The following is a 52,221-nucleotide window of genomic DNA, read 5'->3' on the forward strand; positions in this document are numbered from 1 at the left end:
GCCAAACTTAACAAAAGAAAAGGTTTTAAATAGAAAGTGGTGAGAGACACTGTCAAAAGCCTTTACGGAATCTATTACCAAAATCATCTTAGGGAATTTCTCCTTCTCGGTTTAGGCGAGTATATCATATAAAATTATAGTATATTCACGAATAAATTGTCACATTAGTTAACATGGATAAAGTTTGAGTCTCATGGCAATATAACTTGGAGTCAAAAGGGGCCTGAGCTTTCGATCCTAGCAGAATCTTCGTGAGAGGCAAACAGACAAGCAGGGAAAGCAACCACATATAAGGACTTCACACAACAAGAACAGACAGGGACAGGCTGGGTACACAGAACAAAGAAAACAAAGGAGAGGGTGTGAGGTAACGGGCAAAGAGCCCAACAGGTAAAGGGAGGGGGATTAGAGCAGGAGGGTGGAATGACAAAAGGCAGAGGAGAGCGGACAGAGAAAAGTATAACTTTACACTATCTTACACAAAACAACGTTTAACAACGAAATCGGTTTCCAGTTTTTGATGAAGTGTCTCCCTTTGTCACCTTTAGGAAGCAGAGCTATCCAACCGGTCTTTTGCGATATGGACAAATTGCCTTAAGTGTGTGAAAAGTTCATACTACGTACCATATTATATAACTAACTCTTCAGAAAAAAAGAATATTCCGTAAATCCGTCTTGCCCTGGAACTGTTTTATTTTTCATACGTTTTAATTCATGTTCAATTTCACTTTACGAGATTTCTCCATCTAACGACGCAAGCTCTTCGTCTGTGAGATATTGAAAATGGTCTTCACTTGCATCAGAAAAAAAAAAATAGTCTGCATAAAAGTTTGCATGAAATCTATGCAAATGTTCATAGTATGAAATAATTCTTTTCATAATGTCTTCTCGATTCTGCATCACTGCATCATTATTATTGATCAATCTCACAATTTTTTTTTTTGGTAATATCATTTGTTTTTCTTAATTGAAAAAGAAATGTTGTTTTTTCTCCAAATTACATTTCTTGCAGTCTACTTGCTGCCCTTTCAAATTTCTGTAAAATGGATGTTAATTTCTTTCGTTCGTTATGCCAGTGGACGGCTATAATTTCTGTATGTATTTTAATAGACAATAAAGTACCTTATATCCTTACATGTATATGCATATTATTATTGTTAGTACGTTAAATGCGAACCCTCTCGATTAAGCGGGGCACCATCCATTACGTTGAATCACTAATTCACGTTCGCATAATGTGCCAACGTATTCTGGCTTTTTCTTGGGTGTATATTTTGAAGATTTTTCTATTTTTTTTTTTCACTCTCCTAAACAGACAGACAGTGTTTGGAGCAACTCACAAAGAGATCACAGTGGAAAGGGAAGACACGTAGGGACCAACTAATAGTTGATGGGAAGAAACTCTATCGGCTCCCACCAAACCTACAACGAGCTGAGGACACGTAGGAATGGTACGAGAACACGGTTCCGTGGATGACCAGAAAGGGCAAGATGAAATGCATCAAGAAGAAAGACAAACAAGAGAACGAAGTCAGGGCTTCAAAAGAGAACTACCTCAGAGTAAACACTATAACGCAGTGTCACAAGGTTCTTATGGGACATTTTCATTTAACAGGTCATCAACATACTATGGCAAATGAGAGCAAAAAAAACAATAGAGATGAAGGGAGCTGAAGGCGAGGACATTTTATGTCAAGGTCAAAAGGACACTGGCAGGCTTGGGGGTGATTGATTTTAGTTTCAGTTTCAGTTTCAGTTTCAATTTATTGTATTTCTCCATTTGTGTCCCTGCATCACAAAACCAGCAAAAGGTCACCAGACATGGATTTTTATTTAAGGGCAGATTCTGAAAGAACACACTATAAGCTTGAAAATTATGTATAGCTCCATTGAAATGCAATACATGGAGAAAGTGTGAACTTAGAAAAGAGCCTTTGAAATACAATGTCTATTCAAGCGCTTAATCTGCACGAAACCGTGCTATATAAACTGTGTGACGAAGGGGGGTGCGGGGTGGAAACAAGATGCAAACCACAGGAGCAACAACAATAAAGAGATTTTTAGGTTTGGCTGAAATGACATATTCTCTATTAACACGTTCTGTTCTTAATTAATGTCAATTTTCAAAGCAGCAACGTTATCCCATCAAAAGTTACTAGACTTAAAAGTGAAGAGTGTGCAAAGGCTTAGCAAGAAATTAAAAGGAACCTGTAAGACATAACTGATCTGACTACTCTAACAAAAAAAAAAAAAAAAAGAGAAGGTTGTAGAAAAACTGCTGTAAATGCACTTTCCCATTCATTTTATGATCCCAAACCTAAGAATAATGTAGAAGAAGGGTAGCTCTTTCGGAACATATTAAAAACCCAATATTGACTTGGTTGACCCGTTTCGCATTTTTGAGTCCTCACGTAAAATCAAGGGGAGCAACTTTTTTTTTTTTTTTTGACGGACGGTCACATTAGTACAAAATAATGATATTGTTTTAAATAAAGAACTATCTAATAAACAACAGTCTGCAAGCAAAATCGAAAAAGCAATTTGCTCTGGTAGAAAAACTGCATTTGAACAATACAATATCTTATAAATATCTAACTCACGTTTTGATTTGAAGAACATCACTCATTATACTCAAATAAACAACGTTAACTAGTTACTAAAACAGCATTAAATTGCGGTACATCACCTCCCTTTAAGGGGATAGATAGTAGCTGATCAGTGGGAATCAGTGGGAATACTGGGGGATGATCGTTCCAATAATTGTGGGATTAATTTAAAAGCACATCACAGCCTTGTTGTGTGGAAATTGTCTGCTTCAGAAAGGTCTCGTATTCAAGTAATGTGCAGTTTGATGATGAAAATAGCTTGTCTTAGCCGAAACACATTCCAACAGAGGCAGGTCAACATCCTAATTAGCCGGCTGAAATATCAGTTGGCAGTAACAGGGTGTGTAAGGACATAGTTTCATACTTGTCTGTTGGAGGACAGAATATACACACTAAGCTATCAATTATGATTATTGCGTGTGTATTTATGGATATGATATGTCACTACAGTTTCCTTTTTTTGTGAGGGGGGAGGGTTGGGGTGAACAGTACATAATAAGTTGATCCCACCATTGTTGTAAACTCAACATTTGACGGACTACATTGTATATATGACGATGTAGGTATGTGTAAGTATTTCTTTTAGAAATGGTGTTTCCTTTGTTCCTTTTCACTTTGCAGAGGTGATCATAACTGTACCGCTTGTGGGTCATTTACTCAACCGTGACTTAAATATGTTCACGATAGGCTTCACAGCTGCATTACTGATGGATATTGCTTAAAATGTTGAAGGAATAATTATTTCGCAACAACGCAAACCCATACACATCATTTTATTTTTTTTTTTCATTGAGATGATTATTATAGAGTGCATTTACGGTCTTATCCTCCTGCAAAAAGCTCACATTCGTGAGGATGAGATGTATGATGCTAATCCAACTACGCGGCTAAAGGCAGCAAGTTAAGAATGTTAAGATGCTAATGTCTTTTCACGGCACAACCGTGACAGAAGAGAAAAGTTTTTGTTTCGTGCAGTGAAGCATTTTAGACAATAACATTCAACTGTTATTCATATTTCAGCCAATGTTCGCTAAAATCGTTGTAGAATAACTTTAATTTCATAAATGATTAAGATGCAATTATAGTCACAAAGAACTATGTTGACTTTAGACTCTCTTATAATTTGTACAAAGTGTAGCTAAAAATGTCTTTCGTCTTCACTTCTTTAAATTACACTTGCCTATTCGTGATAGTAATGTGAGAGTTCATCATGAATTGACTATGACAAATGCCGAAAATATATTTAAATTTTCTCATGATAGTCACCACGTTGCATACGTACGATGTTCGAATGAGCGGGTGTTTCCTTACCATGGAATATTTGCATGCGATGCACCGTCATAGTAATATCAATGTACAGTTAAAACAAACAAACAAACAAACACAAATAAAAAAACGAAAACAAAACGATAAGAAAGTGTTTAGTTATGTTGTGTAAAGTAAACTGTGAATATGCACTGATATGATGAGCATTTTCTTTCTTTTCTATTATTACAATGAGTAGTCAAGACTTTACTTTATTTATTATCATAGACACTATAACACTGTGAAGCAACTGTGGGAATAACTTCTTTGCTAGTAAGTGCAGTTAGTATGAATATAGAGCCTTGAACAAAGAATTGTTTCATAGGCGTTTTTTTTTTTTCTTGGTTTCACTTCTGGTTTTGAGGGCAACAATTAGTTCGCTTTGTTTGATTAGTTCTTCCTCATATATGCAACGACGTACATGTATTACAATTCTTCACATCTATGACCTATTCACTCAACCTGATATCAGTGGTAGCTACGCATGTCATCAACGGTATATTCACAGTTTATAGGCGAACGCTCCAAATGAAAACGGTGTATGTTACTGTTTTTTTTTTTTCATCGCGACACGATTACACCAACAACGGTAAAGTCACAGAACATCAACGCCCAACATACTAACTAGTACATCCCGTTGCATTTCGCGACACGAGTATTGCGTGCTCACTGTTAAGCAGGATATGAGTTGAAGTTGCACTTTATTTACGTATTATTGCAGAATGTCGATTGCAGTTATCAAAGTTACCAAGCATAGAATCTTAATGAAGACGAGACCCATCTACGACTATTTCTCTTTTCCGTTGGAGGTGCCTTCTTTGTTTCTCCTGTTTGTCTGTTTGTTGTTGTTGTTTTTTTTTTGTTCGTGTTTGTGTGTGTGTTCATGTACAGGAACTACATAAGATTCTGCAAGTTAAACACATTGTACGACTATCACGTCCATAACCTCTGTGACCTCTGTCAACACTGCTGGTGTGGGATTAACACACATTTGAAGCTAGCGGTATTGCAGACTATCACCACAATGTGGAAAACAGTAAGAAAAACTATAATGGATACTGCCATTGACAGCATGGCTCCACTTAGATTTTGTGACATGATACGTAAAGAGGAAAAATAATGAAAGAGAACAATTAAAGCACATATAGCTTCACGAGTTTGAATACGCGTAATTGATTAAAAAAGATAACCATGCGATGATGTGGTTCAATGTTTATGGCCACGTTTGTGCTGGTTTGTGCGGATTACACGATTATATATATGAAGAGTTTGTTTGCAAAAACCGATAAGTCCATATTTGTCAAATGGAGATATTTGCGATTAAAGGTCCAGAAAAACAAAGAGAATAATAAGAAAAATTTTGCTTCTTTTGACCATAACTTCAAAAATATACCTTTATTTGTAGTGACTAATATATTATTTCAAAGGTATTATTTTGTACTTTATGAGAGAGACCGTACTTCAAAATCTTCAAAAATGGACTTATCGGTTTTTGCAAACAAACTCTTCATATATAATATTATCATATATACACATTTATGTATATATTTGCTTATTTATATATTTGCCTATATATGTATATATGTGACCGTGAACCTCAAACCGAACAAAAAGTCGCACCCCTTGATTTTACTTGAGGACTCAAAAATGGTGAAATGGGTCAACCGAGTCAATATCAAGTTTTTCGTATCTTCTGAAACCACTATCCTTCTTCTACATTATTCTTTAGTTTGGGATCGTAACATTAATGAGAAAGTATGTTTTCAGCAGTTTTTTACAACCCTTTTATGGGGGAGAATAGAAAGATCGGGTATGTCTTAGAGTCCCCTTTCAACTTCTTGAAATGCTTTACACACTCTTCACTTTCAAGTCTTATAACTTTTGAAAAGACAACTCTACTGCTTTGGAAGTAGGCATTTTTCATGGACAGAATATGTTAATAGTACATGTACATGCTTAATTTCAGCGTAATCTGATAATCCCTTCATTGTTGTTGCTCCAGTGGTATACATCCTGGGTTTTGTCCCTTTCATTGCACAGCTAGCACGGCTTGATAAAGATCAAGTGCTTGAATAGACCCTGCACTTCAGAGCCTCTTTTCTCAGTTTACAGTATTCCAGAGTGTGTGCTTTCTTTTTTTTTTTTTTTTTTTGTATTTAGATAGGTTAGGGGAGTCCATATGAATTGAGTTATACATCATTTCAAAGCTTAGAGTCTGCCCTTTAAGAATCTGCCCTTAACTGAAAATCCATTTCTTTTTTGTTTTTTTTTTTGTGATGAAGGGTCATATATATATATATATATATATATATATATATATATATACATATACATATATATCAAGTGTAAAAATAATCGTGTAAACACCGCAGGAGCTTTTTTTTTTCTTTTGCCTCTTGCGGTGTTTATTCGTCTGTTTTTACACTTCATATCTATTAACTACACACCGACGCAGAGCTTTCATATGTTGATATATGTATAGACATATATATATATATATATATGTTATATATATATATATATATATATATATATATATATATATGTTATATATATATATATATATATATATATATATATATATATATATATATGTATATGTATATATGGGTATAAATATGAAGGAAAAAAGCAGTGTTGAGCTGATTGAGTGCTTCGAGCGTCGTGTCAGTTATGTCCACCATGCAATTACGTAGAAAATGGCCAAGTATATCGACGTTTTAGCTTCGCATTATCATTCACCATACTGTAATACGTTGTATGATGCATACGATATCCAAAGTGAGGAGTGTTTCCTTTATAACAATATAATACATTGATAATATGTACCACAATCGTTATATCAATGAACAGTCAAACAGATATGGTCGAATAGGCAATATTTGGTTTTGTATATAAACTGGCAATAAAACAATATAAATTGGCACGATTATGTTGTTTCTCCTTTTTTTTCAAGTTGTTCAGTGAGTATTTAACACTTCCGCTTTGTATCATATCATAAACGTCACAACACTTCGACTGCGGGAATAACTTTAATATGTGCAGTTGCTATGTATATTATATATATATATTATGTATATATGGTCGTGTGTGTGTGTGTGTGTGTAGCCTCAAAAATTGTGAATTTTTCATGCAATTTTTGTACTGTTCGAAAACGTGATATTGAAGGCAATGGTTAATTATTATTGGTTGTTTCCTCCTCAATTACACATCAACGTGGTTGCATTATACATCATGACATGAATGCATGGTGCACCATCTCATTCGCTTTACCGGATATCATGAGAGCTACACATGTGAACAACGGTAAAAGTACATTAAACAAAATGAAGAACTCCTAATACCACATCTATTTCCCACAGTATTGCGTATTCTTGTGTATCGATATTTTGGAAAAGACAGTGTTACGATGTAGACTCTCCCATGAAATCAGTTTAGCCCCCGCAATAAGTACTCCTACCATTTTGTCTATGGCGAGGAAAGCAGTTATCAACCAATGTGTTCTTGATAGTATTTTCCATCTCGTTCACTTTAATCATTATCATAATTATTCTTAGAACCATTGTGGGCGGTAAATGTGAAAAACGACACGGAAAACGCAACAAAAAGGACATGAAAACAATACACTTAACTTCACACTGAATACACATTAGGCTACACAAAATATTTACGAACACCGACATACAGACATGCGTGAGAAAAAAAAACACAACTAACTTACTAACAAAGCTTACAGCATTTCAAAGGGCCCGTTGCATAAAAGTTACTATTATGGTATAAAGTTTGTCAACAAATGCTAACTTTCATGGCATTCTTGATTTTGATTGGCAGTTATTAAAGTATTGTTGCCATGGTAGCCACCATTGGATATGGGTCCATGGTCTTTTCCTCCTCAAAATTTGCATGTTAAAGCACACAATCACGCAGTAAATATATAGAATAGTTGTTTACTTCAGCGATAGCTCTAAGGGCAAAAGCACCAAAGACGCAACAATAAAAAAGGTAAATTGAGATAGAGGCGGTAGAAGCTACAAGAGCAGTCTAAATATTTAACATGTTTACTGTCCTTTCCAAAAAAGAAACACACATGCTTTAACACATAATGAAAGTTTTTAACAGCCTCAAATTGTCAGTAAGCTAATATTGCAAACTGCAAATCACGGTTTGATAGCGAAATATCAAAGATTGCAGATCTAGAGAAAACTTTTGGTAACTTGCACGAAATTCCCAAACTAATAGATCACCGACGCAGATACACGTTCGTCGAAGTTTACGCGTAGGAATAAAGACGTTAAAGTGTGTGGATTTCCTTATTTTATGTTTCTACTTTATATAAGAGGCATATGTAATTTCAATTTCTATCTTCGATTGACCTTGAGCGATTTTACGTACAGAGCTGCACGATCTCCCTTTTTTAGAAATGCAGGCAAAAACAAAAACAGAATATTCTTGCAGAATTGATTTTAGCGCATTATAAATTCATATTATTATCCATTATTATTACTCCAACCTCCTTAAATCTGAACATTGTTTAGAAACGTGTAATTACTATACAAGCGTAAGACCCCGAAAAAAATGTTTTCTCCCGATTCCTCACTTCCCTTAAGTTATCTCTCCTCCCGCTCGCTCCCTATCCATTGATTTAGACTCGGCACACTTTGGGGATTGGCAATTTTCTGAATATTGCACATAAGTGTGCATCGTAAAAAAAATGAAAAATCTCTGTCGTGTGGGATGGAGCTAAACCCTAACACCACCCAACTCCCCTTGTCAAGGTCCATGTATCACTGTAGGCCTATATACACTGATGTCGCACACGTGGAACAATAGCTGAGATATCGCGATTTAGACGTTTCGTTTCAGTGAAAACCTATGTTTTCTTATTTTTGTAAAGGAACAAAAAATCAAAACAAAAAAAAAAACCTCTCAAAAACCTTGCACCAGATCGCTAAATTTCATGTCCGAAAATACAAAATCTCCCTCATACGAGAGGGGTGAATGGATACCCTCTCAAACACCCTCTTCCACTAGGTTGTTCCGCTCCGTCGTATAGATTGTCAAACTTCAATCCCCCCCCCCCCAGTCGTGAAAACGGATAGACAACGCTAAGTGAACCAAACTACCACAAATACAGACTCATATATTCGCATGGCTTATCATTACAAGTACATTGTACATAGGAATAAAACTGCATGTGGACTTTGCACACAAGGACAGAAGGTGTCGTGAATAACATGGTCTTTCCCCGATAAAAGGAAGGGGAAAAAAGTCTTTCAGTGATCAACGTATCGGTGCAGTCTCCTGTGACACATCAAAGCCAAAGGTTATACGCCACAGAATATTCGAGATAAATATCGGGTCTGGCCACCATGGGGATAGGCCCTATCTACAGTACTCTTTCACACACATACTAACGCACACACACACACACACACACACACACACACACACACACCCACACACAAAACCAGAAAACAAACACTAAAGCGTAAACACCAGTTACCCATGCAGAATATGTTTTCAAAAGATCATGTGTATTTTTTAGAAGTTCTGTTTCTTTTTATTTTTTTCCAGACAATGCCACAGAAATCACTGACGTCCCCGAAATCTCTAGAGGACTTGCAGATTTTGATTTCATGCACAGTACCTCTCCATGCTTTTAAAGGAGGTTACTCTAGTAAATCCAGACAAAAGGAGAATTCATTCCATTATGAAGAGAGAGAGAGAGAGAGAAGCATAAAGCATTATAAAATACCAAGAATCACAAAGATTTTAAAGCTGCAAATTGGGGTAAATGATATTTATGGCTTACCATTAAGCATTGAGTCTTGCTTGCAATTCTTACCAACTCCGGGCCGTTCAATGCTAATAAGCATAAGTTTAAGTCATTGGGGTTCTTAGGCCTTTTTTTTTTTTCCTTTTAACCTTCTGACTCACCTTACGTGACCTCAGTCCAGCCGTGCTGTTCCGTTACTGTGTAATGAACAGACAGCATTTGATGGTGTTCCCAGTCCTCCTGTAGATTGTGATGTCACTAGGTGATTTTTGAGACAAGACTCGATAAGATGGTGGTCATAATCACTCTCCTAGAGGGAAGACGTTTCCCACCCAGACCTCATGCTTCTTTTTGTTACGCCCTAGCCATTTTTTTTTGCTTGTTTTGTTTTTTAGTTGCAATGCTGTTAAAAGGAAGAGAGACAGAAAAATGGAAAGAGAAAACATCTTGCTGCCGGTCTATATACATTTATGTAATTTTCCTTAAGCAGGATCATGAAAGAAGCATTGTCGTCGTCATCAAAATCCTTTGGTTTGGGCATTAGTTAAAGGAGATGGCTAGTAAATGATCAGTTGGAATGTTAGGGGGGTGATTGTTCCCATTCTTGTGGGATTCATTAAAGAGTACATTATACATCTATTGTTGTGTGAAAACTAGTTGCTTCGAAGCCGTCTCATATTCGAGTAATGTGCAGTTTAATGCCCCGTCTCCGTACAGGCTTGCTAGCCTGGAAACATTAAATTGGACATTACTTGGATATAACCCAACCATGGGTAACGCCTTTCCTCAAAGCGTTGATCTGTCAGAGACAACGAGCATTTCGAACAGATGAGAGGGAGTGGAAACGATTGCGTAACAAAGTTCAAAGGGTGAAAGCGGAACTGAAACGCAACTTCTACAAAGAGCGTGTTCTCAAATTGAAGCAAGAGAACCCATCAAGCTGGTATAGACATATCAAACTCTTGTCATCTGCAGCGAAACCCGCAAGTACCATCACCATACCGGAAATTCCTGATTTGGACGATTATGCTGTCGCTGAAGCGGCCAATAACCACTTCGCAAGCATCAATCTCGACATACCTGTACTTGATCGTGAGAGCTTACCAGCATTCTTGCCCGCCCAACCTCCAACAATACTTCAACCGTATGAGGTCTTCAAGGAGCTGAAACGAATCAAACCAGGGAAATCAAGTGGTCCTGATGGAATACCTGCACGTCTTGTCAAGGAATTTGCTATTGAGTTGGCGACACCCCTCTGTGAGGTGCTGAACTCTTCCTACCAGTCAGGTCTTGTCCCAAAGCAGTGGAAAAAGGCAATCATTGTTCCCGTGCCTAAAGAGAAATCTTCCTCCTCGATTGAGAGACATAGGCCGATCTCCCTGACTGATCACTTTGCGAAGATAGCTGAGATTTTTGTTTATCGCCATCTGTTGCGTCACCTGAATCATCAGTTAGACCCGAACCAATATGGTGCCAGAGCAGGTCGCTCCACAGCGCAATGTCTTGTTGACATCTACAACTTCCTGTGTGAAAACGCTGATCGCCCTAAAACCATCACTTCCATCGTCTCTACTGACTTCACTCGCGCTTTCGACCGGGTAGACCACTCAGTCGTGATGCAGAAACTGTTCACTTCCGGCGTGGCTCCATGGTTGATTGAATGGACGGGCAGTTTCCTGACGGACAGACAAAATCAAGTTCGTTACCGAGGCGTCCTCTCACCTCCAAGAGCGATGTCGGCTGGTGTCCCTCAAGGCACCCGTCTTGGTCCCCTCCTGTTTCTAGTTCTCATTGGTGATGCACTGCGTGATTCCTCAATTCGTCGGTGGAAATATGTAGACGATATGTCCCTTGGCGCTGTTGAAATCAGTGGTGCTACGCCCAGTGTGTCCCTGCAACCTGTTTTGTGTGACCTGGAAGTTTGGTGTGGTCACAATAATGTCATGCTAAATCCACACAAGTGCCACATTATGCGTGTCAGTTTCCGCAAAACGCCACCACCTGATCTTGATCTCATTCTGTGCAACGATGTTCTGAAGGAAGTGTCAGTCATGAAATTGCTCGGTGTGGCTATCCAAAGCGACCTTAAATGGAATCACCATGTGTCCTCCATTACGTCACGCGCAGCCTCTCGCCTGTACATGCTCCGCAGACTGAAACAATTCCGACTTCCTCCTGCTGACCTTGTGACAGTATACACTGGATACATCAGACCCCTCCTGGAATATGCCTCCCCTGTCTGGCACTCCGGGCTTACTGTCGCTCAGTCATCCGCCATCGAACGTATCCAGAAACGAGCACTGAGAATTATCTTCCCTGGAAATTCCTATGGCACTTCACTCGAGCTAGCGGGGATTCAGGACTTGGCCTCAAGGCGTGTCAAGCTCTGCCTCTCCTTTGCCAAGTCTTCCACTAAACTAGAGATTGGAAAAAAACTGGTTCATGCTTAACGATTGCGCAAGATCTTCAAGACATACAAAGTTGTACAAAGAACCTAGGTGCCGCACCAACCGTTACAAAAATAGCCCGGTACCATTCATGACTAAACTACTGAATTCCAAATGATGTTATACAGGTCTTACGTTTGTTTTCCATCATGTTCATCGGAAAATATTACTTCCTTGTAATGTTTCCTTGTATTGTGAGCAAAAGTCGTCTCTTAGGTTCGGAAATTGTTATCATAATTGTACCTTTACTCATGATGGTATTTTATGCAGCCCCTTGTGCTTTACCGTATCATTGCTTTCTTTGTACGATACTATATACAGCATTTTCATGTCACGAGAAGTATAACAATCTCACGCAAAGCAATCGTTGGTGCACGTGTATTTGGATGACGAACCAACGATATTTTGATCAAGTTTTATGACCATTGACCGGTTGTCCCCCTTTTATCTACACGTCTATACTGCATCGATGATTTGTTTATACAATGATGCGGGGTTTATATGACATTTCATTTTGTAGCTTTTGATTTGCAATGGGTAGGTTTTTATTTCCCGTTGTGTGTATTTTACGATGTATACTCCTAATTTCCGTTTTCTCTTGGCCTTTCCGGCTTCTCTCATATTCGGCTTTAAGCAATGCTATTTGTACTGTATGATTGTAATATGTTTTTTTTGTTTTTTTTTTAAATGCAATGATAATCACATTTAACTGTATACACTTATTTTACGAGAAGAAGAACTAGTTTACCCAACATTATGTCGCATGTCGTATTCGGATAATGAGTTTCGTGTCACTTTGATCAACTTTATGCTCATTGATGTGATCCCTCTTATTTCTTCCTATTTACATCACAAAGATGATATCTTTTGTGTAAAGAGGTATAATGTACGTGTGTAGAGTCTGTGGCTTACACTTACGAAAGCGTTAATTTTGCGTGTTATTTCAATTATTGGATAATCTGTTTGTTATGATACACAATGTACAGGTGTCACGTGCCTCGCAGAACTGTGTAATACTTGCTGCAGCCGACACTCAGATTCCTATTTCTCTCTTAACCTCCCTTGGTTCTCGCAGGCATGTATATCCCACCCAATATTGTATAGGCGCTCTGCTGGTGTACACCTTATTTCCTTCTTTTTTATCCTCTCTGTTTCTTCCGCCCTATCTCTCCTTCCCACCCATGCCCCTCTTTCCTCATTCTTCTATTTATCTCTGCTCAACTACACCAATCCATTGTCTGGAACATGTTTTGCTGTTTTTCACCCTATTTGTTTGGGAGTGGAATTATATATACTTTGCACATTTTAGAATCCCCCGTAATTAATTCAGTGCAATATATTTCAATAGGCATTCATTGTGCATATCTCCCGAGAAGAATCTCATTGATCAGTATAGGCTTTGATGATCAGGTGCACGAGAGTGATCACTGGGGTGTAACGAGAATAGGAAATCAGCAGGTCTGATAATGTACTAATTCATCGTGTGAGCGTAGTGTTGCGTATGCAAAACATGAGAGAAAGAGCCAGTGAAAGTGACAAAGAGCGAAAGGGCGTGTGATAGTGTGTGAGGCAGGTGTCGAAAGAGAGTGTGTGAATACCGAACCCTGATCATCTGTGTTTTGTTGTGAGGTTATGTTTACGGCTTGCCCAGTCTGTAGGTTTACATGTCCTGTCGTATGACCTCGTTTCTTGATGTCAGTATTTTACGTGTTTCATTTGTATTAATACTTTTTTGTAATATCTATTGTCTCTTTTACGATGTAATTCTATGTGCAATTCAGTCGTATGACTGCGAGACATGAATACTTCAATAAAATACCATTTATCTATCTATCTATCTAACACTATAGAGATATAATGTACTTTTAAATGAAGCCCACAAGAATTAGAACAATCACCCCCAGCATTCCCACTTATCAGTTACTTGCCACCCCTTTAAGTGAATAGCCTATGTACCTATTCACCAAAACTCGGCTACTATCAGGAGCGAGAAATACACAGAGCTGATTTCTGATCAACACCATGAATCAAAGTGAATCAGTTTGATATCAGCACTTGGCACTTGTCTCATTTGGCAGACTGCGATATATGGGATTATATCGGCGTGACGATTCCAAGTGAACAGACATGAGTTACCATTTCAAAATAAGTCACTGCATGATATCTTGTAACGCACCATTCTTAATTCGATATGACAGGGCAGCTTGCCGCAGTTCCAGTCATATCCTGAAGGCCAGTCAAAACTAAGATAAGAGGCGAATACAATGTAAATAAAATGTACATGACGCAGCTAGAATCAAGACCATTCATAACAGAGCATAAACGGCTTGATTTAACTGCACTGTGTATGCATTAACACGCCGTGAATCACCGCATGACAGCTAATGTTGACATTGACACCTTGTAACTTTTCACCAAACATTGGAGACACAAGGCTGCCACCAAAATAATGTGGCTCTGTGGCTACATAAAGCATGGAGGACAACCGTGTAACACACACAGAATACATGACTGGCTGATTTCGAATTACAGTATGGTGTGTGAGTGTGATTGTGAGTGTGCCTGTGCGTGTGTGTGTAATGTGTGTGTGTGTACTCTTGTACACACAAGCTGCATGAATTCCTAATGATGAGCACTCTTCATTTACACAAAAATTACCCAAGAGATATATGCTTAGCATTTGTACTTTTGTTATGCTCCAATGAGTCATTGTAAATATTGTACATACATGTTGATATTTTGATGAATAAACGTATTGAAAAAAAAAGTGTACATGTCTGTGTCTGTGTACTTTTGGACGTGTACAGCCTCTGTGTGTGCTCGTATCTGTTTGGTGGGTGTATCTTTGTCACAAGATCAGTGGTATACAGTACAATGGTCAAACAAAATAGATATATAGTATTCCCCCCACCAAAAAAAAAAAAAATCATTCGGATTTTCGCATTTATAACTCCCGATATGATACAACTGTCTAAATGCTATTTCAGGGTCTTAAATGTAACATTTTAGCTCTATTTTGCAGAAAACCCCATTCAATTTGGTTAAGTGGTCACAGAGATATGCGGATTGTTGTAAAGCATGTTTTGAGTCTGATTATTCCAAGTTTAGCACTTGGATGCTCTTGGAACTGCATCATTATCGTGTAAACACAATGAGTATGTTTCAACAAAGAAATGCCTCTTTTCTCAGTTAATACTTTTTTTTACAAAACTTGTAGTTAATAATGCTCAAAACTTTATGGGATTGCTGGCGTAAAGTCTCGAATAAGAAATTTAGGAAAGTTCATAGTGCCCTGAACGGAACTGCCAAAAATGAAAACTCACATTTATCGCAAGAAATGGCAAATAAAGATTACAAGTTCAGCACATACTCTTAGGAAGAAAGAAGTATAACTCTGACTTTGCTGCAATGATTATAATTCGAATACATGGAGAATTTGCACACACGGAAAAAAAGGTACTCAACACCGTCATGAATAGCTTTTATTTCCCCCCAACCCGTCACAACAAGCACTGTAGATTGGGTGCAGTCGCCCGTGACGTAATGTCAAAGGTGTATTAAAACGTCACAGATAAGGGACTTCGACATTCGGCAATGATAAAATTGGGTGCTGCACGCTACATTTGTTTCATAGACCACTATTTCACACACTGAGGCAGACACACACGCGCGCCCACTACCCCTCCACCATTCTTTTTGGTATAGAAAGGGAGGATTGCATGATGTGTGTTCGACCATTCCTCTTAAAGAACTGTGGTAACTGTGATCATGTTTAACAAGTTGTCACTACTCTGGGGAACATGCTTAATCACAGACTTTTTTTTTAAAGAAAATCATCCAAACATTCTATTAAAAGTGTACAGCAGAGGGCTGAATTTCAATTCTGAAAATGCCAAATCTCCTTCTCATGTAGAAGAGGGTGTATCTCACCTCAAACATTCCCCTTTTCTCAGTATTCTTAGAACACTTGTGAATTGGCAATTTTTCCAACAAAAATCCAACAAAAGGTACACCAAATAGGCTTATCTTTTACTTTAGTAAATAGACATGCCATATCTTTCCTCGTTTTGCGTGTATGTGTAATAATAGTCTTTCAAACCCAACCGAAACTAGGTTTCCCTTATCATTACGGAATTAACAATTGTGCAAACATTTTATCGAATGTGTGCACCGGATTTTTGAATTTCAAAGGAGGATAATATATCCTCTCCCAAACTTCGATCCTTTAAAACTTAGGCTACTTTCATAGAGTTTTGCAGTATAACACATAATTATTAGGCAAAAACGCTGAAGAGGTATTATAGATACCACTAACCACTTTCTTTTCTTAACAAAAATTAACAATACTTCATCGAAAGCTTCCACCCGAATTCTGAATTTGTGAAAAATCCAAATAATCCTCGTGTTGGGGGGGGGGGGGGGGAGGGTAATACAACCTTCTACACCCTTCCCCAAGTGTATAAGAATTCAGGATTAAGTGTAGATTAAGATGTTTCAGATAACTTAAGAACGCACTGAAAAGAAAATACTGCAGTTGCTGATTTCCATGATCATAGTTTGAACTGAGAGCACATGTTATTAGAAAGAAAGGAAATATGCATCCATTATTATGCTCTATTATAGCTGAAATACAAGTGTACGACAAACACTGCACAGAAGGTAAAACCTTGCTCCAAACTTCACAACTAAATTCCCATACGCTCACCACGCTACAGTGCATGGCAGAATAGCTGTGCAAATAGTCAATGCTCACTGGGACGTCCTATAACACACCTGGAAAAATTATGTTACCGAAATCGTCTCCCCGAGAGCTACATGAATAATACTTCTCTTTTTTTCCCACCTACATATTTCAGAGCGCATTGTATGGGTGAAGTCTCCCGTGAAATAACAATGTTAATGCTAAGTTGCCACAGAACGAGCGATGTAAAGGGACCAAACAATTATTCAGCCAACGAGTGCAGCCCACCAATATAGTCGCAGAGTGGAAAAGCTCATTTACTTCCAAACACTCTTTGAACAGAAGAACTATGTTTGTCTAAAAAGGGTGGGTTTATACATCCATGTGCTGGACTTCCGTCCCATCTTGAGAACTGCGATATTTATGATCATTGAGAGACTTGTCGGACATTGCAATCCAAACGTGTATTGGCTCCGTTTTATAATCATACACTGTCTCTGTCTTTGGTTATCTACGATGGAAAGAATACACCACCTCGTTTTGCTACTAACATTGACCGTTGAAGTCTTCTGTGGAACTTCTGCAGAAGGTAAGTTTGATAAACAATTGAACTAAAAAAAGTGCTTATTCCAATCAACGGGTTGGTGAGTCCAAACCTGTCACACTGAAAAAGCTTGATTGTAGCGAACGACCCAAACATACTATCACCAACGTTTTTTTATGAATGTAAACATGACGAAGCATTTATTTTTCCATTTTGTTAATGTTCTTGTATGGAGGCAACGAGGAAGCTGCAACTCTCTGTCATTAAATGTGGATATAATGAATATCCCTCATACGGAAAACGCATGATAGCCATTTACACCCACTCAGCTTCTCCTTTTTTTCTGTGTGTTATTTAGTTTATTGAAATGTTTGTCTTGCTCATTGTTATGTTTTCTTGTTATGTTTTTTTTTTTTTATGTTCACTAGATCAAAGCCGGAACAGAAAATCGCGAGTTGAAAACCCACTCAAGAAAATCTCGATTTTTTTATAAAAAAGAAAGGGAGAAACATTCAAATCATGGTTAACTCGGCACATGCTATGATAACATCGGTGTATTGATTTTATCAAAACATTAGCATACTGTTGATGAAATATGAATCATGTACTGCTTGTGTGTAACTTTGCTGACTACACCCTATACCAAGCATGATGACTGGCAACTGTTATAATAGAATCAGCTCATTCTCTTTCCTTCAAGTACATATGCGTCCAAAAGTTATAAGGGGAAATTAATCAAAATCGCTTAACCCAAATCTGAAATGCTTTATTCTCCAAGAAGGTAATAAATGACATTCCTGGATTATCTCATACACTAAGAACAATACAGCGTTCTGTCATTAAAGTTGCAGGTTTTTACTAGTGACAGCAGTGTTTCGTGTCGTATGTATTTCTCTTATTTTCTTTTTCATTATCCTACAAATGTGAAGTCATTTTCAAGTATATTCTTCCAAGATTTTGACAAAATCTCCTCACCTATATTGTCAGCCTGGGTGTGATTGCATCATAACAATCATTTAATGCGTCATCAGCCAGCTGCTCTACTGTAGAGGGATATGTAGCTATTTTGAGGATAGTGCTGCTTGTAATCTACTCTACGAACATTTCGAAAATGAATGGTGAAATTCAAAAACGATATACGTTATTGACAAAACTTCTTATAGTGTCTTGTGTGTTCAGTGTCCATGCTTTTTTTAATTGTGTCATTTGTTTTGTAGGACAACAAATTGTGAATGTTTGCATGAGGCCATATTCCTTCTGTTGTTTCCTTTCATATCACATATTTCTACAACGGGAGTGAAAGAATAAACGCATTACTGAGCAACATATTATGGTCGTGAAGAGCACAAGCAGTGTTCTCACATAACCAATTAGGAACTCAGCGTTCAAAGGAAGAACCAGGAACGCTTGACTTGACAAAGATGATCCCCGATGAAGATGATAATGATGATGATTATAATGATAATAATTATGATCTGAAGATAATGGTGAACAATTGAAGAGTTTGTTCGCAAAAACCGATAAGTCCATTTTTGAAGATTTTGAAGTACGGTCTCTGTCATAAAGTACAAAATAATACCTTTTAAATGATATATTGGTCACTACATATAAAGGTATATTTTTGAAGTTATGGTCAAAAGAAGCAAAAATATTCTTATTATTCTCTTTATTTTTCTTGACCTTTAATCGCAAATATCTCCATTTGGCAATATGGACTTATCGGTTTTTGCAAACAAACTCTTCAGTTATAAAAAATGGATGGAAGTAATTGAACATTAAATGTTTTCTCAAAATGGTAGAAAAAGAATCTAATATCATACTGCCTTTAATGACAAATATCTATATCTCTTGTCGGTATTATTTAATGTAAGAATAGAAGCACATAGATAAGATTGCAAAATTGCAATTTCCGAACCTTTATTGGTCATTCTATCTTTCAAACAATTAGTAGGACTAACTGTGCGCTAATATGTACAACAGACTATACCGTTATGACGAAGTCCTTGGGAGCGGCCGTTTTCTTTCGTTTGATACATGGACATTTCGTTATAACCGAACAAATGAAGAGTTTGTTCGCAAAAACTGATAAGTCCATATTTGCCAAATGGAGATATTTGCGATTAAAGGTCAAGAAAAATAAAGAAAATAATAAGAAAATTGTTGCTTCTTTTGACCATAACTTCAAAAATGTACCTTTATATGCAGTGACCAATATATCATTTAAAAGGCATTATTTCGTACTTCAAAATCTTCAAAAATGGACTTATCGGTTTTTGCAAACAAACTCTTCAAATCATAAACAAACTAGAGAAGCACTCTGAGAGCGCAGACTTCCACCACGTATGCAGCTCATTTCCACCTCCACTGATCTTGGGGTGCGTTCGAGCGCTCTCCTAAAGTGAACTGTACCGTACCGTACCGCGCCAGGGGAGCGTTCGAACGCTCCTAAAGTGTACCGTACCGTACTGTACCGAGCCAAAAGTGGACCACTTCCCGATGTGCTCCAAAAGCGTACCAAAGCGTACCAAAAGTTCGTTGTAAAGCATGCGCGTATTATGCGCATACGTCACAATGCAAAAACATCATTCTCTTTGTTCGGGACAGCTGTAAGTAGGTCAAGCGCAAGGTGAATGACCTTCTTGCTACAAACAAGCGTGAACTTTTCTAAAAATAACTCGAGAGGTACACTTTCTCCACAGAGCATTCGAACGCTCCCAAACTGACACAGTACGGTACGGTACGCTTTAGTTCAGTTCGCTTTGGTTCGCTTTAGAGCGCTCGAACGCACCCTTGTTCTTACATAGAGATATCAGTGATTTCCACCCATACGTATTACAGCATTGTGTGCTGAGAGTCACCCGATTTCCCAGTATAGAAGCCTTTGTTACGTCATAAACACTCAACTGCACGGCGCGCCTCGCCCTAGCAGATTGAAACTAGAGCACGCACTTTAGTGCGCGCATGCTAACCTCAAATACGCGCAGCCTGAACTCCCAAGTTGTTTAGTTTTATATTATTGAAATTGCTTTTATCTGCGTTATTGTTGCCCTGCTTTTTTTTTAACTGTTTTGTTTGTCTTCCTTCTCTCTTTCCTTCTCTCTCTCTCTCTCTCTCTCACTCTCTTTCTCTCTTCTGGGTCCTGCACCATTCTGTATATTTTGTATATTTTGTAAATATGCAATTTTCTGTATATATATGTAATTTACAATGTATTAATGTATTAATTAACTGATTTTATCTGTTACGGTGTTTATTTTTGATTTTCTTCAATACCCTGACGTTGGGTGACATGAGAAAATAAAAAAAACATTGTCATTGTCATTGTCATTGTCATTGTCATTGTCATTGTCATTGACCCTACCTGCCAATATATCAAAAATCCTTCATAAATTCCCCCAAAATTCTCGGATCACTACCAAAAGTTCATCGTTTGCTACTCGTGTCATTCTCAACCTTTCCTGCAAGTTTCATCCCAATCCGTTCACTACTTTTTGAGTTATTTTGCACACGGACAAACTAACTAACTAACAAACCAACGGTAACGAAAACATAACCTCCCCCCTTGGCGGAGGTAGGCGCAGGGACCAAGAAAAAATGACTTCGTTCAACCCACCCCGCAGAAAATGTTTGACTGCATGGGGTGGTCGCTTGGACCCTCTGGAACCTTATTGTTCAAAACGAGTCTGCGCACGCCAAGACTACTACACGCACCACTAGCACTGCTACAGGCGCCAGTGCCAGTGGAGCGTGTAGTAGTCTTAGCGCACGCAGACTTTTTCTTCGACAAACAAGGGTTTTTGCCTGCAACCTAACTTTTCATGCCAAGCTGGGGTCGGTGTAGTATAGTTTCTAGACGTTTTTATTTCGTCTTAATTTTTCCGAGTTGCAGCAAGCTGAGTAAGGGCGCAAACCTAGTGATTGAAATGCCCGAACCGTTTGGTTTTTGTTTTGTTTTTGTTTTGTTTTGTTTTTTTGTTTTTTTTTTTCGGGCGTCGCAATCACTGGGTATGGGCCAGCGGGCTTCTGCACATACACAAGCCGCAAGAGAAAAATAAAGACGAAATAAAAACGGCTAGAAACTGGATTAGGGCCGGTGATGCTTGTCGCTATAAAATGACAGAATAATCACAGTTTGTTTGTTTGTTTATTTTTTGCATTTACTTCATGAAGAATTCATCAAAATTCCATTAAACCATATGTGACCGTGCACCTAAAAACGAACATAAAGTCGCACACATTGATTTTGCGTGAGGACTGAAAATAAGTGAAATGGGTTAACCTAGCCGAACTTGACTTTTTCATATTTTCTGAAAGAGCGGGTCATCTTTTACATTATGCTAAAATTTGGTATCATAAAATGGGCAGGAAAGTGTGTTTTTTTAGCAGTTTATCTCGAACATTTTTGGTAGAATAGTGTGATTAGGTGTGTCTTTAGAATCCTTTTTCTTTTCTGAAAGACCTTGTCCACACTCTTCACTTTCAACTCTAATAACTTTTGAAAAGATAGTGCTACTGCTTTGAACGTTGGCATTAATTATGGACAGAATGTGTTAATAAGGCATGCTTAATTTCAGTTTAATCTGATAATCCCTTCATTGTTGTTACTCTGGTGGTTTACTTCCTGTTTTTTGTCCCATTCATCGCACAGCCTGCACGGTTTGGTAAAGATTAAGCGCTTGAATAGACATTGTACTTCAGAGCCTCTTTTCTCAGTTCACACTTTTCCTGAGTTTGTGCCTTCTTTCCAATATTTAGATAGGTTAGGAGAGTCCATTTGAATTGAGTTATACATCATTTTAAAGCTTAAAGTCTGCTCTTTCAGAATATGGTCTTAACTAAAAATTCTTGTCTGGCGACTTTTTGTTTGTTTTGAAGTGCAGGGTCACATATATGTACATGTTGCTAGAGATGTAAGCAATACAATGGGATACATGGTAAGGCAATATTGTGCATGGTTACCATGGCAACCAGATGCCTACAGGTGATTGGTAACCCCAAAATGCCTACTGCTGCAAACTTTGGTATTTTTGTTCATGTTTTTAGATAGATGCAATGAAAAAAAAAAATATTTTCATTGATTATTGTTAAAAAAAATTCTCATGTTGCCATGGCAACCAGTATTATCCAATCAGGATTCAGCTCTCAATAACTTAAAAACTAAAGCCCATAATTTCAGAAAGCTCGATAAGCATGTCCTTCTGCATAAGTGTACCAAATATGGGAAGAAAATATTGAAGTATTCTCAAGTTACAGCAAACTTTGTACTTTACAAAACTCTGTACTCTACTTTACAAAACTCTGTACTCTACAAACTCTTTTGAGTATATTTACAGAGCGATGGCTATTCGATCAACCTTGGAAAAGAGCAGAGGAAAGGTCCCCGCAGATAACCCGCACATGACAGTACCTAGTATGAATGTCGCCCGTAGTTACCTGGAGTAGCGCACGCAAGTCCCATTTACCCGCAGTCAAGTTTAGGCCCTGTCACCTTTCCGGGCAAGCTACGCGGGCTTGTTACGTGCGGAGATTTTCCTGCACGCAGGACAATTTTTGCGGGCGGACAAGGCTTTGGGCGATTTTCACGTGCGTCCTACATGCTGCTGGGAGTGCTGGACCCGTGCTACTTACGTTCGTCTTAAGTGCATTCCATGTGACCTGCGTGTCAGGCGCATGGGTGGCGAATGAGGGCTGACAACTTGGTAAAGGAATCCTTCTGAAGGAACTCGATTTGCATAGATTGACGGCAACTTACGTACTTCCAGCGGATCAACTGCTTGCGACTTGCGGCAGCTACGGGCTCCTACGGGTGTTCTGCGTGGACCTCTGCAGGCAATCTCCGCGACTCACTCGGGAAATGTTTTGGTCATGCTCAAAACTTGGCTGCGGGTAAATGTATCGGATTAGCGTCCGCACCTCCGGGCAACTGAGAGCGAGATACCAAATAAGCACTGCCAGGTGTGGGCCAAATGTGGGGAGCTCCGGGTAGCTATTTTTCCCCCGCAAAGAACCCGCAAGGCTTCTCCAGGCACGGTTTTACCAAGGCCTTGAGCATGCTCAAAACTTGTTGCGGGTGAGTCGCGGGGTTTCCCCGCAGAGGTACACGCAGAACACAAGTAAGAGGCCCTTAGTGGCAGACCTCGCAGGCGACTCCCACACAGGTACTTCGCAGTCCCCGTATGTCGCTCGTAACTGAAAACGGGTTGGTAACGGGTCGGTAACGGGTAACGGGTCAAGTAACAGGTAAGTAGCACGCGTCTAGCAGGTAAAGACGTAAGTACGGAACTCGTCAACACCCTTGTCCGCCGGCAGAAATTCTCCTGCTTGCTGGAAAATCCCTACTCGTTACAAGCCGGCGTAGCTTACCCCGAAAGGTGTGACAGCTCCGTTGGTTTGCTAGCCTTTAAACAAGGCGACTCGCTCTGCGTGCCCCCGTATAGCGCAGGGATGTGTACTTTTGTCGTTGTTGTTGCTTTATATTCTTTGACAAATTTGCGTTCAAATTTGACGCAGAAAATACACACGGCACACTACGGCACACACGGCACACTACTTAAAGGGTGTGTACAGTTCTGGTCGAGGTGAGGATTTAGCTTTTAACCTTTTGCGAGATATTCAGAAACCACTCTATGAGATGTCAAAGAGCATGCAGTTCTAAGGGGTATCAAAAGTTTATTCAATGAAAATCGGTTTTGAAATGGCTGAGATATCCAAAAACAAGGTGAAACAAAGAGATCCTAATAAAGTTGTGGCATGTCGCCTTTTATTATTAGCACTGTTTTGAATATCTCAGCCATTTGAAAACCAATTTTCATCAAATAAACATTGAATCCTTCTTAAAATTACATGCTTTTTCATATTTCATAAGAGGCTTTTCATTATATCACTTAGGAATGTTCAAAACATGAATCCCCACCTCAACCAGTACTGTACAATCCCTTTAATATTAACGAGGCTTGCCTTGGTGCCGTGTGTATTTTCTGCGTACACATCCCGAACGAGTGGATAAAGGCGGCTCGCTCCACTCGCCGGCCAACAGGTTTGTGGGGTAAACGCGCTATACGGGGGCACGCAGAGCGAGTCGCCTTGTTTAAAGGCTATTGGTTTGCAGGCACAAACCTTTTTTGGTTGAAAAAAAAGGCTGCGTCAAGACTACTACACGCGCCACTGGCACTGTGCGTTCCATAGAGCTTCCTGCAAGTGCCCGTGATGCGTGTAGTAGTCTTGGTGTCCGCATTTTTTTTTACGTTTGTTCCAACAAATAATGATGAAAAGTGGATAGTAAAATTTTATTGATACCACAATTTGGAATCAAATACTACCTGGGGGTGTTCATGGAGGTCCCATCTACCACCCTGTGTGGTCAAACCTTTTCTGCGGGGTGGGTTGAACTAACTCCTTAATTAAGCCCCTTACAGGAATTAGCGCTTTGACTAAATACATAGATTGAATAATAGATTGAATAATTTGCCAGCGGCCTGAATTTTTACATGGTTTTATCCGGATTTTTTATATATACATATATATATGTAAACACACACATATGTCCATTATAACCGTGTTCGTCATAACGGCATTGCACTGTATTTGACGTGCTATGCCATTTTTGACTGAGAATCGCCTCTCCTGGTTTACATTTCATATATTTTGCTATTAGACGTTGCTTACCGTAATGTAGTATCTGAACGTGTTACAAAACTGTTTTATTTGGATTGCACTGAATCTGATTTATTATCAGACAATCAGAGAGAATAATAGATCAACAGTGGCTCCAAAATGAATTCTTTGCAGAAGATTTGATTGAAAGGACGTTAGAGATTTAAGATTTGAAAACATACGTGAGAAATTGGCTATCAACATACTTTTAATCAATATGCAAAATCTACAAGTGTCAAACAAACAAAGAAAAGGAAAAATTTCGAATACAGAGTTTGGTTTGGTTTTCTTTGTATGTTTGTTCATGTTTGTTTTAGGCATACATGGCCCATTCTCAGTAAAAGCGTTCAAATACGGAATTTTGGTGTCGCCGACATTCCATGACAGTTTGCGGTTTCCTGAAACCTATTTGATACTATTTAAATGTTCATAATATATCACGAGGACCTTATTTGTTAAAAATAAACACGGTCAAATGCGGTTGTCTGCCTTTTTGTATAAAATTTTGCTGTTAAACTTCGTTAAGACCCCCAAAACGCAGTGTCGCCGGCTATTTTAGAATTATGTTTTATTGCTCCTCTCCGTCCACAAACACACTTTCCAAATATCATTTTCATGGACGATGAGCATATCATATGTGCTAATCACAATACTCGAAAAGTTCCAAAATTTTTATTGACTTCTTTTTTATAGCCTTTTGAAACCTGTCGCCAAGTTCACCGCCAGATACGTTACCAGTTTCTTTAGTGTTACAGCATTGCGAAAATAACAAGACTATGCAATGACCCTGTGTATATGAAACCCTGAGGATATACTTCGTACATTGCAAGTACTTCGATTTTTTGTGCAACAGCTATTTATTGAGAATACGGTACAATGTTTGAAATATCGGTTTTCTACATTTTTATTTGGACAGATACGTTACATACATTTCACGCTACCCACTGCGACAGATATTGCAATGTCAGACAAATTGTATGTTATACATTACTCCTCGGAATGACGCATCGATTCAACATTAAAGTTTAGTACAAGTGAGAAATATTTGGTAGATATCGCTCTCATAATAACATGATCGACCATATACGTTACCACAGATATGTTACCGCAGATACGTGACCGAATTTTGCTCATTGGTCTTGTGCTTTCAGGGGATCAAATCTGGTCAAAATTCATCCCTACACATTACATGCTTCGTTTTGTTGGACCTCAGGATTATATTCTTACACCAAAAGGACAGAGAGGTGAAAAAGAGCAACGCTTCCACATGATTTTTCTTTCTGCGTCAGTGTCTCACAACTTAATGCCAAGTTTTCCGACAGATACGTTACCACATAATCAAAATGCTGAAAAAAATTGTAAATGCTTTGACAAACAAATCGTTGTGTGCTCACAAACTCCAAAGTTCTATTCTATAAAACCCAGCCACTTTCATATTCTATGCAACAACTTTGAACGTTTATTTTACAAGACGAAGCTATGATTCAGCATATCAGTTTTTTGCTTTTCAGATTTAGCAGATACGTTACGTATAATTCAGGACACCCACGGTGACAAATAATGTTATGTAAAACAACGTGTTCATAAAAGAATATTCTGCATAGAATGACACTTCCATAAAAAATTAAAGTTATGTTCAAATGAAGAATATTCAGTAGAAATTGCTCTGTAACTTCACCAACAGATTCATTTACGGCACGCCAGATACGTTACCAAACTTTGAAAGAGTAAAAAGTAGTTTATGAAAAGCTTCCGAGAAAAGTTTCAGTGTTCTGTTGCATATTTATTCTAGTGTTTTTCAACATATGAAGAACTCCTCAAGATTCATTGATAAGTTGAACAATTATTTATTCATTTTCATTAAAAGGGGTGAGCCAAATACGTTACCATAGGCCAAACAACTTTTTAGTATATCGAGATCATAGAGACTGTACCTGCTTCCTTCTAAAGTGCCTGCACAAATATATTTGTTAAACCTTGTTTGCATTATCCATCAAAACTTAATGAATATTTATAGTCAGATGGATAAATACATTCAAACGTAAGATGAGAATAATCTGTGAATGAAGAACTCAGCTTTCACATTTAGGCCTCTTTTCCACTACATTTCATAGTTTAAATATTACGTACAATGTTTGAAATGGTTAATTTGGGCTTACATCATTCATTTCTACATCAATTCATAAGGTAAATAATTAAACAGGCGATATTTATTAATTCATACACAATTACAATTATTACTTATATTTTACCAGATACGTTACCAAAGGCGATTCGATGTTTTTCAATAGTTATTTCCCCAGGAAAGCAATTCATATTTGTTTCCTGTGGAAATTCCAGATCGGATCGTTCCCTTTGCATCATTTGTGGGATTCGAAACTTAATTTGTAAGCGAAATTGTTAAAAATACAAAGTGAATCTTAAGATTATATTTCATTTCAGCAAAAAACATATTTCAACCTTCCACACAGAAATAATTTCTACCAATTAGCAAGGGATGACAACATCTTTACCTCTTGAAAAACCCTAATATCTTTAGGGGGGACAGATGTCTTTTCCTGAACAGAAATTGGATCAAAACAATAAATTTAATTCAAAGTTAGGAGTCCATTACAACATGTAAATTTGCGGTAACGTGTCTGATTGGTGATCAAAAATCATATATGATGCTCTATTTCAATTCATTTTTACTCAATGAATGGCCATCATTTAGCATGTTCCACTTTTTGTTTCGTATTTGACCGGTTTTGAAGTTACCGAAAACACATCTTTGAATGTATTACTTTGTGGTTGATTTTTCGGTTTTACTTACATGGAATTGAACACTTAATCTGAGAATGGCCCACTTAATACTGAGAGTCTAGTTATGTGCAGCCATGGACAAAAAAGTTGTGGTTTATATGTTGACACTGTGATGTACATCAGGTCATGATAATAGATAACCAAAGCATAAAATCAGCATTTTGTTGGGATGAGTGCGCTTTCTGGTGATCGAGATTTTGTATTTGTACTAATTCCATCCGCTTCCACTTGGAGGACTGGTAACTGTTAAAATGACATGATTTTGTCTTGCTCATTAAAGTTCAGACTAATAATAATAATAATACAGGGTACTTATAATGCGCCAGTTCCACATAGTTAACGTGCTCAAGGCGCAGTAGAAGAAGTAAGTCATGAAATACAAAAATCCTTACACAAACATGCACATGAAAATGAATGACACAATAAAGATAATGAAAAAAATATACATCATAATATACAATTCTACTGGAAAATGGTCAAGAACAAATGAGTCTTGAGGGCAACTCATCCAAGTGTTGCTGAAGCATTATTAGCTCACAATGTCTGTAATATTTCTATTCACCGGAGGTTATACATGGTAACCCTGATCATGTAGGCAGTGTAATCTATACATTCGGTACACTACATGTTATTGCAGAGGATTTGACTGTAGACGGCATTGTTTCATTTTGCCTGTAGTTCTGTTACTTTCCTAGGCTTATTCGTTATCCTACATATTCAAACCTTTTCCATTATATTCTTGGCAGATTCTTGACAAAGTACTCTCACCTACTGGCAGCCTGTGTGTGTTTGCAACATCTTCTTAATTTACTTTATTATGTCATCGGCAAGTTGCTTTATCATAGAGAGATATCTACATATTTTGAAGGGAAAGCGACTCGTGTATAATCTAATCTATGAAGATTCTAGTAATAAATGTTGAAATTCAATTGTGACATTTGTTGTGTAGAGCGAGTAATCGTATTTGTTTCTATGAGGCCAGATTCTATAATTATGTCTTTTCCTTTCATGTCATAAATTTCTACCACTCAAGTCAGAGGATAACGAGATCAGCATGACCATAGACCATGAATACGAAAATATAGTTTTAAGTGTAGAATTATGCATTACATACATGAACTTCCATGTGTAGATAAGAATCATGACATAAAGAGTGCTATGCCGCGGCAGGTAGGTTTTCAAGCATTTGCCGTATTGTGGGGTGAATGAAATGATATGAATAGTCACTGTTTAGCCAAAGGAATTAATGTGTTTCTGTGTATTCACTTGTGAGGATTGGGTATGTGTGTACGTGGTTTTATGCTTATGTGCTTTTTTGAGCCAACTTCCGCGGATACAGTTCCCCGCCATTGAACTTAAAGTGATGATATTTAACCCTAACCGGGCGCAACCGGGCCCGCCTTTTTGGCCTGTTCTGTGGCCGGGAGGGTTGGTTCAACTCCCCCCCCCCCCCCCGCCCGAAGTTTTCGGCCGTCGATCGCGAAATCCCTGAATATTGGCACATACGAATGTATATATTCAGTCTGGCAAGCGTATACAAAAGGTCGAGCAGAGTCGTAACGGTATGTCCGATTTTCGTGAAAATGGTGTCATAAGATGTGCAAGACTTAAAAGTAAAAAGACATCGAGCGGCGCGGTAAAAAAAAAAAAAAAAAAAATGGCGAGGAAGAATGGTCGCGAAAAATGTCGAGGGGGGTTAATTCACCCCCTCCCCGACCCTTTTTAGGGAATCACTGGCGATGATCGGGGCCTTTGTATGCATTGACTGCCAACTTAAGTTGTTCTTTCTCTGCATTTGTTACCAGTCTTTTACCCCTGATCATTTATCGTCATGATCATCAGAACAACCGCCTCCACATAGCACCTCATAACAGAATTGAGCGTGTAGAATTTTATCAAGAATATTAGAGGTGCAGAACTGATCCGCGTCCTGCATCCTCCATTCATTTTACATGTGGCTAACTGATCTGACTTTATGTGCAGGCAGTTCTTCGGGACCCAACTGTCCGTGCGAGTAAAATAATTTCACTACGCATATTATTTCATTACAAATCATAAGAAAACATGAAATTCCGCCAATTATCTTCGTGAACCGTCTGCACTGTGCCTAAATTACACAAAATGCTCAATTCGTTAAAAAAGAAAGTGTGAGAGCAAGTCTTAGAGATGTTCGTCTCTAGATTTGCTGCTGAGAAAGTTATTGCGGTCCTGCAGTGGGAAACACAAAATGAGGAGTAGGCCTACTTCATGTAATTCCATGACCTCTACACCTAAAAGATTACCTTGGTGAATGAGAAACTTTTCTTTTTTGTTATCATTATATTGAGTGTTTTTGTTATCAAGGTTAAGAATTTGTTGAGTAATATAAGCATTAAATTGGATCTGTTTGACATAGGGGTCAATCCAGACCTGGGTTTGCGGTATTTCCCGTAGGTCATTATATGGAATTATTGTTAGCAAAGTGGACCTAAGTCTCTGTTTGTTTGTTGGTTTTTTTTTTTTAATTTACCAAACTCGTCCAGCTCTCCCTCTCTCTCTATTAGTCATTTAAACATAATCATGTTCCCAAACAAAAGTGATTAAAAATCTAATCACAATAAGTGTGGTACACCTTTAACCCCAACCATCTGGTTAAAGGGACCTCCGTTCATAAACATTAGTGGTTACCATTGCCAAGAAAAGAAATCTGAAAGATTCGTTTTTCTGGAACATCAAATAATAAGGATATCTGTTGTTTAAGCTTAACTCTATATCCTTGTTACCAGGAAAGAAAATACCAATAACCTCAGGAAATTTTCTATCATTATCATTTTTTTTTTTATAATTATCATTCAGAGACTGAGAGGAACAACGAGCCAAAATCACCCTACTTTTCCCATCTGGCTCTAGGAAAAAAAGAAGGAACATCACAAGAAGGGTGTCAACATAGCTATGCTACCTTAGAATCATCGGAGGCCTATAGGTCCTAATGATATGAAAAAAAAATGACACGGCAGAAGAGCGCATCACATAATTCATATCATTACACAGCGTATTGCCGCAAAACAGCAAAATCATTGCTTTAAACATCACACAGATAAAGTAATAGAGTTTTTAAAAGCATCATATGGGGGAAAAGGTTGATATAACGGTAGATGAAGTAACATTGTCAGATGAAAAGGATCATATATATTACCATTCATATCTCAGAAAAAGAAAACAAATCAGACAAAATCAAACACAATTAGCATAAGAGCCATGTCTTCAAAATTAACCGAGGTGTACCCTATAAAGAAACATGACAACAGAGCATTGCACTTCCTTCGATTTATTAATATAGGCCTAGCATTTTACATTGTTGATGGTTACATCATCATATTCGCTGGATGTTTTTATAAACAAGAAATTAAGTTTTAAAAACACAACAAATAAGCCAAACACGTCTGAAAAATATACAATCATGTGTCAACTTCACCGACCAAAATAGAGGGAAAAAATGATTAGATTAGATTCAAAACATGTAGTCAGGTGAAAACACAGAAACAAACAAACAAATCAGTTGGGTGATTTCAAGTTTGGTGCTAGTGCTAGTGCTATCTCAGCACTAGCACCGGCGATAAACCGAACTTGAAATCACTACGTTGTTGGGAGTTGACCTCAAAAAATTATGACGTATTTCCGGTTGCTGGTGCTGGGCTCGGCGTTGAATGTCGTCTGCTGAGCCGAGCTCAGCCGTCTTTGTTAGCGATTTACGTGCTTTTTGTCTATTGACTAACACTTGCCCCTAGGGATTATAATTTTCTTCATTTTCAAGTTCGGTGCTGGTGTTAGCGTTGCCACTTCCATTTCACGTGCAAAGTCTATGCTAATGCAATGGTCGCCCACGTAAAGAACACGAACACTCCAGACATGGACATAGAAATCTGAGCCTGGGAGCAAAATAAAGATTATGGTGTTTTAAAGAAGGGATGACATTTGTGGCATTTTAATCAGTCTTCCTCGTTACGAGTCTAAAACTAAGCAGTTTTTGCTAATTTGTTTTATATTTGACTTTAACTATGCGCCATCACTTCTTTTCGTCGCGCAATTCCCGCGGAGCTCGCGGTGCTGCGATCCGACACCTATAGTGCTGGTGATCGATATTTTTGATCAGTGTCGCCTCGTTAATCTGACTGTCGGTGTTGAAGGTCGATTTAAGGCTGTTATCTGGGGGCTAGTACTAGTACTAGCACTAACACCGAATTTGAAATTACCCAATGTATAAGTTGTGCCAAATGTATTACTAACATAATATTCATAAATATGTCAAAGACACTGATACCGCATGAATCAAACAGTCAGTCCTATGGGATGCTGTTCAGGTTTTTTGGATTGGATGAATACACTTTGACCTTGGAAACGGTTTCTGGCTAGACGAACAGATGATGTAGACCTACTCGTTATAAAGCATGTTATCATATTGTGCATATACGCCTCCATCCGTAATACTGCTGCTTCGACAGAGTATCATTATGGCAGATTATTGAAAGCATCCAATGAATGATATACTTTGAATGGCAATTGCAACGGAATGTTCATATGTGACCCTGCACCTCAGAACAAAACAGAAGGTCGCCAGACATGAATTTTTAGTTAAGACCATATTCTGGAAGAGCGGACTTCAAGCTTTAGAATGATGTATAACTCAAATCAAATGGACTCTCCTAACCTACCTAAATATTGGAAACAAAGCACAAACTCAGGAAAAGTGTGAACTGAGAAAAAGAGACTCTGAAGTACAGTGTCTATTCAAGCGCTTAATCTTTACCAAACCGTGCAGGGTGTGCGATGAATGGGACAAAAAACAGGAAGTAAACCACCAGAGTAACAACAATGAAGGGATTATCAGATTAAATTGAAATGAAACATGCCTCATCAACACATTCTGTCCATAATTTCAAAGCAGTAGCACTATCCTTTCAAAATTCAGAAAGCCCTTCACACTGAATGTCCAAAACTGAAAAAAAAAGTGTCCGGAAAAAATAATTCAAAATTAAACTTTCCCTCAGAAATGTTGCAGAGCAGATACCATGTGCTTGTATTCTGACGCAAAATGCCTAACAGGCGATAAGACTAGAAAACTGATTCGTTCAAAACTTGTTGAGATATAACAGGTGTCTCACTTCTCCCGCGTCCCAGTTCAGCCCGCTCACAGGTCCATCATAAGTAAAAGTAAGGTTACACGTACCTTTTGCAGTGGGTTTAAAGGAAACAAACAAACTCAATATCAGTAGGGGAACGAGGTCGTATCGTCTATCCATGTTAGATAATCAAGGACTGAGGCAAAAGATATAAAACCACGCGATCACACGTTTAAATGGTTGCATCCGTTAAATTATCACTGATATAATCACTCGCATTGTCAGTTATTGAACACACCACATACACGTACTGCACCTCTTCCTGATGAACGAGATTCTTTTCTGAAAAAAAAAACAATGATTTTATAAAGAAATTAATGTGTCTTTAAAACTCTCGACGGACCCACTTGCTTGCTTGTTTGTCGAAATGTTTTGCACTTTATGCTATATTTAAGCCTGACGTATATAATTTGCATTAAAAGATTTTGCAAAATAAAAAAATCACCAAATGTTTATTGTTTGGGGGGGGGGGGAGGGGGGCTGGGGAGAACTGGGACATCATCACTGTCCCATTTCTCCCTGTATTCAAAGTTATGATAAAAAAATTCCAAAAAAAAAAATCTTATTTTCTTTAAAAGATTCTTTAAATGCAACTTTCTCAGATGGGCCCTAATGGATATATAACATTTCGGGATGAAACCCTTTATGTGTAGGTATTCAAACACTCACATACATAGAGCCTACTCTCACACACACACACACACTCACACACACACAAACACACACAATCAAATCAAATAAGTGTTTTGCAGAAGAGGGCTCTCCGCCCCATTCTATTAGTAGATAATCGTTTCAGTAGTCGGGCCTTATATGAATTATCTGGCGTAGAAGCAATTATGAATCGCTGGGAAAAACACGCGGCAATATCTATCTTTAAATTATTACACCAGTTATTGCCATTATTTATCTGTAAAAAAGTAGTTATCAAAATAGATGAATATAATTTACGTAATTCACGTAATATCATTATACTTCCAAAACCCAGAACAAATTTCATGAAATTTGGATGCATTTATTCCAGTGTTAAAATATTCAATAGCCTCACCAAAAAATGTAAGAATACTATGTAATTTGAAGGCTTTTGAAAGAATGTTAGAGTATGTGTTATAGTGTGGATTTCATAACTATGTTTGAGCTAATTTGTCTGAATTTACGTGAACTTGTTTGTGTCACCCTCTTTTGTATCGTTTGTGTTTAGTGGTTACGTTTATATTCCTCTTTTTTTTTTGTTCTTGGTATCTAGTTTCTGCTATATTGTGATGTATTTCATTATGTTATGCTTGTTGTTTTTTATGTTGTTTTTTATCGTTAATTTACTTTGATTGATTTGTTAACTGTTGTGTTGTTTTTGTTGTTGCTGTTACACTGTACTCACGGCCTCTCTGAAAAACAGCCTCATCTGGCTGATCGAGGGCATTTTATCCCGTGATTAAATAAAATAAAACAAACAAACAAACAAACACACACACAAACACACACACACACACACACACACAAACAGACATACACATTGTTATATAATATGCTTGTAAAATTGTCTAGCCTATAGCTACTGTTTGTCCCACTTTACCCCAACCAATGTCCCACGTCTCCCAGGTGATGTCCCATTTAACCCCGTTCCGAAACATTTTTAAATCAATAATAACATAAATATAAGACTTTTAGGAACATGAAGCAAAACCCCATCATGTTGCCTAGCATCAGTAGTCTTTGGGTTCGAGACATGAGTGCCCCATTCTAAATATCAGCACATTTATAGGAGAAAATTCATAAAATCCCAATTTTTGTCCCACTTCTCCCTCACTCTCCCCTAGATGAAAATAATATCATAAGCTCTGATATGAGATAGGTTTGACATTGATGATGCCCTACGAAGTTCCTGTAAATGCTTGGAACACTCAAATGATTTCTGAAAGTGATGACCTCATTTCTTTAAATGACTATGTTACGTCACCTGACTCTGCATTGATAATGCATTTAGAACAGAACTAAACAGATTAAAATATTGGATGGTAACAACAATTTCCTTTATGTTCACATAAAGAGTTAAACCTTCCTAGCAGAAGTTTAATTAAAATCGGTCACAAAAGAAGTAACCTCTTTAACACCATTTGCTCTAAGATGCTAATGGCATATCTTTCTAATAGTGAAAGTCATTCACGTCTCTAAAGTCAGTTGAAAGTCATAACTTAATTCCAGTTTTACACCATTGTATGAATTTGACGTTACAAATGTCATGCAAGAGATTCCAAAAACAACACATGATGCGCGACGGAGCCATTCTCTAGGAATATTACGGCATGTCAGAAGGAGGCCCTGTAGGTCCTCTACCGACATGTTGACCGATTTGGCCTGACAATGCCTGAGTATAGACCTAATGTTCCTGTTTTAGAATATGAATGGTTGACAACAGAAAACTGTAAAAGGAGGGTTATACTTTAAAATGTTTTCTTTTTTTGTTGTTGTTGTTGTTTAAAGAGAAGACAGTCTTGTGATTTACTCCGTCGAGCACAGTACCTTACAATGCGTATAGGCGTATAAAATATATGAACAAATAAAATCAATGAAAGGGTCATGACGAAGAAACACGGTCAGCAACATCAGAATGAAGTTAATAATGGCTATGTATAATGCTCAACAGAAAAGAAATAAAACCAAATCTTTATGATAATGGGTATGAATGTTATTGACAGAATATAAATCTCATCCCATCCGAAATATTATTTTAATGTGTAATCTATAACAATGTTTAAGTTATGCTTGACTGCTAGATGTCATGATAACATACCCAGTATGTGTGTGTGTGTGTGTGCGCGCGCGCGCGTGTGTGTGTCATTGTGAAATTCAAATAAAGAATATGAAATATGAAATACAAATAAAGAATCTCATAAAACAAAAAATGTGTATGTGTGTGTTTGTGTTATAGGTTATTCTTATTAAGGAAGTCAAATCTTTTCATGATCAAAAGTGTCTACACTATCTAAAGCACCAATAAGGAGACATCAAGTGCAACGTGTATATCAAAGTGTCAACAGAATAGTCGAAGAACTATAGAAACAGCTCTTTCCAAAGGCTATTCAAAGTATATTGACTGACGCGCCAACGTACCTAATTTCATTTCCAGTTCATGGTTAATTGCAACCGAAATGTTATTTCCAGTGCATGTTGTTTAATGTTCAATGTTGTTTCAGTATGTACCTGCCATTTTACTTTCCTCATATTAACAAAATCATGTAAATAACATTGAATAGAAGACTAAGATCACTCTAAGCTTTGAGGGTTCAAGATCATTATAAAAACACACACACACACAAACACTTAAACATAGTATACAATACCAAACGTGTGAACGAATCTATTTAAATAGTAAGTTTTTCACGAGGCATGCAGAACAATATGAAAGTATGAACTGATTTCTTTGCTGCTTATGACAATTACTTCGTCCAAAGAGACCTACATAGTTGGAGGTGGCACAAACAGGATACCATTTGGTGGATGGACGGATTATTCATTCAATTTTCCGATTCGTGTTGTTTATAGCTTCAGTGGTAGGTACTGACCCCAACGTTCTGGGATGGAAAGGGGAAGACATCAGGCTGCCATGTGACTTCCAAGAGGATCCCTTTGCCGTTTACTGGGTGAAAGAGAGCATCTCAGGTCAGCAGGAGGACAAGGCTGGATTCTCCGACGGAAAATTTGAGAGCTATGCGGAACGCTTCAATATGAACAGGAACTTCAGCCTCGTCATTACAGACTTGGAGGTGGCAGATGCAGGCCTCTACTTTTGTCAGGTTGCGCGAGGCGATTTACAGATTTTCGAGAATTCCACCCTCATTACGGTTTACTGTAAGTAATATTTCATGTTATGAAGATAAGACATAAAAGATAAGAAAATATATTAATGTATATCATCATTTACTAGTCAACATCTTGAATTATTATATCTTAAGCTTAAAGTTTGTTTACAGAATCAGTATCGCCAGACATGATTTTTTAGTTAGAGTCAGATTCTGAAAACAAACGTAAGAAAATAATTATGAATAACTCAATTCAAATTGACTCTGCTATCATATCAACATACAAACAAACAAACCCAAACTCTAGAAAAGTTGTGTACGAAGAAAAGAGGTTCTGAAGAATAAAGTCTCCTCAAACACTTAATCTCACCAAGCTGCACTCAGTACAAAAAAGGGAACAAAATGCAGGATGTAAAACCACATAGCAGTATGAAAATAGTACTCCTTTCAAAAAATAACAGGAATACCAAATAAAGATTGAATTAGTGTGCTCTAATAATGTATTCTTTCCCTGGAAGTAACGAAAAGACAAAGAAAATTTGTTAAGCTCTACTTATACAATTTCCTCTGTATTTTCCATTAATGTAGTCATGTACTGCAGTAAACATGACGTAGTCAATTTCTCAATCAATTTCTCCACTAACTGTATAATCGATTGTACCTCATCCTAAAACTTTCACTAATCTGCACTCCCTCTCCATCTGCCAGCATTTTCACGACCTGGAATAATTTTCTATTTTTGTTGTTATCATTACTATGATTGTGTTTTTTTTTTTGCCATTCGATTATAAGTTCTGCTATGAAATAGATATGATGATATCTGTTCCTTGTATTAATAACTTAACGAATAACTATGCTTATCTTGCCCCACCCTCCTCCCCCCCCCCCACCCCGGTAAAGACTAGGAAGGGATCCTAACGTCCATCTGGCCGTCCGTTCATTGTACGACCGTCGCAACGGTCGGACTATGGACATAAATCTGATGTAACGCTTACAAAACCCCTCATAAACTTTGCAACCAAGCAATGAGCTTGTTAGTAGAAGAACCTGATGGTGGAAGCCCTTACCTTCTAAAGTCCAAGGGAGGGGCCATTTATTAACCACTCCTTTGCCCTTAATCCAATTTCAAAGAAATGTGGTGACTTTCCTTTAAGTCCTATTGGAAACATTTTGGTATATTACTTTGATATTGCTGGTTGCCATTGAACCATTAAACTCAATATGTCAGCCATTTTTTTTTTTTCTGCCACAATTTCAATTAACAATGCAATAGTGTGTGATATGGGCTTTTCTTGGCTGAAATTTGCTGAAGAAGCAAAATGTAAAGCAGTTGTGGCCTTCAACTTTTTCGTGTACATATAGTTTTTTTTTTTCTAATATAGAGATGATAAAAAAAAAACCAGTATTTCAAAAGACTGCCCATGAATTTTGTATCATTTTGATTCTTTAAGCTAACTTATGCCTGTAATTTATCAATATGCAAACTCACAATTCCAATATTATGGAAATATGACATGTGACAATTATGTTGTCATGTACCTACACCCCAAACAATACATCACAGGTCTCATAATATATTTCTAAGCACCCCGTGAGGTTACCGTGAGGTATTCAACCATAACAAATGGTGAGGCATGTCATGCTTATCATTTGTGGCAAATATCAGAATGATTGTTCTATATTAGAACACATACGAGGGATAGAAAAATTATACAGAAAAATCATATGTTTAGCATATTTCCTATGTGTTTCTTTATATTTGTATAAATAGCGCCCTCCATTGGTGATCTTTAGAAAGTAATAACGTACGGTCATGATATGGAGATTCAGTTTTTTAACTTATGTGCCAAACATGACGACTATACATCATAACAAAGTTTTATAGGGAGCACAATGTTCCCATCTCATTGGGTCTGGCAAGGTTGTCTGGGAAGGGTCTAAATAGTTTGGGCTTAAGGTTTGATACAGGGACCTCTTCAAATCTCGCGTCTTATATGTGTGTGGGTAACTGAATGTCTGTACGAGTGTGTCGTCCTTGTCATATTTTCCCGGTACACGCCAGTTCAATGAACACTGTCTGGGTATTAGCATTGATACTTGATTGATTATTCTTATTTCTTATTATTGCCGAAGCCAGCGTATAACTATATTTTTACAAATGACTTAAGTAATTTATATCTAATGCAATAGCTGTAAAAAAAAAAAAAAAAAAAACAAACTTTAAAAAATATATTGTTTACTCATTATTTATCTAGCGATCCACGTCCCACAAGCTTTGCTTTTTAGTGGATCGCTATTTTCCATAACTGAAGTTATTTTCCGAACGCTCACGAAGTATACATGCATTGTTCCTTGTAATTATTGTACATTATGTTGTTGTATATAATCTATTTCGTATACCACATAAATCTTTTGTAAACGTTTGGACAATATCATTTCATGACATGTATACTTCGTATTATGTATTATGTTTTGATTTTCGTTGACTGGAAATAAACTATGATTGAATTGAATTGAATTGAATTGAAAATCATTATTTGAAGCCAAAGGCAAACTAACTAGTTCAGAGATCAATGTCAAATATGAAAATGTACCTTGAGATTTTAGGCTTAAAAATTATTCTAAAACATGCCTGTCTTACATCAAACCCAAAAGACAGATGCCATGCAAGGATCTCACCTCAATATCATTTGGAGTTAAAAGGTTACGGGAGTGGGTAAAAGGTTAAATGACGTCAACCGTTGCAATTTACCATGAGTTTATTCTTGAATTCATAACTTTGCACCCGCGAAATCAGGACGTCAGAGGTCCGAATCCAGCTCAAATGTATGCATATGACATTCTTTGTCATGGACACTTACTACATATAGGACTTATTGTAATACTGGTAAAATCGAATCAGTGCTTATTTACGCCAGTGTAGGGCAAGTCAAACCAGTGCCAACAATAAAAAAGATAAGTCGATGCAGTTTAATTTGCTTTACCTTGTTTATTTGGTAGGCTGTATTACTCGAGGGTGTATTACTCAGGGGCATTCTTTACTGTTCTTAGTTGATCGTGGGCCCTGTGACCATGTAGCTTTCATGGTATGACCAATGACAGTCAGTTCTTGGTATACTCCCCTGTGTCTTGTGTATCCTGTTAGTTATAAAGAAATAAACACATTATAATCTGGAAACGGGGTGCCCCGTACCGTGTAATGGGGAGGTTTAAATAGCCTCGGTCTTTTGGGGTTATGATGCAAAATAAATATCGTTTCAAACAATGCATTTGCTTTCTAGCGATGGCATCAAAATTTATCATCGAGGAATGCGTCGATGAGAGCGTGACAGGTCAAAGCCGGTGTACATACCAAAGTCCTTCCAACACTCGCTCCTGTAATATTACCTGTGTCGTCAGTGGATTCAAGCCAAACATATCGATGTTTTGGACCGACGAATCAGGAGAGAGACTGAATTCCACGGTTTCACAACAGACCACACTATCTGATGACACCTACGAGAGGTTTGAAACAATCACTGTTTCATCAACCCACCAGGCAGAGCAAACCTTCATGTGCGTAGCTACGGGTGTCTCGCTGAACGGAACGTCGACCACTGGAATCACTGTTCTACCTTCGCCAGGTTCTATGAAATGTTGTCATTCATATATGTGATATTCGGATGATGAATTATAGCTAAAGGCATTCGTCAATACTCAAATCATAACATTTAGTTTATCAATAAACAATCAGTTGCTGTTTGACTAAGAAATGAAATGGATATTCATGTTACCATTGAAGACAAAGAAAAATTAAGTTCTTTCATCATAGTACAGATTTGGAAAAGCACAACTTCCGACCTCACGACGTCTTGCAATCCCCCCCCCCCTAAAAAAAAGAAAAAAAAAGAAAAAAAGAAATGCGCTGAAATGAATAATTCGTCTTATGGTCGTGCCCTTATTGTCGATTATTTTTTTTTTCTGAGACTACACATGAACGATGTGAACTTACTAGAATCTTTATTTACGTGAGGGGACTCGTAACACAATGCTTCACTAAGGAGGTTTTTCGACTCTATTTTCATCACATTTCAGGAAAACGCAATAATTTGGGGCTCGCCATGGGACTAGCTTTCGTTGCGGTTGCAATCCTATTTCTCCTTGTCGGAATATTTTCACGAAAGCATCATACGTACCATTTACAAAAAGGTAGGAATTTTTTGACGAGTAATACGTGTAATTGCAAAATCGAAGTGAACAGTACAGCCGCATTCATCGAAGACCCATCACAATTACATTATTGTATGTTTACTGCATAGTAATATCAATTAATCTGATTTATTCATTCTAAACATTCTACAATATTTTGATAGTATAACCATCACAGATTTGAAACAAGATATAAATAATTGATTATAATTATCATTATGGTAGTGAATTTATTCTCGTATAGGCCTACTCAAGCGATGCTTTCAGATGGATCGCTATTAGAGATAACAATTGACCATTATAACATTGATTTGACGTGCACATCAGTCATAGAGATATTTATAAATAAATCCTTTTATCTCTCATAATCTTGTCGCTGCTCATATTTTCGTATTTTCACAGGATGTGGCTTGTGTCCTTGTTGGAGACTGTTCAAAGCACAGCCGCCTGACCATGCTGACGTTGAATTAACGATGATGCGTATGAGACTCTGTTTCAATATATAGTTTAAGATATATCCTCCCCTCCCCCCCCCAAAAAAAACAAACAAACAACAACAACAACAACAACACACACACACACACACACACACACACACACACCCATAAAAAAAAACGAACAATAACTTGTTATGAATCGTCTAATATCATATCATCCTCGGTGTTATAGTTTATAACCTCAATATGTTCGAATTCGATTCGAGCCAACATTTCCTGTTCTCTACCAAAAATTAATCATTTCTTTCTTGTGCCATTCTCAACTTTTTCTGCAAGATTCACCCCCAATCCGTTAACAGGTTTTTGAGTTATTTGGCACTTGCAAACAAACCGATCAACGCCGACAAAACTCCAACCCCCTTGATGGAGGAAATGGTGAATAGATATAAAGCAGGCACAGTAATTGATAAACAAACAAACAAAGTTTATAAAACACGGGGCAACGTCCCGTGAAAATCATTGTGGAAAATTATTAACAATTTGCATTTACCGGTGTTTACGCAAATAACAAACTGAAAGGAAGCATAGGTAGAGGAACTTGTCACTTGTATAAACACTTTGATGAAAAAAAGTACTTAATTTAATGGTACCACTGAGCCACAGAAACCATGAAAATCTGGAATCAATCGGGAATGATTCACCAAACAGACCCCTTTCTGTTTTGTCCTCAGCAAATGTACTAATAACAGTTTCGTGCCTTTTATTTTGTTGTAACACATTCTATTTATTTCCACACTGTAAAAATATCGATGTTAGATTTAATAGCATTGATCAAGTTTCAATAGAGGACCACACCCACAGGTGAAGAAAATGTATTGTAATGGTGTTGAAGAGTGCTCACCTGGCACTCCGTGGTGTTAATTTGACACTGTATCTCGTGATATTTTTGACAATGCGCTGGTCTTAATTCAACAATGACACCGCATGGTGTTGATTTGATATTGCTGGTGTTAATGTCGATGGTTCAACACCCGTCAAGCTTCAATATGAAACCACGCCAACTGGTGTTACCTTGCTGTAAATGTGTTTACACATTTTTTATAAAAAATCAAGTACTTTATCGGAAATTCTTGATCGTCTTGTTAAAGTTCAAAAAGAACAAGAAGTTCAGTAACTAAGAAAGTATTAAAAATATATATATATATATATATGAAGTGTTTGTTCGCAAAAACCGATAAGTCCATATTTGCCAAATGGAGATATTTGCGATTAAAGGTCAAGAAAAATAAAGAAAATAATAAGAAAATTTTTGCTTATTTTGACCATAACTTCAAAAATGTACCTTTACATGTAGTGACCAATATCTCATTTAAAAGGTATTATTTTGTACTTTATGACAGAGACTGTACTTCGAAAAATGGACTTATCGGTTTTTGCAAACAAACTCTTCATATATACATTGAAATTACACCCGGAGGTGTTGATCTAACACCATAATAAGAACCGGAAATTTAACACCAGCTCGGTGATTCATATTTAACACCGGACTCTATGCAGTGCAGGACAGCAAATTTTGCCCCCCCCCCCCCAAAAAAAAAAAAAAAAAAAAAAACATCATTATAAGTGCTATTGCCATGATTGCATCCGAATAATCAAGAGAATGACGGACAGCATCTAACTACAGAAGTTTAGTCAGTTTTTTCAATCTCAATGCAAAACCATATTATGAGTTTTGTTTGGTTTCTGGTCGTTTGTTCCTTTTCGGTTTATATTTGTTTAATAAAAAACGATAGAAGTACTTGTTCGTTTTTAAATCGCATTCATATTACTGTGATAAGCCAACCTGCAGGCCCACGCAAATGCCTTTGCAATGTTTTAACTTTGTGCTTATAGGCCCTATGTTGGATACATTTCGGTACAATCCCTGTGTAAATATACTTATGCATCCATATTTATCCTTTTTGTCCTTTTTTATTCACTTCATAGGATTATATCCTACCCTTCCGCTCACGGAGAAACAAGTACAGCAATGCAAAAATGACTTGAAGGCATATTACCGTAAGACACGACGTAAGATCATGGTGGATCCACTCAACTTTATGGAACGTGTTAACTTGGATGAAATCTACACGAATTTGAGTATTATAGATCGAAGTGACATGCATAAAAGACCAATAACATACGATGATCTTTTGACCAACGATGGAATCGGAAATCTTTCAGAGCGCCTTTTGATTCAGGGTGAAGGAGGTGTCGGTAAAACAACACTCTGCGCAAAAATAGCCTGGGACTGGAGCCATTGTAGGATTCTCCAGGATCTGGACATGGTGATCGTAATTCCTCTTCGTGATGTCACTTTCGACAAAACTATTGGTAGCATTGTGGAAAGATATCTTTTTGATTCAAATGAAGCAACAGCAAACCAGATAGACCACTACATTTCAACAAATCTAAATAAAGTTCTCCTCATATTTGATGGTTATGACGAGTTCAACGGCAAAATTGAAGGAAAGAGCAGCAGTGAGGTCATTCGCATTCTAGGATTAGAGCAATATGAGTCATGCAAGGTTATTGTGACCTCAAGGCCATGGAGAACAGATGAATTTAGGTTATACAAGAGTCTTGCCGTAGCTTACACTTTTATTAACGTTGAAGGATTTAACAAGGAAAATCTAAGTACTTACATTAAAAAGTACTTTCGAATAAAATGTAGGGACGTTCTTGCAGAAAGATTGCTCAATTTCATGGAGGAAAACGATGTGATCCGATCGAACGTGGCTCCATTTCCCATCTATTGTGCAATGCTTTGCCTCATGTGGAACGAATTCAGTGAAGAAAGGCGAAAAGAACTGCAAAAAATGCAAACTTTTTCTGAGATTTTTCGAGAAATGATATGTTTTTTGAAAGAACACTATGCTTCGAAATTCTGTGTAAATATTCAGAATCAGGATGTTGTTGAGACAGTACGACAAGCTGGGAGAGCAATTCAAGTCATAGGTGAGATAGCACTTCTTGGTTTATTAGAAAGGAAGTTTTCATTTTCTGAAGAATATTTCAAGAAATGTGTGGATGCCATGGAAACATGCTGCAAAGTGGGAGTTTTGACAATTGAGAAAAACATCATCAACAGGGAGCGTCGTCGTGATGCCAAAATTCAGACTGTTGTTGTCTCAACAGTTTCGTTTCCCCATATATTGTTCCAAGAATATATTGCAGGGGTACATATTGACTTATTATTTGACAGTGATCGCGCTGAATACCACAAGGTGAAAGACAAACTTCTTTCTCATTGTCAAGAGTTCCGCTACCTACTGTACTTCGCCTCAGCTTTCCGGAAAGAAGTTGGGTTTGATATCATCGACGGTTTGATAAAGAAAGATGACCAGAATTTCTGCCTTGACGTTGCGTTCGAATGTCATACTGAGGAGGCCAGCAAAGTAGTGGGAGAACGGTGGAAAGCATACGAGTTATCAAGAAGTATGTCAGATCATACAAAGTCGGGCGTTGTGTTCATTTTGCACTGTAACCAAGTGGTGAGTGATTATTTGACCTCGAACATCATTCGGTAAATAGAAATAATTATGTAGAATGCCTTTAAGATTCTGGTAGATTTCGTGTAGGCCTATGCTTTATGAGTGTTTGATAAATCAGTGCGGAAATGGAAAAACCATTAGAATCTCTCATTCCGTTCGATTCATATCTTTGCTTGGAGAAGAGAAGATTTTGTTGTTGTTATAGTGTCAAATACTTTCAAGAATCTAGCAAGATCGTGCTTGGGATAGCAATTCAATTGTATTCGACGCCTGAGTAGAATAAGACTTACCTGCCGAACAACGACAGTTGCCAAACTGCTACTTCTAGCAAACGATATGATTATGATATTACTGGAAATAGCAGCATGGAAGCAGAGTGCCATACTGCAAGTTCTGTGCATAGTATCTTCATTAGGACACATGACGTTAATGCTGATGTAGTCATGCTCGTTACAATCTGGCTGCTTTTTTTTTTTTCGTCTTTATTGTGTACGTTTACGCATTCCAACATAACCCAGCGTTTTATTACTTTTATTGTATATTATCACTCACTGTTCGTTCCCTTTAGAAATCGTTACATATTGATGACGGGCATTATGGAAAAACTATTTCACGATACTTGGCGGAGGGCATGTGTACCAGCAGTGAACTGCGCAAAGCGACAATACTTGGCACACGATTACACTCGGAACTTTACAGGATCGTTGGCGAAAAGGCTTCCAAATGTTGCGTAAGTCGTTATGATAATACAATTTGTACTTCTTCAACACGTTTGATATAATTATACAGAGTGAAATGTATGCGACTACATTGTTTCAAATATACATGCATTTTAGAAGAATATTCTTGGTGTAACATATTTGTAATGTTTTGGTGTAATGTATTAGTAATGTTGTGGCGTAATGTAATTGTTTTGGTGCGTCGGTGGAAGACAAAGCTTTGATAGTATAATTGTCTTCATTTATGAATAATTGTTCTGATATAATGCACGGATTCGATTGTGCTAGAATGAGGAGGTAAGGTGCTGTGGTTAGTTCCACTTTGAAAGTGGTTAGCGAAGTTTGTGAGAAGTCGTTGGCAAGAGGTAGTACATATGGAAAGCACGCTGTCATGGGAGTGATGAAAAGTGAGAGAGAAAACATATGGGATGATGATGGCAGAATCATAACATTCAGATGTTAGTGGATACTACATATTTCACTCTTCCGAACAGCAACGATAAAAACACAAGTTACACTATATTGGGTACATAATTATGTTTCTCTTTTGCGAACAGCAACGATAAAAACGCAAGTGGCACTATAATATGTTTGGTATATAATTATGTCGTGTCGCCCGACATGGATTCTTAGCTAATGTCAGATTCTTAAAAAAAAAAAAAAAAAAAAAAACAAAAAAAAAAAAAAACAAAAAAAACATTCTAAGCTTTAAGATGATGTATACCTCAATTCGAATTGACTCTTATAACCTATCTAGATATTGGAAAACAAACAGACACACACACACACACACACACACACACTGGAAAACTGTGAAATGAGAATACAGGGTCTGAAGTACAAGTGGATACAAATTCTTTACCAATCCGCGCTAGCTGCGCAATGAATGGGACCAAAAAACAAAACAAAAAACAAAAAACAGAACAGGATATAACTCCTGAGTAAAAACAAAGAAGAAATTGAGCAAGCTCTATTAACACATTCTGTCCATGATTACTGCCAACTTTTAAAGCAGCAGCATTATCCTTTCAAAAGTTTTAAGAGTTGAAAGTGAAGAGTGTGCAGAGAATTTTCAAGAAATGAAAAGGGGTCTCTATGACATACCTGCAAATCTCACAACTTCACAATAAAGGGTTTTAGAAAAAACTGCTGAAAACACACTTTCCAATTTATTTCATGATCCAAAACGTTCATGGGAAGAGTGTGGAATACGAATAGTTCTTTTGGAAAATATGAAAAACTAAAACCTGACTTGATTGAAGTCCTCGTGTGAAATCAAGGGGTTCGACTTTTTGTTGGTTTTGTGATGCACGGCCACATTATAAAGATATTTATAAAGTTATTGTTTAAACTGGAAAACGGAAAGAAAAATATGAATGTGATAGAGATAAACTTCTTTATAACCCTACAATCTTCGTAGAATGTTAAATCAATATCGAATTAACATGTTATAATGATGCAGTGAATTACAAGTGCCATACTTGTTTTTAGCTCGTTGGAACATCTGTTTATGTCTTTGTGTGTTTGTTTGGTTCTTTACTTATTTGTTTTTGTATGGTCATTTCCTATACCTAATGTTCATTCGTCCTCTGGTCAAATTGGGAATACTGCAACACACACACACACACACACACACACACACACACACAAACACACACATGAAAGTATGCAAACTAGCTCAAATTGTGCAAATCCAGCCTCTGCATTGCATACACAGGTCAATTTCTCTTCACTTCAATAGCGTGCGATTACAGCTACTATAATCCTTGTACTAATGGGATATGGGTATCATTCTTTACTGCTTGCTCTAGGCTTCTACATCACATTGGTCTGAAACACTATCACTTATCACTTCAATAACGTCTTGCCTTCACTTGCTTTGTAATTATAATTATTTTTGTTTTATGGTTAATTTGATGTTTTATTTGTCAATTTGTTCATTTGTTTCTGTTGACTCTTTTGGCTTTAGATTCAAGAGCTGAATGTGTCATTGGGCAGCTTGGCTGACGAGTCACAACAGTCCACGATGGAAAACCTCACCCGATGGGTCTGCACCATGCCAAGTCTTTCGCGTTTCTATCTAACATGCCCCTACTTTCCCGACAGTTTCTTCTTAAATGCCGCCGACTTAGCGTCATCATGTCAGGTACGTCACTTTTGACTATGTATGAAATTGATATGAGTGACACATGGTCAGAAAGAGTGTTTCTGAATCATTTATCAATTTAAACACTATCCCAACAATATGATTATCCTTTCACATCTCAAAAAAAAAAATATTAATTTTTCAATGACAAGGTCATTGTGTGTCATTTTTCCTGCACAAAATCTGTGAAAGATCCATTGGCACAAGTGAAGTTATTAACGTGGTAAAAGTGACATAAGGTCTCGAGTTTTCTAGGGATGCTTACATAAGAATATAAAAACGGTGAACTTTACCATAGTTTATATGCTGAACGCTGACTAATAAAGCGACGTTTAACGACACCAGAATGTATTGAAACCACGTACGGTCCATTGATTTTTCACATTTTCACTTTTGACTGTGTTCTGTATTCAGGGCACTGTGCATTCGAGAGCAACATGACAGTAATGGAAGAAAAAAGTATAAGGCTCACAGCTGAATTGTGAACTTTTTTTTCTTCTTCTCCTTCTTCTTCTTCTTCTTCTTTTTCTTCTTCTTCCTCTTCTGTTGGAATCGTTTGATCATGTTCTTACGTTTATGATTGCGTGTTATTGTTTCAAAGCGTGTTCACAGGGCTGGCAATTGAAATAGGCCTTCATTGGCATCGGTATTATTGTATACTTTTCAGCAGTTTCTGTATGCTCATATAATTTTTGCTTGTCTCTTTGATATGTATTCTACAGATACAAGATTTGACATTGATCATAGGCGACTGGAAACAAAAATTTACTTACCAGCAGTCCTCTGCGGGAAAACATTTGGCTGAATGGGTGTGCAGTATGCCGCATCTTTCGACGTTCAGCTTGGAATGCTCGTACTTGTTTGATGATTTCTTCTCAACAGCAGCTGATATGGCGCAAACGTGTCAGGTATTCCACCATTGGTCATGCATAGTTCAGATCTGACTAACGGGATGGTGGCCCTTTATTAATTCCCCCTGAATCTTTCTTAATCATTAGGTTTGATTTGTTGGTGTGTTTTGGGAAAGAAAATGCAGAAATAAAATTCAAAACAAACCAATATTTTATGTTATTACTAGAAAGCTTTAAAGTAACCAACATGCTTGATTTTGATTATTCGATGCTAAGTATACATGGCCTCTTGTTGCAGAAATAGATCAAATATCTGGTGACATTTTATTTGTTCTGTTAAATTTGTGTGAACTTCAATGTTTATACGAATTCTGCCACGTAGAAAGTATCGACTACCTACTGAATGAGAACAAGTTATATAGAAGGTGTACAGTGTATTTTTGTGTTACCCTTACCTTCAAGTAGTCATTCAATTAGTTTTAGTTTTTCTTATTTTTGTTATGCAGATTCGCGAACTGTCTTTATCAACTTTCACTGACTCGACTTCAAAGCCAGCTGCAGCAGAAAACTTTGCCAAATTTCTGTGCCAAATGCCCCAACTTGCACGTGCCGATCTCAAATGCCGTACCCTGCCCAGAGAATTCCTCCAAACAGTTGCTTCACAAACCACGAGCAGTAAGGTAAAATAGATATATTGCATTTTGATTGAAAAAACGACAAATAGAAATGAGTGAAACTTTAATTAGGTTCCCGAGGGTAATATCATATTAAGTAACACAAGTTCTTTGTATTCTATTATTTATTTACGAGGGCAATAGTCTCTGATGACTGCTCAGATGGTCTGAATGGTTATATTTTATGATTATTTGTGTTTGTTTGTTGTTTGTTGCACTTTTCCACCTGGCTGGTCCATATACTTTCTGCAATAGATGGTCTTCCATGGGGACCGGTAGTATTATTGTTTTTGGTGAGAAATGAACGAGGCGGCATCTTCTACTTTTATGAGTTGTGGCTCTCTCACGACAATAGTAATTCCCATTGCTGAAATATGATGGTTTCATGTGGAATTACGTACCGCAATTTTGTATCGAAACGACAAAATACCACCACAAGTTGATGTATCATAGAAAAGAACACAGTATGTAAGTATTGCACTTCATTCAGTGAATGTGGCCTTACACAATTATGTATATAAAATGCGAATTGAAATTTCAAGGCACGCATTTGTTGTTTATTTTTCAATTGTTTCTTGGTGTGATTGTGTGTGTGTGTGTGAGAGTGTGTGTGTATGCACGTGATACGCGTTCTTTCATGAAAAAAAGAAAAATCTACAAAAAGTTCGCCAGCCATTGACATGTAAATTGCACATTCTGACCGAAGAAACCTTAATATTTAAGTAATGTGTAATTCAAATATAATAATGACTGTACTCTCCTAAAATATCCAAATGTTGGAAAGAAAGCCACCATTCTGAAACATTTTGATATTGTAGGATCTATAAAGTTCTTAAACTTATCAAGCAGTGTTTGTACAGTAAGTCGGACAAGAAATGTCCAAAGCAATAACAATGAAGGGATTATCAAATTAGGCTGAAGGCTGCTAATAGCAGGCCTTGTTAATCCATTCTTTCCATGACCAATGAAAACGTTTTAAGTAATTCCATTATCCATCCCAAAGTTATTCGACTTAGAAGAGCAGAGTACTTGAACAAATAAAAAGGGCCTCTAGGACATGCCTTATCACACAGTAGCTTGTATTTCTCAAAAGAAAAACAGGAGCGTTCGAGAAAGAAATCGCTGGAAACACAACTTCCTATTCGTTTTATGATCACAAAAATGAAAAAAAAATGTAGAAGACAATACTCTTTAAGATAATATAGTTCGCATGAAACGTAAAGATTGACTAGGTTGAGATATTTCATTCATTTTGAGTCCTCCTGTAAAATAAGGTCGTGTGACGTTTTGTTGGTTTTGTTATTAACAGTCATCTTTTTATACTGTTTTTTTTTTTCAAACTTATGACTTTTATTCTGTGCTTTTAACAGCAAGAGATGATTACCATCAATGGAGTAGAAGTCAGCAATTTGATTGGTCAGTGACCACCTAGGACGCACGGCGCAGGTATATCTTCTGTTCTTTTAATGATATCTTGTTTTCATTTTACACCCTGCGTTTCAGATGCATAGTGGGTCTGTTTACAAAGCAAGTCAATTAATGTGATCCAGTGATCCACTGTTCGTGTAGATAGCAAAGTAAATATGACAAATTTCGGCAACTTAACTTTTGCGTTTGTGGGTGAGTGACTGTGCGTGTGATGTTTGTCTGTTGTTTATCTGTCTGTGGTATCAAATGCTACAATGATAATAATGATGTCTAACGTGTCATAACTATTGTTAAATTACACGGTTGTAGGAAGAGTGCGATACGCGGGTAGAAATTTCCAAATTTACACTTTGTCTCTTAAGGTAGTAGGATGTACAAATGTTTTGATAGAGCATACCGACGTGCGTATCCGTGTCACCGATAGGGCTGATTTGGAGGTGATATTCTACGTCTGTCACTGCATGCGAACCACAGATGTATTTAGTTTGTTTACTTGTTTCATACATTTTCCCCTCTCCATATTATCAAATTGTACAATATGTTGTCAATCTCTTAAATCCGCAGTGACAGCAGATATCCGAAATATGGGAGAAGACAAGGAACAGGCCGAGGATTCGGGCAAGAAAGTTTGCCAGCTCTGGACGGACCTAAAATGAGCCAAGGTGGGAATACGTTCTCGGAAATGATTGTTCAATAAGACCAAAAAGGGCAAGCAAGCATGTATCACGAAGAGATGAAGGGACAAACGAGAAAACCGAAGTCATCAGCGGCCAACTAAACCCAAGCTTGACGTCATAAAGAAGAGCCACAAAGTCCTCAGAGATACAATGTTAATGAACCAAGGGCGAGTGGGCGAGGAAAAAAAGTGGGAGAGGGGGAAGGGGGTGTGACATTGAAATAACCCGACGAGAATACGGATGAGAGCGAGAATGCACTTGATGGAAGACTTTGATTAGAAACAGTTTTAGTAATGGATATCAATGAAGTGAAAGGAGTTCACGTGTCAGAGAAGGAAGATGATATTCAATTAGAGAAACCACGCAACGGACGGCATAGCCGGAGTGATCATCAGACAGCACTGTAACGAGTTGGACTATTGTAGTTATTTGGTGAGGGTATACCCCTGAATGCTGATGAAAAACGAAAAACAAAAATGCACGAAACTTAAATGCACACATATACAAACGAGTTGTTCCATGTGAAGAGACACAAGTCCACATTTTTCGTGCATTAGGACTTCATGTGGACAATCTTTGTGTTTCCTCACTTGTCTTTTATTTGTGTATTTTTCTTTTTTCTTTTTTTTTTCTTTTTTACAGACGCTAGCCTTTAAAGGGGCATTCCAGATGATTGACATAATTTCACATCATATTGCATATATATCGACAGTATATAGTATGTATAGATTTAGGAAATTCATTGTGGTCCTTGAGGAGAGAAACTAATACACTGAAAAATCTTAAACAAATAACACT

At 37.5% G+C, this 52,221-nt stretch overlaps 1 protein-coding gene across 1 annotated transcript; it reads left to right on the forward strand.

Annotated features, from left to right (window-relative positions):
- Positions 1-17,238: 17,238 nt before the first annotated feature.
- LOC140246756 (uncharacterized) lies at positions 17,239-50,742 on the forward strand. Its single transcript, XM_072326093.1, has 10 exons — positions 17,239-17,404; positions 36,514-36,819; positions 40,052-40,393; positions 40,845-40,958; positions 43,382-44,928; positions 45,497-45,658; positions 47,617-47,793; positions 48,516-48,701; positions 49,151-49,324; positions 50,689-50,742. Exons 1-10 carry the CDS (start codon positions 17,239-17,241, stop codon positions 50,740-50,742), a joined length of 3,228 nt encoding a protein of 1,075 aa, XP_072182194.1.
- The last annotated feature ends 1,479 nt before the right edge of the window (positions 50,743-52,221 follow it).

The sequence above is a fragment of the Diadema setosum genome, chromosome 3, assembly GCF_964275005.1.
Source record: "Diadema setosum chromosome 3, eeDiaSeto1, whole genome shotgun sequence".
NCBI lineage: Eukaryota > Metazoa > Echinodermata > Echinoidea > Diadematoida > Diadematidae > Diadema > Diadema setosum.

What these genes read in the sequence shown, in the direction of transcription:
- LOC140246756 (XM_072326093.1), top strand. Translation starts at nt 17,239, where the DNA reads ATGATCATTGAGAGACTTGTCGGACATTGCAATCCAAACGTGTATTGG. An exon ending in CTGTGGAACTTCTGCAGAAG is followed by an intron (nt 17,405 to 36,513) that starts GTAAGTTTGATA and finishes TGTTGTTTATAG; the next exon opens with CTTCAGTGGTAGGTACTGAC. An exon ending in CACAAACCACGAGCAGTAAG is followed by an intron (nt 49,325 to 50,688) that starts GTAAAATAGATA and finishes TGCTTTTAACAG; the next exon opens with CAAGAGATGATTACCATCAA.